This window comes from Phyllobates terribilis, unplaced genomic scaffold (assembly GCF_046119375.1).
Source record: "Phyllobates terribilis strain yellow unplaced genomic scaffold, ASM4611937v1 Scaffold_5__5_contigs__length_657084704, whole genome shotgun sequence".
NCBI lineage: Eukaryota > Metazoa > Chordata > Amphibia > Anura > Dendrobatidae > Phyllobates > Phyllobates terribilis.
In genome coordinates this window covers 23,061,817-23,133,905 of record NW_027362765.1, presented here as the reverse complement: position 1 = coordinate 23,133,905, position 72,089 = coordinate 23,061,817, and positions in this window count along the sequence as shown.

The window sequence follows — 72,089 nt, the reverse complement described above, 5'->3', positions numbered from 1 at the left end:
GCATGGTTGGAGGAAGGAGGATCAGGGTGAGGAATATGCGGTCCAGACTCACGGCTACTGAGACTTGACCATGTGGAAGACAGGGTGATGGTGGTGGAGGTTGAGTGACTGGAAGCATCTGCTATCCAACCAATAACCTTTTGACACTGCTCTGTGTTCAATAGTGGTGTTCTGCAGTCCCCTATTAATTGGGACAGGAAGATCGAGCAACAAGATGTGGGTGTTTGTTGTGGCACAATTTCAGCTTGCTCATGGCTACGTCCTCGGCCTCTGCATGCACCATCACCATCGCGTCCACTTCCCCGTCCCTTGCCACGTACCTTGCCCATTTTTAATGGAGGACAGTATTTCCCAAGTTCACGAGAAATGACTGATTTTGGAACGCAGTTATATGTGATACGTCAGACAGAGACCCACAATTTTAAATAGCAGGCCTGTAATTTACTAATACTATTCTTCACAGAGACCTAGTGTGAATAACTTGACCGACACACTACAACGGAATCAAAATGGAAGAAATGTCTGATTTTGGAACACTCTTATAGGTGTTATGTCTGACAGAGAACCACTGTTTTAAATAGCAGGCCTGTTATTTGCTAATACTATCCTTCACAGACACCTAATGTGAATAGCTTGACCGACACACTGCAATGGAATGAGCATGGAATAATTGTCAGTTTTTGGAACCCTCTTATAGGTGTTATGTCTGACAGAGAACCAGGGTTTTAAATAGCAGGTCTGTAATTTGCTAATACTATTCTTCACAGACACCTAGTGTGAATAGCTTGACCGACATACTGCAACAGAATGGAAAAGGAGGCCAATATTTTCCAGGTTCAGTTTAAATTTCTGGATTTTTATCGCTGAAATGTGGAACAGATCTGGCTTTATTCTGCAGTGAGAACAAGCAAATGGAGCAGAAAAATTGTGTACTCTGGATTGCTTTTTAAGCAAATAACTAGGATTAAGATAAAAAAAATTGCCCTGGCCCCTGATATCTGGGGCTATGTCTAGACATATCTGTAAGAACAGCAGCAGCAGGAACGTTCAATGGACCCTCTTGCACTAAATGAACTGCAGTCTGCCACATGCACTGCCTGCCTGCCTGCCTAATTCCTGCCCTTATTCACACACTGAGGTCAACTTTGACACATGGTAAGGTTTTTAATATTAGACAGTGTAGGACCGTGCCGAGTGGGTTCACCTTGTTGATGGTGGGATGGCTTATATACTATTTTTGATCAAAACAGTGTTACTAAGAACCCTATTTTATTTAAATGCACTTGCTTTTTATTTATTTACAGCAGGGTTTATGTTTATTTTGCTTCTTGTAGGTTTTTCTGATTCATGGCCATTGTGAAACATGCATTTATGTGCTGAATATATACCAATTTAAACAAGCTCAAATTTTGTTTTTTCTTTGTATTTTTTTGCATTCTGTGCAAACCTGGGTGTGGCCTCCCTTCCTAGAGCTGGATAGTACATTTAAAGCTGCCGTAGGCTGGTGTTCACAGTTTGGGACTCAGTCCTCTGTCTGCCCTTATTCACACACTAAGGTCAACTTTTTATTTATTTACAGCAGGGTTTGTGTTTATTTTGCTTCTTGTAGGTTTTCTGATTCATCACCATTGTGAAACATGCATTTATGTGCTGCATGTATACCAACTTAACCAAGCTCAAATTTTGTGTTTTTTTCACTGAATATATGCAGCTGGATTAGTCCTCAGAAGGACTGTTAGTTCAGATGGATATATATATATATATATAAATATATATATATTGTGGAATACCTATACTAACTGAAGAAGCAAATCTCTCCCTGATGCAGCAGCAGCTCTCCCTACTCTGCCTGGTTCTGGAGTAGACTGTGTCGAGCATGGCGGTGCCCAGTCTTATATACACCTGATGATGCTGTGCGGCCAGCCAATCACTGTAATGCCCACAACCAACATGGCTACAGCATTACAGTGCATGGCAAGCAATCCCTGCATGTTCATTGGCTCTCTAAAGAGCACCAAACATGCAAGGAGGGGACCCAAGTTCCCGCCCGAGCAACCCGGAAATACTCTCCGAGCTCGTTGAGCACCGTGATGATCAAGCGAGTACCGAGCAGTGGCGAGCACGTTCGCTCCCCACTAGTCATGGCTCACTTTTTTTTACCTTGGAACGCATACCTGTCATGCTAGAACGCATAGCGCCGTAACTATCGTTTACTTCCTTGAGTTGGAACGCATGTCTCTTTCACTGTGCAACGCATACCGCTTCCTGTAGCCATCCCAGACAATCAGCAGCAGAGCACCGTCTGACGTCACTTCCTGTGACGTCACCGCTCCTTCCTTTCTCCTCCGGCCGTGCGCTACCACAATACACTGTGTGCAGAATTATTAGGCAAGTTGTATTTTAGAGGATTATTTTTATTATTGATCAGCAACTATGTTCTCAATCAACCCAAAAGACTCATAAATATCCAAGCTTAATATTTTTGGAAGTTGGAGTGGGAATTTTTTAGATTTGGCTATTTTAGAAGGATATCTGTTTGTGCTGGTAACTATTACTGTGCAGAATTATTAGGCTACTTAATAAAAACCAAATATAATCCCATCTCACTTGTTTATTTTCACCAGGTAAACCAATATCAGTGCACAAAATATAGAAATAAATATTTCTGACATGCAAAAACAAAAAAAATTAGTGATCAGTATAGCCACCTTTCTTTATGATGACACTCAACCGTCTTCCATCCATAGACTCTGTCAGTTGCTTGATCTGTTTTCGATCAACATTGCATGCAGCAGCCACCACAGCCTCCTAGACACTGTTCCGAGAGGTGTACTGTTTTCCCTCCCTGTAGATCTCACATTTTATGATGGACCACAGGTTCTCTATGGGGTTCAGATCAGGTGAATAAGGGGGCCATGTCATTATTTTTTCTTCATTTAGACCTTTACTGGCCAGCCACGCTGTGGAGTAGTTGGATGCATGTGATGGAGCATTGTCCTGCATGAAAATCATCTTTTTCTTGAACGATACCGACTTCTTCCTGTACCACTGCTTGAAGAAGTTGTCTTCCAGAAACTGGCAGTAGGTCTGGGAGTTGAGCTTCACTCCATCCTCAACCCGAAAAGGTCCCACAAGTTCATCTTTGATGATACCAGCCCATACCAGTACCCCACCTCAACCTTGCAGGCGTCTGAGTCGGAGTGGAGCTCTCTGCCCTTTATTGATCCAGCCTCTGGCCCATCCATCTGGCACATCAAGAGTCACTCTCATTTCATCAGTCCATAAAACCTTTGAAAATTCAGTCTTAAGATATTTTTTGGCCCATTCTTGATGTTTTATCTTATGTTTCTTGTTCAAAGGTGGTCGTTTTTCAGCCTTCCTTACCTTGGCCATGTCCCTGAGTATCGCACACTTTGTCCTTTTTGATACTCCAGTAACGTTGCAGCTCTGAAATATGGCAAAACTAGTGACAAATGGCATCTTGGCAGCTTCACGCTTGATTTTCCTTAATTCATGGGCAGTTATTTTGTGCCTTTTTTGGCCAACACGCTTCTTGCGACCCTGTTGGCTATTTGCCATGAAATACTTGATTGTTCGGTGATCACGCTTCAAAAGTTTGGAAATTTCAAGACTGCTGCATCCCTCTGCAAGACATCTCACAATTTTGGGCTTTTCAGAGCCTGTCAAATCTCTCATCTGACCCATTTTGCCAAAGGAAAGGAAGTTGCCTAATAATTAAGCACACCTTATATAGGGTGTTAATGTCATTAGACAACACCCCTCTTCATTACAGAGATGCACATCACCAGATTTACTTAATTGGTAGTTGGCTCTCAAGCCTATGTAGCTTGGAGTAGGACAACATATATAAAAAGTATTGAAGTGATCAAAATACGCATTTGCCTAATAATTCTGCACACTGTGTATTACCACTCTCTCTCCTCTCTCCTGATTGGCTCTAAGCACATTTAGATCCCGCCCTTTGTCTATTTACACCATGCCCACCTTTCCTGTCTTGGCAACTTTTGGACATGCAGCGGATACTACTTTCCTAGCCTCTCCCTATTCACTTTCTCTACTGGGTATATATATTCTCCACCATCAGGCTGGGTGTTCTTTGTATTCTCTGGCTGGGACTCTTACAACTAACTGTTTCCACAGATCCACTCCTCTTTGACCCAGACACTGTGTCCTTTTTACTTCCATACACCTTCTGCTTTCTTAACAGTCTGGTAGGTCGTATCTACTACATTTGTGTATATAGATGTATTACAGATCCCACAGTTGTGCTTTGATTTTGCATGTTAGATCAGCCAGTAATGAATGTTCACCATATTATATGGCAAGGATTGTGTTATGTCTTTTGTACCTATTATTTTGTGTAATATATGTAGTTTTGTTATTTTTTCTATACCACAGCACATGCTGATGAAGGTCTTGCCGACCGAAACGTGTTTGTTTTACCTGTGCTAAGCTGCAATTAAATTTCCTTATCTATTTGTTCAACTGGAGTGCCAAGTCTTGTTTACTAGAAATACCAAAGGAACACCCAGAAGTCCTAAAAATTGATTTTCAATATGAAGTACCAAAAGTTGTTATTGTTCACTGGGATGGTAAATTTATGTAACAATTTACCAGCTTTGGATGTCTGAAATTTCAAAGATCGTCTTCCTATGGTAATTTTAATTTGGAAATAAAGAGCAGCTTAATGGTGTGCCAAAACTGGATGATTTTATCGTCAAAGAGCAGGCACAAGCTGTTTGGAATGTGATCACCAACTGGAACCTCGAAGATAAAGTGCAAGTTATGACAGTCCTAGATATTCAACTTTTTAAAAAGTTCAAAGAAAGTTGTAAAAACATTGATGCTAATAAGATACAAAGCTGTAAAGAAATCGCGGAAGCACAGTAAAACTATTCCAAAATCGACACATTGCTAGAGTTCTATTGAGCCAAACTAAAAGAAAATATAGCAAGAGACGACTATCGACAGTTAATAGAACTGTCCACCATATTTTTAGGTGGAGATGTTGAGCAACATGAGCTGAAAATCAGACCTCTAGGTGCCATGCACCAAGTTTGTTGGATAGCGAGAGCACTTTACTCTCTGAAGATATCGCTACTCAGCTCTCAGTTCAGACTAACCCAGAAAAACAAGGCAGCACTGCTAGACGTGACCTTTTTTATTGTCACATGCTCTGTTAAGCCATGGCTTCAATGCTTTTCTGCATCTTACCAAGATTTATGCTTCCTAAAGTTAATGAAGGTTTATGAAAATGTGGATGAAAATATCTCAAAAGCAGCTTTACAGACATTTTGCCAGCGTTTATGGTATTTAACTGACAAAGTTACTGTTCTTGTCTTGTCACTGTTCTTGTCACTGTTCTTGTCACTGTTTGACAATGAAGTTGACCAAGAAACAAAAGCAAGAATGGTGACAAAGTTAAACAACGAAAAGATGTCGGCCCCTGGGAAATGATACATGCCATCAAAGGAAGAACTTTGACAGTTCATTGCATGGTAAGTTTATTAATACATTTCTTTATCCCCTTTCCACTTTCATGCTAACCATTTTTTCTTTTATTTTAGAGAAAAATATTGATGATTTTATATCAATCAAGATCAAGGATTTGTTCTCTTGTCTCAAGATTGATGATAGTTTGTTTCCAGAGGATCCTTCTACATGGGAGACTAATGCCTCATTTTTGGTAGCGAAAAATAGTGTATTGTCCCTTAAAGCAGTGAAAGATACAGCTGAAAGGGCTGTAAAGTTGATGCAAGACTTCCATGGTTTAATTCCTGCAGAAAAGGAACAAATCAATTTTTGTTGCGTTGTGTACAAGGGCACAGAAAGTTGTACCCTAACTGCAAGAAAGAAGCTTTAAAAATGAAATATCCCAATTAATTATTACATGTGTAATAAGATATTATCTTTTTAAAGTATTTATTACTTTATTTAATGTAAAATAATACATATTGGATGATTTCAAGAAATGTTAGATTTTTTTTCCTTAACTACAGGAAATGTGAAATCATAGCTTAATGACTTAATACTAGTTTCCATATATTAACTTTAACATCAAGTCGGCACGGGTTAACGTTTTCCTAGGGGGATATTATTTTATAAATGATTGTTTAGGACTAACTGGAAAAAATGTAGAGGGTATGCGTATCAGATTCCTTAAAAATAAATTTTTGCTTATATAAGGGAAACCCTAATTCTGTATATTATATATATATATATATATATATATATATATATATATGCTTCTCCACCCCAATCCATCAGACACTTCTGCTAAGTGCAAGCAATTATAAAGTACAAAATAATTGTTCTTTATGTCATTTATTTAGTTGTTATTGAAACATCCGGATATATTAGATAATGAGTATTTTATACATTTAATTTTATTGCTTTTTCTTGACTCATTACATTTGTCTGCACTTTGACTCTATTATGAGAAAAGGACAAGTGAGAAAATCACAACCAAGGTTTTCTTGTTCTTTTTAACCCCTTAACGACTGCCGATATGCATTAAAATGGCAGCCTCTAAGTGCGTTATAACCTCATCACCATTTCAAAATGGGAATAACACCCAGCAGTATCGAGCCCGACCAGTTTTGTAAGCGATCGACTCCGATTAACTGCTTAAATACAGCTATCAATCGTGACAGTGGCATCTAAGTGGGTAAAGTTGTTTGACATAATCAGCCCCCACGATCGTTACCATGGTAATCTGAAGTCATCTTATGGCCCCAAGGTACGGTGGCCTGTAAGATCCTACTGTAAGCTGCAGTGCATGAGACCAGCGATCAATGTAAAAAAAACTAATATTTTACAGTTGCACTCAGTGAAAAAGCAAAAAAAGTTAAATAGAATATGTAAAAAAAAAAAGAGTTTAAAAATCACAAAAAGTCGTTTTGACACACAAAACCCAGCCTTTGTGTAAAAAGAAAAAAAAATAGACGTAATTGTTATTTCCGTGTCTGGAACAACGTGATCTATAAAAATGTCAAGTTATTTATTCTGTACAGCGAACACTGTAAAAAATAAAATAAAAAACATGCCAAAAATGTTGCTTTTTCATCATATTGACTGTTATAGAAAATATTAAAAATCTCTGAAGTCACTCGTCCTCCTCCCTCCTTCCCTGTGTCATTGGCAATCTGAGCTGACACTTAGATGTAGGATTGTATAATAGAATTTAAGTAGCAAATTGAATAGTGAACCAGCTTAATTAACATGCAAGAGCCAACAGTCTAGTAAATTACACAGTTTAACATATGGGCCAGGGGACTGAACAAGGATATGTATTGTGTATAGACAAAGAGTACAGATTGAATAGATAGGAAAAGGCTTGCTAAGGATCAAAGAAAATATCTCACAATCTTTAGAAATAGCATTGTCCTTCACAGGTGCACATTCCTTTCATCCAAGCATATTTCCTGGACTCTGAGGCACCGATAGAAAAGTATGAATATTGGAGTTTCTATAAACCATATAGTGATGGGATATACATTTTCATTGCCGGCAACGTGGGAAAGAATATGCATATTTTTTCATATCTGTGGCACCTGCCGATGAGCCATAAATCAACCAGATAACTGACAACAGCTATGCTATGTTTGGTCTCTAAGTAAAGATAAAATCAAGATAAAAGATATGGCATCAATCTCCAACTTCTGTGATCATCCAGAGAGGCGTTATCGCATAAGTTGGGGATTTCATAAAATCATGAAGGGCTGAGACCAGCCCACAACCTGTCCTGAATTATGATCTTTGTTAGTGCAGAGAGATACATATCGTGTATGTAGGAACTCTGTTCATGAAACAGCCAATTAAAGTGCTCTCCTTTGGCTAAACTGAATCGCCTCCGTGATCAGTATAGTAAGTTCTTCTGTTAATCCCTTTTATTTTCTGTGACTGGATATGCTGTATTGTTCTGTCGTAAAATATTTTATATATTTTTCATAAACACAGCCTCCCTTTGGATTAAATATAACATTTTAATTGTTCTGTTTCTTTTTTTCTGTAATTGCTCCTCACCTCAAAGCCATACACTACCTGTCAGCCGTCCGTGGTGGTAGCGAGTAGTGTGGAGTTATTGTGGAGTTAGCAGTGATCGTACAGCTGTATATACACATATTCCCAGTGTTGGAATCTGGAGGTGTATATACCATATGCTCACTGTTAGTTTTCCGATAACTAATTAGTGAGAACAGCCTGCAGCCTCCTCCGTTGATCGTCGGCCAATCGTGTAATTGTCCGGACGATAGGGGGCAGCAGAGAGCTGTTCGCTCCAAAGATCACGCGGGTGGTTGTGTGTGACTCCTGACCTGTCATCTCTGTGATAATTGGATCTAATCTCTGACACTGACAAACAAAGGAGTGAAAAAAAGGCGATAAAAAAGTCATGTGTAAAAAAAAAAAAAAAGATGGTAGAAATGAAAATGCTAAACCATCCTCTAAAAAACAAGCTGTAATATGACTCATTTGGCAAAAAAATAAAAAGTTACAGCTCTTAGAATGTGAGAGCTGCAAGGCATAAAAAAACAATATAGATCTGGTATTGCTGTAATCATATTGACCCAAAGAACAAATTGGTCTTATCACTTTTACCGCACGGTGAACGGCATAAAAAATATATATATACATATAAACAATAAACTAGCTGCTGGATTTTATTCATTCTTTGTATGAAAAATCTGAATAAAAAGCGATCAAAAGATGTTATGTGCACCAAAATGGTACCAAAAAAAATCTCAAACTCGTCATACAGCTCTGTTTGCCCAAAAAATAGAAAAGTGATAGCTCTCAGAATATGACGAAAAAAAACAAATTTTTTTTAATAAAAAAGCATTTTTACTGTGTGTTACTAGCAAAAATAAAAAACCCATATAAATCTGGTATCGCTGTAATCGCACTGACCCGAAGAATAAATCCCCCTTATCACTTATACTGCGCAGTGAACCATGCAAAAATAAAAATAAGAATTATTCTTGTATTGCTGTTTATTTGTTCATTCTGCCTCCCAAAAATCAGAAGAAAACTTGACTCACATTTATCCTGCACTCTACGCTGAGCGCTTACATTTCATTAGGGTTTTTTTGTAAAACCCCAAAACCACGATTCAGACGAAACCCCCGACGGAAAAAACACTTACGAGGCAGATGAAGTCACTTTGGATGGGAATATTAAGTATATGGAAGATTTTAATTGAAAGCTTTAACATTTAGTTCAACAGGATATAAGACTAGGTCTTGGTAATACAGTAATTGTGAATACATAATTTCTTTGCTGAAGGGTAATACAGTCTGTTTCATCCCATTGTTGGGGAACTGTGATTAGGATTTTTAAGTATGTTGAGATGAGGAATTCTGCATATAAATAATCTATGAACGGGAATAATAAGTATAAGGATGATTTTAATTGAAAGCTTGCCATGTGGGCTTCCAGCCATGTTATAGGACCTTTTTGACAGTAACAAATAAGCATCCAGATAATGAGTTTCATCCTCTGAATAAGATATGAGTAAGAGGTTGTATATAGTATAATGTCCTGAATGGAGAAATGGGTTGTAAATAGCTGTAATTAAAATGGGAGTACATATTAAATATGATTATGAATATTGAGGAAATATGACAACACCATTTAAGCCCATTGTATGTGTGTTGAATGAGACATGTGTCATATAAATGATTATTGTATATGCAGTCATGACACATTATGTTAAACGATCCTTATTAGGACTTCTAGATGTTATTCTGAATTAATATTGAATAAGATGAAAAATAGACACTTCAGAGTTGAAATAATATGATGTAATATGATCCTTTATTGAGAAGCATCTACGCAGATGCGAGAAGACGACCTGGAAGGTACATTGGATTCTCCTGCCCTGCAGTAGTCTGATTGGTGGGTGCAGGAGTGAGAGTGCACAAGCGCTTGGTATCACATTCTCCTGACCCTGAAGGTACGTCGGATTCTCTTGCCCTGTGGGAATCTGTTTGGTGGACATTGTAGTGATACTGCGCAGGTGCGCACATGTCACATAACCCGGAAGGCCTGCCGATGTGTAAGGTTTTTTTCAGTCCCACAGAATGCCTCACGATTGATGAGTGTATCCCATATGAATGACAGCTGATGCGCCATAGGCTATTGATAGTGAGGCTAAGGCCATGGCCCCACTATCAATATTTGGTAAGTTTTCGGTCAGTATTTTTTCTCAGGAGTGAGAGCCAAAACGAGGTGAGGAACAATCAGACAAAAGGTATAACAGAAACAAGTGCACCAATTCTGCATTTATCACCCACTCCTGGTTTTGGCTCCCACTCCTGAGAAAAAATACTGACCGAATACTAACCAAATACTGATAGTGGGGCCATGGTCTAAGAGAGAGAAATACCTACACTACTGATAGGGGCTGAATAAATGAGTGGCAACATTGATTGACAAAAGAAATGGGAGATAGTCTCAAAACAGATGAAGCTATTGGTTGGCAACAACTTATGACTAGTGATGAGCGAGCACTAAAATGCTCGGGTACTTGCTCGGGTTGAGCAAATTGGAATACTCGGGTGCTCGACCCAAGCAATGAGCCCAATGTAAGTCTATGGGAACTCGAGCATTTTTCAGGCGGCTCCCCCTGGCGGTCTGCAGAGGGCCTAAAAATTGCCCAAATCGATGGGAACAGTGCTCAAATGACATGGGAGCAGCATGGGGAAGATCCCTGGAGGCATCTCTGACTCCCAGATCACTGCTGTTAACAATGTTGTCAGAGTATTACGCCCCTTTTACGGACTTACAATAAAACACACAAAAACAGAACCAAAATGGATTTCCTGGTAAATATGTTAAGGAACATCCTTTCCATGACATGTACAATGTATATAAAGCAAAATAAATAACCAAAAGCAAAAATACTCCTCCACACCTTGGGCTATGTTCACACGTAGCGTTTTTGATGCGTTTTTGCACTTTTGCATTGCTTTCAACCAACACAAATGCATTCACCAGGAAATTTCATTTTAACATTTTACAACCTTATCTGGCCATGTGGTGTGTGATACATCATCAGACACATGCATACCGTGCTGAAAAGACATGGGAACAGCATGGGGAAGACCTCTGGAAGCATCTCTGACTCCCAGATCACTGCCTAAAAGTGTGCCCATCATAAGAGATCCTTGGTGCATGCGAAGATGCCTCCCTCAATGCACCTGTCGTTGCAGACTTGCAACAATCACCGTCCATGTCCTTGTCCCAGTTCAGCGTTCAGTTGTCCCTACCCCATTCCTTGGAATGCAAGTATAAGTATGCAGCCACTCACAGGCTGCAATACTATACTGCCAAAATTTTGACAGCTGCTTGCACTTGAAATGTGGCCTTCTAGGCTCGTGGAGGCGGAAGCTTTTCATAACCTCATGCCAGCGGCGACCTGGTGTCCATACTCGGTCCCCAGCCGCCACTGTTTCTGCCAGTGTCGTCTCCGCCTTCCACAAGCATGGGTCCCACAACATTACCCGTGCCCTCCCCAGTGCACTTACTGGGAAGGACCGCCTAACCACAACCACGTAGACAGGTGAATGTGGCCAGGGACGGTACAGAGCCAGTCCACAGCTTTTTTTGCTGAGTTGTATTTCACCACAGCCATATTCTTTAGCTTGGTGAAAGGACTTGGGAAACCATATCTACCCAGCTGTCATTTCTCCCAGGAAGTCCTCTAAAGCTGCTTTCACTTGAAATGTGGCCTTTTAGGCTTGTGGAGGTGGAAGCTTTTCATAACCTCATGCCAGCGGCGGCCGGGTGTCCATACTCAGTCGACAGCCGACACTGATTCTCACGTTGTCGTCTCCGCCTTCGACAAGCACGGGTCCTACAACATTACCCGTGCCCTCCCCAGTGCACTTACTGGTAAGGACCGCCTAACCACAAATATGTGGACAGGTGAATGTGGCCAGGGACGGTACGGAGCCAGTCCACAGCTTATTTTGCTGAGTTGTATTTCACCACAGCCATATTCTTTAGCTTGGTGAAAGGACTTGGGAAACCATATCTACCCAGCTGTCATTTCTCCCAGGAAGTCCTCTAAAGCTGCTTTCACTTGAAATGTGGCCTTTTAGGCTCGTGGAGGCGGAAGCTTTTCATAACCTCATGGCGGCGGCGACCGGGTGTCCATACTCAGTCCCCAGCCGCCACTGTTTCTCCCGGTGTCGTCTCCGCCTTCCACAAGCACGGGTCCCACAACATTACCCGTGCCTTCCCCAGTGCGCTTACTGGTAAGGACCGCCTAACCACAAATATGTGGACAGGTGAATGTGGCCAGGGACAGTACGGAGCCAGTCCACAGCTTTTTTTGCTGAGTTTTATTTCACCACAGCCATATTCTTTAGCTTGGTGAAAGGACTTGGAAAACCATATCTGCCCAGCTGTCATTTCTCCCAGGAAGTCCTCTAAAGCTACTTTCACTTGAAATGTGGCCTTTTAGGCTCGTGGAGGCGGAAGCTTTTCAAAACCTCATGCCTCGTGTCCATACTCAGTCCCCAGCCGCCACTATTTCTCCCGGTGTTGTCTCCGTCTTCTACAAGTGCGGGTCCCTGAACATTACTGCTGGTACTTTTCTGTGGGAATCTGCTTGCCTCCTACCAGCCTGGAATATTTCCAGTAAACTATGGTATGATGCCATGGTATTAGCACTGCCCCCAGTACCAGTAGCAAAGCCTTCCCCAATTTCCTTCTCAGGAATTTTATTTGGTAGACTGAGTGACTGCCCAAATACATTAGTTTCTCACAAAGGAGCTGAAGATAGAGTGGCAGTAGGTGCAAGTTTCTCCAGCCTGTTAGATATCAGAGGGTGAACGGCAGCACATTGGATCAGTGGTTAGCACTGAAGCCTTACAGCGCTGGGATCCTGGGTTCAAATCCCAGCAAGGACAACATCTGCAAGGATTTTGTATGTTCTACCCGTGTTTGCGTGGGTTTCCACCTCAGTAAAAAAGCAGCCATAGAGTGTCCGGGAACCTTCCCACACACTTTTCTTAGCCAGGACTGCTTCTCGGCAGGGTTGGACGGTCCCTGGCTTCTACATCAGGAGAGTTCATGATAGCGCTAACTTTTCAGCTGCTATGGGGCTCTTGAGCAGGGGAGAAGGGTGAGCCCTCAGAATCAAATCCTCTGGTGGGCACAATGTTTTTCAATCTGAAACAACTTATCAGTGGGATTTGTATTTCACCACAGCCATATTCTTTAGCTTGGTGAAAGGACTGGCATAGAGGGAAACCGTATCTACTCCAGCTGTCATTTCTCCGTCACCAGGTTCCACCCATTGTTACACACGACCATGCATCGCTGTGTGTTCAGCGGTAAGAGCCACAGATCAAGCTGCTGTGTTACAGCTTTCAACAACTCTGCAGCGCTGGTCGGTTTGTCACCTGAGCATTAAGCATGTTATCTTCAGCACAGCCTGTTGCCCCTGGGCCAAGGCAGTGCTGCAGTGCTGCTTTCAGGTTGTGACTGATGTAGTCATTTCGGAGATGGAGGAGGTGCAGGAGCTGAACAATGTGATTACATTGAGGTTACATTGGCGCAGGGTCGGTCTGGGCTGGCGGGATACCGGGAATTTTCCCGGTGGGCCCCGCCCCCTGCTGCAAAGTAGAGGGGGAGAAGAGAAGAAAAAAAAAATCCTGCGGTTTTAAGGGGCACGGGCCCTTTAAAAGCGCAGGCACAGTGTATGCAGGGACGCGCGCACGCAGCGTTCATTACCTGAACCACCGCGGCGCACGTCCCAGTGAAGCAGCTGAAGCTGCTCGTCTCCCTTCGCCGGCCGGCGTATGACGTCATCGTCATGCGCCTGCTGTGAAGGAGGCGCGCAACTCAGGAGAAGGAGGACACCGCACGGGAGCGCAGGAAGGTAAGAGGTGTGTATGTGTGTGTGTGTGTGTGTAATGGTCTGGACCCACTGGCTGGACACACAAGGCGGGGGCCAGATGGACACACAAGGGGGGGCCCCAGCTGGACACACAAGGGGGGGCCCAGCTGGACACACAAGAGCGGGCCCAGCTGGACACACAAGGGGGGGCCCAGCTGGACACACAAGGGGGGCCCTGCTGGACAGACACACACGGGGGTAGCCTGGCTGGACACAAAAGGGGGGATCCTGGCTGGACACACAGGGGGGGAACCCTGGCTGGACACACAAGAGGCAACCCTGGCTGGACACACAAGGGGGTAGGCTGGCTGGACACACAAGGGGGGAGCCAACTGGACACAAAAGGGGGGGTCCTGGAAGGACACACAAGGGGGGAACCCTGGCTGAACACACAAGGGGGGGCCCAGCTGGACACACAAGGGGGGAGCCGACAGGACACACAAGGGGGGGCCCTGGCTGTACACACAAGGGGGAACCCTGGATGGACACACAAGGGGGAACCCTGGGTGGACACACAAGGGGGGCCCAGCTGGACACACAAGGGGGGCCTAGCTGGACACACAAGGGGGGGCCTAGCTGGACACACAAGGGGGGGCCCAGCTGGACACACAAGGGGGGGCCCTGCTGGACACACAAGGGCGGGCCCAGCTGGACAGACACACAAGGGGGTAGCCAGGCTGGACACACAAGGGGGTAGCCTGGCTGGACACACAAGGGGGTAGCTGACTGGACACACAAGGGGGGAACCCTGGCTGGACACACAAGGGGGGAACCCTGGCGGGACACACAAGGGGGGAACCCTGGCGGGACACACAAGGGGGGAACCCTGGCGGGACACACAAGGGGGGAACCCTGGATGGACACATGAGGGGGGGCCCTGGCTGGACACACGAGGGGGAACCCTGGCTGGACATATGAGGGGGGGCCAAGCTGGACACACGAGGGGGGGCCAAGCTGGACACACGAGGGGGGCCAAGCTGGACACACGAGGGGGGAGCCCTGGTTGGACACACAAGGGGGGAACCCTGGATGGACACACGAGGGGGAACCCTGGCTGGACACACGAGGGGGGCCAAGCTGGACACACAAGGGGGGGCCAAGCTGGACACACGAGGGGGGAGCCCTGGCTGGATATGCAAGGGGGTCCCTGGCTGGACACGCAAGGGGGAACCCTGGCTGGACACGCAAGGGGGGGCCCGGATGGACATGCAAGGGGGGGCCCGGATGGACACACAAGGGGGGGCCCTGGCTGGACACACAAGGGGGGGAGCCCTGGCTGGACACACAAGGGGGGGAGCCCTGGCTGGACACACAAGGGGGGAGCCCTGGCTGGACACACAAGGGGGAGCCCTGGCTGGACACACAAGGGGGAGCCCTGGCTGGACACACAAGGGGGAACCCTGGCTGGACCCCAGGCAAAGAGGGGTGGGCAGGATGGGTATATGGGGGGGGGCAGGCTGGACACATGGAGGCCAGGAAGGATATATGGGGGCAGGATGGATATATGGGGGGCAGGCTGGACACTTGGAGGCCAGGATGGATATATGGGGGGGCAGGCTGGACTCATGGAGGCCAGGATGGATATATGGGGGGGGGGCAGGCTGAACACATAGAGGCCAGGATGGATATATGGGGGGGCAGGCTGGACACATGGGGGGCTAGGATGAATATGTGGGGGGGGCGGGCTCGATACACATGGGCTAGCATAAATATATGGAGGGGCACGCTGGATATATGGGGGTGTCAGGATGGATATATGCAGGGGGTAAGGGCAGTATGGATATATGAGGGGGGAGGCTGGACACATGGAGGCCAGGATGGATATGTAGAGGGCAGGCTGGACACATGGAGGATATATGGGGGGATATATGGGGGCGCAGGCTGGAAACATGGAGGCAAGGATGCATATGTGGGGGGGGCAGACTGGCCACATGGGGGGGCTAGGATGGGTATATGGGAGGGGGCAGGCTCGATACACATGTGCTAGGATAAATATATGGAGGGGTCACACTAGACAAATGGGGGCCAGATGGGACATATGGTGGTGCCTGGCTAGACAAGGGACTTAATTACTGTTTGGGAGCCAGATTGAGGAACATACTTTATTAGTTTATGGTGACCAGTGGGGAACATTATTACTTTAGATTCCAATTATTATTATTACATTATTACTTCTGTAATATAATTTACTTTTTAGGAAATTGTTTTCCATGGGATGGGACAAAAGACGGGTCCTGTTACTGTGCAGGACGGCACTATGTTGCTTTTTTTCTTCAACTGGTGTAGTGTAGAAGTCGAGGGGAAAAGTGGGAATATTCTCTAGAAGAGATCAGTTATTGATAACTGTGCGTTATTTTCTGCAGAGATGATTCCTGGCTGGAAGAAGTGATGGCGGACTGTGCCAGATGAAGAAGAAAAGCGAAGATGAAGGACTTCACCTAGAGACATCACTGGTGAGTCAGTGTATTACATGTACACTTACACTACACACGTGGTCAAAATTGTTGGTACCCCTCGTTTAATGAAAGAAAAACCCACAATGGTCACAGAAATAACTTGAATCTGATAAATTACAAATTTTTGAAAATGAACAAATGAAAGTCAGACATTGCTTTTCTGCTTCCACAGAATTTAATAAAAAATTAAACTCATGAAATAGGCCTGGACAGAAATGATGGTTCTCTTAATATTTTGTTGAAGAACCTTTTGAGACAATCACTGCAATCAAACCATTCCTGTAACTGTCAATGAGACTTCTGCACCTCTCCAAAGGTATTTTGGCCCACTCCTCATGAGCAAACTGCTCCAGTTGTCTCGTGTTTGAAGGTTGCCTTCTCCAGACGGCATGTTTCAGTTCTTTCCAAAGATGCTCCATAGGATTTAGGTCAGGGCTCATAGAAGGCCACTTCAGAATAGTCTAATGTTTTCCTCTTAGCCATTCTTGGGTGTTTTTAGCTGTGTGTTTTGGGTCATTATCCTGTTGCAAGACCCATGACCTGCGACTGAGACCAAGCTTTCTGACACTGGGCAGCACATTTCTCTCTAGAATCCCTTGATAGTCTTGAGATTTCATTGTACCCTGCACAGATTCAAGACACCCTGTACCAGATGCAGCAAAGCAGCCCCAGAACATAACAGCCTCCCCCATGTTTCACAGTAGGGACAGTGTTCTTTTCTTGATATGCTTCATTTTTCCGTCTGTGAACATAGAGCTGATGTGCCTTGCCAAAAACTTCCATTTTTGTCTCATCTGTCCATAGTACATTCTCCCAGAAGCCTTGTGGCTTGTCAACATGTAGTTTGGCAAATTCCAGTCTGGCTTTTTTATTATTTTTTTTTTCAACAATGGTGTTCTCCTTGGTCGTCTTTAGTGTTGAGCCACCCCCGTAGTGTTCGAGTTCGGTTCGGTTCGTCGAACACCCGTGTGTTCGCCGAACTGTTCGTCGAACTGTTCGTCGAACACCTTCGAACACCGTTAAAACCAATGGCAGGCAAACAAAAACACATAGAAACACATAGAAAACACCTTCAAAGGTGTCCAAAAGCTGACAAACTGCTCAGAAGACATAACTAACACATGGAAAAGTGACAAGTACATATAGTCATGCGAAAATAAAAGAGGTGGAGGAGTAAAAGGAGGGGGAGACACAGATATAGGCATGTCATGCCCTTCTAAAATTGAAAAAGTGAGAAGCCGACACGGCCAGTCCGCTCCTGCCCGTGCCACCTCCGTGTCGCCGGGTTTGTGCCAGAGCCGCGGTGAACCCTGATGGCCAGCCCCCCTCTCCCAATACTGGTGCCTGTCCGCTGGTGGGTCGAGCGAGCCCCCCTGTGGTGGAGGCAGCTCTAAGCTTTTTAATTTAAATTGTCTCTCTAATTTGAATGAATACACTTTAAATCCATTTACAAGGATCTATTGGAGGGCAAGTCTCATGCCAGCAGCCGCGTAATTCCAGCTCCAGTAGCGTCCACTAAAGCTGCTGCAGTTAAAAAGCTTTTATAAGGATCGAGCTCGGCTGTCCACCGCAAGGCATCCTACTGCCAGTCCCAGCCCCTATGCCTTGGGGTGCCTCCTGATGCTCTTCACTGAGTATCCCATGGTCCCGAAGCATTTCCTTTGAAAAAATTAAGTGTCTAAACTACAGGTGGTGTAGCTTGCTTAACAGCCGGGATAATCCGCTGACTAGCAGACACTGCTACTAGGCACAAAGTATTTCCTGGGCTAGATGCAGTTAAAAATTTGTAATTAGATACTCTCGTTGGATGCTGAGAAAGCATTCCATAGAGTCTCCTGGCACGCCATATATGATTCTCTTAAAAAGCTTGGGGTAGGGGTCTAGGGGACCCTTTTATAGCCAAAATCATGGCCCTGTATCACAATACGTCACCTAAGCTGAAGATAAATGGAACTGTAGCACCCTGAGGGCTCGGTTGCTACAGAGGTATTGCACCTCACCCAGAGGTGTGATATCTCACTCTCAGGTAAGGATGGAGTGTGGATCAGGACCCGACACCTGCATGCATTACACCACATTGCCGTGGGGCAGGGCGACCAATATGCCTCTGAGATGGGCACGACAGTCCCTGTCCCTGGCTGGAGTGGGGGGAGGGAACACTGAGGAAGGGGAACCCTGTAGTGCAGGAGCAGGGAGGAAGCAGTTCCTGGGTGCATTGAGAAGGGAGTATAAAAGGTGGGCACCATCTTAGTTCAGTGCAGAGAAGTCTGAGCAGAAGTGGCAGGGAGCAGGGGCTCTGCATGAGCTCTGCTCCGGAGGCGGGCCTAGTAACAGAGGCCCAGGCCTGGAAGAGGGAGAAGGAAGGAAGAGGAGCGGAGAAGGCTCCAGGAACGAGGAATGAAGGGATCCCAGGGGTGCGGACGGGCGAGTCGCCACCGCACGCCCGAATCCACCTGCGTGGAGGGGTCAGGCCAAAGGGGGAGACCGGTCCCCGAAACTAGTGGAGGCAGGAAACGACCCTCAGCTAGAAACCAGAGGCTGTGACATTTTATGTGGCGCAGCCCCTCGCTACACCCGCTAGGAAGGCACCACATAGGGTCAGGGAAACTGGCGCCAAGTTTACCAAGAGGAGGCCCGAGGCAGCCGGACAGAAGTGTTGGTAAGAAAGGCCAGACAAAGGACACACAAAGGGGGTCCTGTGAAGCGCTCCAAAGTTATCTGGGAGTTGTCTGAGCCCCTCACCTGGTGAGCACAGTACGACGTGGGCAGCCGTTACCTGCAGACGTGGTCTGGATAATAAGAACTGTGAGTAAAGGCCCTGGACTGCATCACTGACTCCGTGTCGTTACTGCTGCTGCCCTGCACCATCACCCCCATCCTCCGCATACACTGCCCTGAGGCTATACTCCTCCCGTGGGGAGTTATGCTACGCTCTGCTGCACCCACAACACCAGCCTCAGCGGTCTGCCCTGCAGCGGCGGTTCACTCTGACCGCAATCCATGGGTGGCGTAGTCGGACATTTAAACATCAAAACCACATAAATAGTTCCGCCACTGGTTTGACCACCATGAGCCACGGAACCGGGTCGCCGCCACGAAGACTACAACCACCAGCATCCACCAAAAAGGGTCCGGCTCCGGGTGTCCCAAGGCCCAGGGGGTGCATCAGAACATTGTCATCACCTTTCACAATCACCAATGGGACAAGGCAGGGATGTCCTCTGTCCCCTCTCTTATACATCCTAGTGACGGAGCACCTGCTCTCATCAATTCGCCATAACCCCAATATTAGGTGGATTGAGGTGGGAGGCACCGAGTACAAGTGCTCTCTATTTGCTGATGATGTCCTAGTATATATCACTCAATCACATATATCCATCCATGCTGTTATGGCTGAAATAGATCACTTTGTTACATGGTCAAATTTTAAAATCAATGCAGCGAAGTCTGAGGCCCTTGATGTCTCCCTCCCCAAATCCATATAGGATTCCATCCAGTCCAACTTTCCCTTTGCCTGGCCCTCACAGGGTATCAAATACTTAGGAATTCCTATTCATAGAGACCTCTCCCATCTATGTTATCTTAATTTTGGGCCCTTTATTGAACAACTCCATACAGACCACGGTTGGCAAGTTAGAACTGTAAGATTCACTGCGTGAACCACTGGTGTTTTGTGGAAAAGCACATGTACACTGCGTTCCAAATTATTATGCAAAAAGTGTTTAGGAGTGATAAGGGAAGAATTTGTTTGTTTGTCAGTTAAACTCATTGATGGTGATGTGTGTCAGGGCTCTTTATATCACTGTAAGCAATTGCAGACACCTGTGCTAATTAGTTTGGCAGGTGTGTCCAATGAAAGGCAAGACTACTTAAGAAGGTTGTCTCACATTATTAAGCAGCCTACATTTTCTGCCAAAATTCGAAAGAAAAAGGATGTGTCGGCTGCTGAGAAGCAACAAATTGTGGAGTGTTTAGGTCAAGGCATGACTACAATCAACATTGTGCGATGATCAGGATGAAGTGTCTTGGCAATCAAGAAGTATGTAGCTGATTCACAGTACACACGTGTGCGTGCTGTTAAGGGCAAATTGAGGACTCTTTCCTACAGGCAATTACGTCAGGTTGAAAGAGCAGCGGCAAAAAAGCCTTGTCATAGCAGCAGACAAGTTTTTGAAGCTGCTGGTGCCTCCAACGTCCCCCGAACAACAAGATGCAGGGTCCTTCAGAGGTTTGCAGCTGTGCATACGCCATCCTGTCGACCTCCTCTATCCACTTCACACAAGCAGAAACGGCTCCAGTGGGCCAAACATTACATGAAGACTGATTTCAAAACTGTTTTGTTCACGGATGAGTGCCGTGCAGCGCTCGATGGTCCAGATGGATGGAGTGGAGGATGGCTGGTTGATGGACACCCCGCGCAAACACGGCTACAGCGCCAACAAGGAGGAGGTGGAGTAATGTTTTGGGCTGGAATCATGGGGAGAGAGATTGTCGGCCCCTTTAGGATCCCTGAAGGCGCTAAAGATGAACTCCATAATGTATGTGGATTTTCTCAAACAGCACTTCCTGCCATGGTTCAAGAAGAAGAACCGTGTATTTCACAGCAAGATCATTTTTCTGCATGATAATGCACCATCTCATGCTGCACATAAAACATCTGCATCTCTGGCTGATATGGGCATAAAAGGGGACAAACTTATGGTGTGACCCCCATGCTCCCCTGACCTGTACCCCATTCAGAACCTTTGGAGCATCATTAAAAGGAGTGTCTATGATGGCGGGAGGCAGTTCACATCTAAGCAACAGCTCTGGGAGGGTATTCTGTCCTCATGCAAAACAATTGAAGCAGAAACCATCCAAAACCTGACAAATTCAATGGACGAGAGAGTTCAGAAGCTCCTTTCGAACAAGGGGTCCTATGTGAAAATGTAACATCACCTAGAATAAAGTTTTGAGTTGAAAACTGTTTGATTTCAGTTTCTAACAACCTGCTAATGCTTATAATTTCAAAAATGACCATTTTTTTGGTCTTTATTAAAATGAAAAGGTTGATCGAAAAGTTTGGGGGATCTAAGAGTGTGGCAACCCAGTAGTCATGATTACTTCGAATTCTGACAATATGAGGGTCATGCTGCAGGTAGTGCAGCAAGAAGGCACTTATGTGTCTTGCGCATCTCGGAGCCCCAAAATTATTTTCCGGGCTAGATGCAGCTAAAAATTATTATTAATTTTAAATCTGGTGAAGCTTTAGTATAGATGGCCTAATAGGATCAGTGCTGCACACTGCTACAAAGCCCAAATTATTTTCCAGTCAAGATACAGATAAACATGATTAGTAATTTTAAATCTGGTGGAGCTTATTATAGATGGTCTAATAGAATCAGTGCTGCACACTGCTACAAAGCCCAAATTATTTTCCAGCCAAGATACAGATAAACATGATTAGTAATTTGAAAGCTTAAAACGGTTGGTAGGGTGATTTTAACCAATCATCAAGCTTTTACTCTCCCCAGGATGACACAGGGATAGAAAATTCGTTTCGGATCCATGATTTGTTCATCTTTATGAACGTGAGTCTGTCTACATTATCAGTGGAGAGCCGTGTGCGCTTATCTGTCAGCACACCACCAGCAGCGCTGAACACACGTTCAGACAGAACGCTGGCTGCGGGGCATGACAAGATCTCCAAGGCGTAAGTGGCTAGCTCCGGCCATTTATCCAGATTGGAAGCCCAAAAAGAGCAAGGGTCCATTGACACAGTCGTGGCTTCAATGTTTACTTGGAGATACTCCTGTACCATCGTCTCTAGGCGTTGACTATGTGTCAGACTTCTTGTCTCCTGTGGCCTTGCAAAGGATGGGCTAAAAAAGTGGTGAAATGATTCCGCAAAATTGATGTTACCAGCAGATACTGTGGTTCTGTTACGGTTTGAGTGCTGAACACTTGATGGTCCCACGGTTGGCAAGTTGGAACTGTGAGATTCACTACGTGCACCACTGGTATTTTGTGGAAAAGCACATGTAAGATTCTGCAACAGTCTCTGCTGATACTCCTGCATGCGTGCATCCCTTTCTATGGCAGGAATAATTTCTGCAAATTTACTTTTGTACCGGGGATCTAACAGTGTGGCAACCCAGTAGTCAGGATTATTTCTAATTCTCACAATTCGAGGGTCATGTTGCAGGTAGTGCAGCAAGAAGGCACTCATGTGTGTTGCGCATCCAGGAGCACCAAGTCCCTGTTGTGTTGGTGGCGAGGTAACAATCATGCTTCCTTCCTCTGTCCTCTCCCCCCAACCTCGCACAACAGAAATGTGATCAAGGTCTCCCTCATCTGATGAGTCTTCCATCAGTTCGTCCTCCACTTCTTCCTGGGCTCCTGCACCTTCCTCACTAGTTTGGCTGCTACCATGCGCCCTGGTAAAACCATCTCCCCCACCCTCACATGCCTGCCGCCTTGGTGCTGCCGACCGTCTGGACCTTGCAGATGTTAGCCCTTCCGCATACAACTCCTCCTCCTCTACTTCCTCCACCTCCTCTTGTGCCACCACCTGACTCCGAATTCTGTTTAACATGTGCTCCAGCATGTAAATCACCGGAATAGTCATGCTGATAATGGCATCGTCAGCACTAAACATCTTCGTCGCCATTTCAAAACTGTGCAGAAGGGTGCATAGGTCCCTGATCTGAGACCACTCCTCCAGCGTGATTTGCCCCACCTCTGAATCTCGTTGGCCCAGGCTATACGTCAGAACGTATTGCACCAGGGCTTGTCGGTGCTGCCACAGTCGCTGCAACATGTGCAGAGTTGAATTCCACCGGGTAGGCACATCGCATTTTAGCCGGTGAAGTGGCAGGCCCAACGACTTCTGTAGAGATGTAAGTCGCTGAGCTGCGGGATGCGAACGGCGGAAGTGAGCACACAGCGACCGTGACCTCTGCAGAAGGCCATCTAGTCTGGGATAGTGGGCTAAAAATTGCTGGACAACCAGGTTCAACACGTGAGCCATACAAGGCACGTGTGTGACATTGCCCCGGCGAAGGGCCGCACCCAGGTTTGCAGCATTGTCACACACGGCCTTCCCTGGTTTCAGGTCCAGTGGAGACAACCATTCATGAAATTGGTTCTCCAGAGCTGACCACAACTCCTCAGCTGTGTGACTCACATTTCCCAGACATTTCAATGTAAAAACCGCCTGATGACGTTGAGCCCTACTGCCAGCATAGTAAGGAGATGTGCAGGATCCCTTCTGCGCAGTTAGAAAGCTTGTGGCATGACCAGACAGGCTTTGGGTGCAGGTGGAAGACCGAGAGGAGGTTGAGGAGTCAGAAGCAGTGGAGGAACTTTGACATAAAGAGGATTGACGCACAACTCGTGGGGACGGCAAGACTTGGACAGCAGCCCCTTGTCCTGCTGTCACCATAGTTACCCAGTGCCCAGTCAGCGACATGTAACGCCCCTGTCCATGCCTACTCGTCCAAGTGTCTGTGGTGAAATGCACCCTGTCACACACAGAGTTTCTCAAAGAAGCGGTGATGTTGTGTGCGACATGCTGGTGGAGCGCAGGCACACCTTTCTTTGAGAAGTAGTGCCGACTGGGCATCTGGTACTGGGGCACTGCGACGGACATAAGGTCTCGAAAATCCTCTGTGTCCACCAGGCGGAAAGGCAGCATTTCTGTAGCCAAGAGCTTGCAGATGGTGAAATTCAACCTCTTAGCTTTCTCATGGCTAGGAGGAAATGGTCTTTTACTTGTCCACATCTGAGGGACCGAGGGCTGGCTATTGTGCTTAGACGGGGTTGATAAGGGTGTCCCCGGCAAACTGCCGGTCTGTGAGGAAGATGCAGGCGGACATGTTAGGTTGCCTTGATCCAAAGGTGGTGCTATCGATGTCGGACAGCGCTCAACACCAGCTGGTGTTACCACCTCCAAAGAAAATGATGACCTGCCAATCACGCTGGCTGTTGCGGGTAAAGAGGTGGCAGGTCTGTGCCCCAAAACAGGTGTGACTGCTGTCCCCCCAGTCACAGAGGATGAAGAGGCCGCGGATGCACAAGATATGGCAGACGGTGGTTGGCCCGGCCGGCTAGGCCGCATTGTAGCACACTGAGCTTCCCACTGCAACTTATGCTTCATGTCCATGTGCCGGTTCATGCATGAAGTACTCAAACTATGTATTTTTTGGCCTCTACTTAGCTTTTGCTGACAAATGTTACAGATAACACGAGTTGGGTCATCTTTATCGATCTAAAAAAATGCCCAGGCTATGCAAGGCTTAGCACCCATGCGACCTGAAGAGCCACCACGACTTGTGGTGAGAGGCAGAGTTGTGTTTGAGGATACAGTTGTTGACATGCTTCCAGTACTACGTCTCTGTCCAGGAAGGCGCAACCTGACCTCGTCGTCACTAGCATCTTCCTCCACCTCCTCTGCTGACCTCATCTCTTGGCTGACTGTGGGTTGACAGTAAGTGGGATCTCCAACCTCATCATCATCACCCTGTGCGTTATCACACCCGTCGTCCTCAGAGCCAACCTGTTCCTGCCCTGACAAAAAACTAAAGTTGTCGCTCCAATCAGGTATTTGAGTCTTATCATCGTCTTCCTCATTGTCTCCACCAACAGGAGTTACAGTTTGGGAATGAGGGTCTACATTATGGTCAGAACCTTCTGCGTCTGGTCCTGGATCCGACTCATAAAGATTCTGGGCATCAGTGCAGATCATTTCCTCGTCTGGATTCACAGAAGCGTTGGAGTCGACCTCTGATTCCCAGGCTATAGTATGCGTAAACAGCTCTGCAGACTCAACCATCTGTTCTACCTCATACTCAGACGGGCAGCTGGAGATTTGGGAGCTGTGAGGAAGCAAGTGCGATTGGGGTGACACCTTTGAGGACTGGAGTATTTGTGATGTTGAAGTTGATGTGGAGGAGAGCCCACTTAAAGGAGCACTTGATATCCGTTGAAGCACCTGCTGTTTTTGTGCCTCATCTGGAATTTGTAGCGATTGGCGTGGCCGTAAGAAAGGGATCTTATCACATTGTCCGCTAAAAGAAGTAGACATTTTAGTTTGGCTGGAAGATGGTCTTTCTTCTGCAGATGTTACTGTTGCTTTAACACCTACCCCACGGACACAACCTTTTTTCCCCTTCCCAACACGCCTATTCCCCTTTCCACCAGCAGCAGGCCTTTTTCCACTCATTTTGATGGTTAACTAATTCACAACTCTGGAGTTGTTTGCACAAAAAAACAATGGATGGGAACCGAGCAGAGCTGAGTGGCCAAACTGTGGTATTAGGCCAAAACTATTGGCTGGGTTAGATGCAGAAAAAAATTATATTCAATTTGCAACCTGATGGAGGTCTGTATAGATGGATTAATAGAACAAGTCCCACACACAGCTAGAAGCCCAATATTTTTTCAGAGGTAGATGCAGAAAAAAATATATTCAGTTTGCAACCTGATGGAGGTCTGTATAGATGGATTAATAGAACAAGTCCCACACACAGCTAGAAGCCCAATATTTTTTCAGAGGTAGATGCAGAAAAAAATATATTCAGTTTGCAACCTGATGGAGGTCTGTATAGATGGATTAATAGAACAAGTCCCACACACAGCTAGAAGCCCAATATTTTTTCAGAGCTAGATGCAGAAAAAAATATATTCAGTTTGCAACCTGATGGAGGTCTGTATAGATGGATTAATAGAACAAGTCCCACACACAGCTAGAAGCCCAATATTTTTTCAGAGGTAGATGCAAAAAAAAATATATTCAGTTTGCAACCTGATGGAGGTCAGTATAGATGGACTAATACAACAAGTCCCACACACAGCTAGAAGCCCAATATTTTTTCAGAGGTAGATGCAGAAAAAAAATATATTCAGTTTGCAACCTGATGGAGGTCTGTATAGATGGATTAATAGAACAAGTCCCACACACAGCTAGAAGCCCAATATTTTTTCAGAGCTAGATGCAGAAAAAAATATATTCAGTTTGCAACCTGATGGAGGTCTGTATAGATGGATTAATAGAACAAGTCCCACACACAGCTAGAAGCCCAATATTTTTTCAGAGGTAGATGCAGAAAAAAATATATTCAGTTTGCAACCTGATGGAGGTCTGTATAGATGGATTAATAGAACAAGTCCCACACACAGCTAGAAGCCCAATATTTTTTCAGAGCTAGATGCAGAAAAAAATATATTCAGTTTGCAACCTGATGGAGGTCTGTATAGATGGATTAATAGAACAAGTCCCACACACAGCTAGAAGCCCAATATTTTTTCAGAGGTAGATGCAGAAAAAAATATATTCAGTTTGCAACCTGATGGAGGTCAGTATAGATGGACTAATACAACAAGTCCCACACACAGCTAGAAGCCCAATATTTTTTCAGAGGTAGATGCAGAAAAAAATATATTCAGTTTGCAACCTGATGGAGGTCAGTATAGATGGACTAATACAACAAGTCCCACACACAGCTAGAAGCCCAATATTTTTTCAGAGGTAGATGCAGAAAAAAATATATTCAGTTTGCAACCTGATGGAGGTCTGTATAGATGGATTAATAGAACAAGTCCCACACACAGCTAGAAGCCCAATATTTTTTCAGAGGTAGATGCAGAAAAAAATATATTCAGTTTGCAACCTGATGGAGGTCTGTATAGATGGATTAATAGAACAAGTCCCACACACAGCTAGAAGCCCAATATTTTTTCAGAGCTAGATGCAGAAAAAAATTATATTCAATTTGCAACCTGATGGAGGTCAGTATAGATGGACTAATAGAATGATGCTATGCCCAAAAGATTTTACTTCACTAGGTGCAGTAAAAAAATTGGTATTCTATACACAGGTGGTATATCTTGCAACACAGATAGGCTACTCCACTGACTAACACACTCTGCAATAGGCCAAAAAGGATTAGCTTTGCTAGATTCAGCCAAATGCTGTGAAAAAAACTTGCACAGCACTGGCACAGACCTGCCTGGCAAAAACTGATAGGAACTGATGTAACCTAGTCCTGAAAAGGACTCCAATTACAATTAGTCTTTACTCCCACAATCTATCTATTTAAGAGCACAGACCTGCCTGATAAAAGTCGTAGGAAATGCTGTAACCTAGTCCTTAAAAGGACTGCAATCACAACTATTCCCTACTCCCAAGCTATCTGTAGATTTGTGCGAAAATTGGCTTGAAATTAACAAGGTATAGCGCACACAGCAACAGCGGTGCCGTCTAACACGCAGCTGCAGCAGTGAGAAAATGGTGGCGACGGGGAAAATGGCTTGGTCTTATAGGGCAAGGACATGTGACATACACTGCCAATGACACATGCCCTTGCTTGTGTGAAAAAAAGCACTTCGCTCCGTGTGTGCGCTGCTGATAGGCTGACAGATTGCACCTCCCCACTGCAAATGCGGGAAAGAGAAAAAAAAATGGAGATCTTCATTGTTCCTGCAGAGATCCATCCCCTGCCCCTCCCCCACCCCGCTGTACACTCAAACTGCGTATTAACATTAATTTTCATCATTACTGAGAAAAAATCCAGTTATGATTTTGGTGCACGAACAGTTATCGAACATAACCTCGAACAGCCGAATTTTTCTCAAATTGTTCTTGTTCGCCGAACGGCTCGAACACCGCCCAAAACAGCTCGAATTTGAGATTGGCGAACAGTTCGAGTAGAACAGCGCTCATCTCTAGTCGTCTTACATGAAGTTCACTTTGGATCAAACAACGGTGGATAGTACTATCTGACACTGATGTTCCTTGAGCTTGAAGTTCACCTTTAATCTCTTTAGAAGTTTTCCTGGACTCTTTTGATACCATTCATATTATCCGTCTCTTTGATTTGTCATCAATTTTCCTCCTGCGGCCACGTCCAGGGAGGTTGGCTACAGTCCCATGGATCTTAAATTTCTGAATAATATGTGCACCTGTAGTCACAGGAACATCAAGCTGCTTGGAGATGGTCTTATAACCTTTACCTTTTAACATGCTTTTCTATAATTTTCTTTCTAATCTCCTGAAATAACTCTTTCCTTTGCTTCCTCTGGTCCATGTTGAGTGTGGTACACACCATGTCACCAAACAACACAGTGAGTATCTGTAGCCCTATATACAGGCCCACTGACTGATTACAAGATTGTAGACACCTGTGATGATAATTAGTGGACACAACTTGATTTAACATGTCCCTTTTGTCACATTATTTTCAGGGGTACCATCATTTCTGTCCAGGCCTATTTCATGAGTTCAATTTTTTTAAAAATTCAGTGGAAGCAGAAAAGCAATGTCTAACTTTCATTTGTTCATTTTCATAGATTTTTAATTTATTATTACTTTTGTCAGATTCAAGTTATTTCTGTGACCATTGTGGGTTTTTCTTTCATTAAACGAGGGGTACCAACAATTCTGACCACGTGTGTATATAGTATATAAGAACTCCTGTGTATGTCACTGGTGATCACTGTATTATGTATACACTATATATAGAGCTTCTGTGTATAATGTCACTGGTGACCACTGTATTACCTGTACATTATATACAGAGCTCCAGTGTATAATGTCACTGGTGATCACTGTATTACCTGTACACTGACACTATATACAGAGCTCCTGTGTATAATGTCACTGGTGATCCCTGTATTACCTGTACACTATACACTATATACAGAGCTCTTGTGTATAATGTCACTGGTGACCACTGTATTACCTGTACACTATATACAGAGCTCCTGTGTATAATGTCACTGGTGACCACTGTATTACCTGTACACTATATACAGAGCTCCTGTGTATAATGTCACTGGTGACCACTGTATTACCTGTGCACTATATACAGAGCTCCTGTGTATAATGTCACTGGTGATCACTGTATTACCTGTACACTATACACTATGTACAGAGCTCCTGTGTATAATGTCACTGGTGACCACTGTATTACCTGTACACTATATACAGAGCTCCTGTGTATAATGTCACTGGTGACCACTGTATTACCTGTACACTATATACAGAGCTCCTGTATATAATGTCACTGGTGACCACTGTATTACTTGTACACTATATACAGAGCTCCTGTGTATAATGTCGCTGGTGATCACTGTATTACCTGTACACTATACACTATGTACAGAGCTCCTGTGTATAATGTCACTGGTGACCACTGTAATACCTGTACACTATATACAGAGCTCCAGTGTATAATGTCACTGGTGACCACTGTAATACCTGTACACTATATACAGAGCTCCAGTGTATAATGTCACTGGTGATCACTGTATTACCTGTACACTGACACTATATACTGAGCTCCAGTGTATAATGTCACTGGTGGTCACTGTATTACCTGTACACTGTACACTATATACAGAGCTCCTGTGTATAATGTCACTGGTGATCCCTGTATTACCTGTACACTTACACTATATACAGAGCTCCTGTGTATAATGTCGCTGGTGGTAATAACAGTGTTGTTAGTATTGTGGTTTGTATTCATGATCAGTATTGTAGTATTTGGTCACTTTGGGGTGGTAATATGTGGTCTGGTCATGGTGTGGCCGTATTTGTTCCTTGTATATGGTATTATTCGGTCACTATGTGGTGGTAATATGTGATCTAGTCATGGTGTGGCGATATTTGTCCCTTTTGTATGTGGTATTATTGGTGTTGATATAGTGGACTGTATTGTGTATGGCAGTCATTTTGTTCTTGCTGATATTAACTAGGAAAAGATTTTTTCCATTAGGCCACAGCCCCACCATTAGCATTTGGTTAGTATTTTTTCTCAGGAGTCGCTGCCAAAACCAGGAGTGGGTGATAAATGCAGAATTGGTGACTTGTTTGTATTATACCTTTTCTCTGATTGTTCCTCACCTGGTTTTGGCTCCCACTCCTGAGAAAAAATACTGACCAAATACTGATAGTGGGGCCGTGGCCTTAGAGATTAAATACTTGGACCAGAGCGGCAGAGATGCACTTACAGGGGTTCTCTGGTGAAAACAAGAAATCACCTCTCCACAGGATCAATGATAATATTGATTGGTGGGGGTCTGACTGCTGGCACACAATCGGCAGAATGTGAAGCTTTTCTCACCATTAGACTGGAGCGGCATGTGAGACTCAACCACTGATCCATTCATTCCCTCAGTGACTGTGAGCGCTGCTCTTTTTTGGAAGCTGCATTTTAAAATGGGGATAAGTGTCCTGTCAGGGATAAAACTTCCCCATTCTTCCGATAGGTGCGTTTTCCAATGTTCGGACCCAAACGATCAATAAGTGATCACCGATCCTGTGGATCCCATGGATCGGTGATACCTTGTTTTAACCAAAGAACCCCTTTAATGCAAACTACCGTAATTGTACATCTCAGTTAGTGTCGCACAGTAGATGTGCAGGAGCCGCCTGTCAATGCTCCACTATAACAGGGATAGCGGATAACAGATATTTGCATATGGCTGTAGGTGGGCCCCTAGAGTCAGTTCTCCCTGTGGGCCCCAGACACCCCAGTCCGACCCTGCATTGGCGACTCTGTTTTTATACTAAAAAAAGATCCTACTGTTTGTTTTTTTTTCCGTTATTTTTTAGGACAAATGCATTCACCGGGAAATGTCATTTTAACATTTTGCAACCTTATCTGGCCATGTGGTGTGTGACACATCATCAGACACATCCTGTTTTATTTATGATGGAGGGACTCTAAAAGTCATAAAGCCTATTTTTATAGGGACATCAGACGGCCCTTACTATTCTTACGTCTTCAAGGCATTGCCCACGTGGTTTCCAAATGGAGACCAGAGGCTTTAATAGAGCGATGGATTCTGGAATGGGGGTTTAACTTCTTCAACAATGAATCCAGTTTTTATCTTGGACGTTTGCTCAGTCTTTGGTCTTGTTTCTTATCATCCACATCTGGGAAGTCAATGACGGCAATTACAAAGTGAGCTGCCAGCAGAGGATCTCGATGAGTTGCTCAAGTGCGGCCTGCTTATGATTGATCAGCATCATACAGAGAAAAGAAGTACAAGCTATCTGATAACACCCACTTGGACTTAACAAAAGTTTACTCATTAGGTGCCAAATACTTTGATTGCTAATATCTCCAGAACTGAGACCCCCCCAAAAAATGTTTTATTCCGCTCTGCAGCAATTATTACATTGTGTGTCCAACTCAAGATGAAAAATTTGGTAGAAAGTCCTGTTTAAATACAACAATAAAAACATTAGTATTACACTTTTCTCATAATGAAATAAAAAAAAAAGTATTAAAAATGATATTTATAAAATATGTATAAACTATTGTATCGGATGTTTCAATAACAACTAAATAAATTATATAAAGAACAATTATTATGTACTTTATAATTGTTTGCACTTAGCTGTAGCATCTGATGGATTGGGGTGGAGAAGAGTATATATCTATATAAGCAAAAGATGCGCTGCACTCACTGACCAAAGAGAAGGGATCCTGGTGGAGAAGAAAGGAAGGTAATGACATCTATCTGTCCATCTATCTGTCCATCCATCTATCCATCCATCTGTCTATTATCTATCTTTTTATTATGTTTTTCTTACAGAGCAGCAGTATATTATAACAGGAGTTTTCTCCTTATGGAATCTTTTTCTTATAAGGAATCTGTCGGCACAATTGTCCCAACCCCCAAACTGTGTATATGGTCATGTTGTGTCTTCTCATTAATGTCAGAGAGGAACACGACCATATAAACCGTTGGGAGAGGATTGTGCTGACAGATTCCCTTTATGGCATCGCCAAGAAGATATTGAGCTGATTGTTTGGTTGTTATGTCTCGTGTGATGAGTGATAATGATATACTGTATCTGTAAGAAGTCATTCCACAACAGACAATGATGTCTTTATCAGCGGTGGGATGTAACTTTCCTTGGAGACATGTTTGCTGCACATGATATAGGTAGATTTGTGGCACATTGTCTCTGCCCTCCATATAACATAGGAGAATATTAATATTCTAACCATTTTCTAATCTTTTCCCAGCATCAATATTTTTGGATCCTGTTCCCAAGAACAATAACTATCCAGCGTGCAGCTCATCTTACTCCAGCCGGCTTTATATAAATCCCCCATAGTGTATGCTGGAGAATGATGAGATTACAGGAGCCCCCCGATGTGTTTATTGTCCTCTGTTAGCAATCAGTAATGTGTGTAGAGAGTGTATTACAATACTTACCAGTCGCCGTCATCTGCCGTTTCCAGCGCTGCTCCAGTATACTGTAGCTCCACTCCACTTCTCTGTGGACCGGAGGTCACTTTTTCAGTGTTAGTCTATGAGACTCAGAACAAGGCAGGAAAGCTGGAAATGGCAAAAGATGGTGACTGGTAAGTATTGTAATACACTCGCTACACACATTACTGATTGCTAACAGGGACAATGAGAAAAAACAATCTCTGGAGAGGTCCTTTAATAAAATTACACAACTTCAATTGCATAGACATGATAATCATATAATATTTTTATGTTTTTTTAGCCAAAGATCCTATAATTACAGCAATAAACACCCAAACACGACAATTTCCTCCTGACACAGGTATTAGCATTACACTTTATAGCATCGATGTTATGCTGTGATATACCTATTTATGTCCTTGGTCCTGTAATCAGGAGCTCTGCAGAGGTTCTTGGGCATTATTGTGGGTAAAGCCCTATTCTTATACGAAACTATTCTAAAAGTTTTATTTTACCAATAGAATTTCTTGCTATTTACTGAACAAAAGTTCCTATAGAAAGCAGCAGACCTGCCCAGATCTGCTAGATCCACAGCCAAACACATCTGCCACATCTGAATATGTCCTTACTAAGGAGTTTAGGCTGTGTGCCCACTATGCGTTTTCCAAGCATTTATGCTGCTCAATTTCCGCAGCGTAGACGCTTGGGAAACGCTTGGTAATCCGTCCCCCATGGTCCCCTATGACAAGCTGCAATGTCAATGCCCATGCTGCTGATTTTTCCGCAGCGTTTATGCTGCGCTCAAAAATCCGCAGCATGTCCATTAATTTTGCGGACACGCAGCGTGATCGCCGCCATTGACTTGCATTGGAACGCATGGATTACGCATCACTACATCTGTACATGCGGAATCCAAACGTTTCAATGTGCGGATTGCACCCGGGTGTGGAGGAGAGGAGACTCTCCTCTGGACCAGGGTACCATAGAACCTGGTAAAAAAAAGAATAAAATAAAAAATAAATATTATATTGACTTTCTGATGGCCCCCGCTGCGCTTGTCCTCCTATGCCGGCATCTCGCGGTGAACTGTAGGACCTGCGCTGATGTCATAGTCACGTGACGGCAGGTCCTTCAGTACAGTGCAGTGCGAGTTGCCGGCAGCTGGACGGAGCGAAGCAAGACTGCAGGGGCCATTGGAAGGTAAGTATAGATTTTTTTTTTTTTTTTTGACATTCTTTGGGGGTCACACTATATAAATCCATGCCGGTTGCATAATACATAATACACCTCAGCTGCTGCGGAACCTCATAATACACCACAGCTGCTGCAGAACCTCATAATACACCACAGCTGCTGCAGAACCTCATAATACTCCTCAGCTGCTGAAGAACATCATAATACACCACAGCTGCTGCAGAACCTCATAATACACCACAGCTGCTGCAGAACCTCATAATACTCCTCAGCTGCTGCAGAAACTCATAATACACCTCAGCTTCTGCAGAACCTCATAATACATTTCAGCTGTTGCAGAACTTCATAATACACCTCAGCTACTGCAGAACCTCATAATACACCACAGCTGCTGCAAAACCTCATAATATACCTCAGCTGCTGTAGAACCTCATTATACACCTCAGCTGCTGCAGAACCTCATGATAAACCTCAGCTGCTGCAGAACCTCAAAATGCATCTCAGCTGCTGCAGAACCTCATAGTACACCTCAGCTGCTGCAGAACCTCATAATATACCTCAGATGCTGCAGAACCTCATAATATACCTCAGCTGCTGCAGAACCTCATAATACACCTCAGCTGTTGCAGAAGCTCATAATATACCTCAGCTGCTGCAGAACCTCATTATACATCTCAGCTGCTACAGAACCTATGAAACTATAAATTCTTTATTTCCCTAATGTCTTGTCTTCCAGTTCATCTGACGAATATAAGACAGAAAACGAGAAGATCCAGGAAACCCTGGCACTACTGGTGTGTAATGTATATTCCTGGTATCTCCTGTATGTGACACCTCTTAACCCATTGGAGACTGGGCCATGTTTCATTTGTTCACTTCGTTTCCTTTTTTCTCTCATTCCAAGAACCATAAAATGTTATTTTCCCACCAACACAACCTAATGAGGGAATGATTGTTGCCGGATGAAATTTCGTTATGAAAGTCTCCCTTTATTTTACCCCATAATGTGCTGAAAAATGGGGGAAAAAATAATCCCAAGTTAAGTGAAATGGTGGAAAACAAATTATAATTCCACCGTATTAATTATAGTGACCCAGTAGTTTCTGCTGTTCACATCAATTCTGTATATACAAACCCTGGCAAAAATTATGGAATCACCGGGCTCGGAGGATGTTCATTCAGTTGTTTAATGTTATTGAAAAAAAGCAGATCACAGACATGGCACAAAACTAAAGTCATTTCAAATGGCAACTTTAGGGCTTTAAGAAACACTAAAAGAAATCAATATTAAAAATGTGGTACTCAGTAAGGGTAATTTTTTTGAGACCAAGCAGAGGGAAAAAATTATGGTATCACCCTGTAAATTTTCATTTCCGAAACTAACACCTGCATCAAATTAGATCTGCTCGTTAGTCTGCATCTAAAAAGGAGTGATCACACCTTGGAGAGCTGTTGCACCAAGTGGACTGACATGAATCATGGATCCAACACAAGAGATGTCAATTGAAACAAAGGAGAGGATTATCAAACTCTTAAAAGAAGGTAAATCATCACGCAATGTTGCAAAAGATGTTGGTTGTTCACAGTCAGCTGTGTCTAAAATCTGGACCAAAAACAAACAACATGGGAAGGTTGTTAAAGGCAAACATACTGGTAGACCAAGGAAGACATCAAAGCGTCAAGACCGGAAACTTAAAGCAATATGTCTCCAAAACAGGAAATGCACAACAAAACAAATGAGGAACAAATGGGAGGAAACTGGAGTCAATGTCTGTGACCAAACTGTAAGAAACCACCTGAAGGAAATGGGATTTACATACAGAAAAGCTAAACATAAGCCATCATTAACCCCTAAACAGAAGAAAACAAGGTTACAATTGGCTAAGGAAAAGCAATCGTGGATTGTGGATGACTGGATGAAAGTCAAATTCAGTGATGAATCGCGAATCTGCATTGGGCAAGGTGATGATGCTGGAACTTTTGTTTGGTGCCGTTCCAATGAGATGTATAAAGATGACTGCATGAAGAGAACATGCCAATTTCCAGAGTCATTGATGATATGGGGATGCATGTCAGGTAAAGGTACTGGGGAGATGGCTGTCATTACATCTTTAATAAATGCCCAAGTTTACATTGATATTTTGGACAGTTTTCTTATCCCATCAATTGAAAGGATGTTTGGGGATGGTGACATCATTTTTCAAGATGATAATTCATCCTGCCATAGAGCAAAAACTGTGAAAACATTCCTTGAGAGAAGACACATAAGGTCAATGTCATGGCCTGCAAATAGTCCGGATCTCAATCCAATTGAAAATCTGTGGTGGAAGTTGAAGAAAATTGTCCATGACAAGGCTCCAACCTGCAAAGCTGATCTGGCAACAGCAATCAGAGAACATTGGAGCCAGATTTATGAAGAGTACTGTTTGTCACTCATTAAGTCCATGCCTCAGAGACTGCAAGCTGTTATTAAAACCAGAGGTAGTGCAACAAAATACTAGTGATGTATTGGAGTGTTCTTTTGTGTGTTTGTTTTTCATGATTCCATAATTTTTTCCTCAGAATTGAGTGATTCCATAATTTTTTCCCTCTGCTTGGTCTCAAAAAAATTACCCTTACTGAGTACCACATTTTTAATCTTGATTTCTTTTAGTGTTTCTTAAAGCCCTAAAGTTGCCATTTGAAATGACTTTAGTTTTGTGCCATGTCTGTGATCTGCTTTTTTTCAACAAAATTAAACAACTGAATGAACATCCTCCCAGCCTGGTGATTCCATAATTTTTGCCAGGGGTTGTATATTAGAGATGAGCGGATCGATCCGCGGTGGATCAAGTCTGAGTCCTATTTCCTGAAATTCACAGTTTCACGAGTTCAAACATTTTGAGATTCGATTATCAGTTCACAAAAACTGATCGTTTTCTGTGAAGACACAGGCGGCGTTGTCGTATAAAGAACAAGCGATCAGATGATCACAGGTTCAAGCCCCAAAGGGACTAAAAAATAGATGATTGATTTAAAAATAGAAGAAAAAAATAAATACATTTTGAATCACCTGCACTTTTCCACCAGTAAACTCAGTTATAAAAATGTAAAAAAAAAATAACATAATTGCTATCACTGTGTCTGTAAATAATTAAATATACAATTAATTGACCCATAATGTAAAAGCCGTAAGAATAAATCAGATTGAGACTCCAGAATTGTCTTTTTTCAGTCCCCAAAACTCCAATATAATGTAATAGAGAAACAAACAACCAAACACCCAGCGCCCCCTGGTGTCGTCCTGCAGGAATACACAAGAAGTAGAGGTTCAGTTTACGGCTCACATCAAACAGTTGTGCTGCTGGCAAAACACCAAAAAGTCCTGATTCCATATTCAGCAGTTTCCGGAAAATAAACTCCCTCCAGGGGGCAGCAATGGGAAGACAGGAGGAGCAGATCCAGGAGGAACTGTAGAGGTTCACAAAGATTAACCCCATATCTGCACGGTAATAGCCTTCTTCTACATGACAGGTTCCCTTTACACCTACATACCCGCAGTGATCTGCAGTCTGATAAGTGTAATCTTTATAGGGATCTAACATCCTCAATAAAGTTGTGTTTCTTACCGAGGTAATAAAATCTCAGACATTTATAAATCAATCGCAGGATGGGCGACCCCCGGCTCCAACACTGAGATGTGTGTAATTGGTAGAATGTGTCCTGTGCCCGGGGAATATTACTTTACATGTATTTGTTGTATCTTTATAGCACTGATATTACAACTAATTACTAATAATCTTATATTCTGTAACCTGAGAAGTATTTGTGATAGAAAAGTCTCATATGTGACGGATTTCACTCTGCTCCAATAATAAAATGTTATAACACAAGAATCAAAATAATAAATAAATCTGCTATCACATTGTGTTATCGTCGGCTTTGTAACCAGAGAGGGGTAAAGTTTTGCCTTTTCTATTTGGTATCTTTAAAACATAATTATCCCTCATTATCCATTACAATTCCTAACAGAAGTAGCCTAAAATGGGAGATCCTTCTCGGAGAGCAGGCCACTTCTCTCTGCTCAGTGCATAAATTAACTTATATATTCACTTCTTCATCCTCGAGTGATCAGCTCTCCCAGGATTTAAACTCACATCTCAGTGTTTACAGGCTGGTTCTCTACCAATGAGCCACAGCCCACAATAATGTCGATAGGAGAATTTAGTAATCTTGACCTCTATTGCAGGCAATGAACCCAGAAGCAGCTAATACATATCCGTAGAGATACATTGTGTATAACAATGTATTTTTATGGTCCCTGTGAAGAAATTTTTTTTTTCCTACAGTAGTAAAAATAATAAGCAGTTACAAGAATGTAATTTATTTTTTCTGGGAGTCTCCTGGACTCAAACCAACAACCATAACATTACAGGCAGGAAAGAGCTTAACCTGCTGAGCCACAGGCTCTAGTAATGTCATGGGGTGAATTCAGTGTACTTGTTCTGTATTGCAGGCTCTGACTACAGGCAGATTATACTGATGGAAATACACTGCTGTGTACAATGGATGTATTTTCATTCTAGAGGGAGAATAAAAGATTTTTTCATTCTATAAAATTGCTAAAAAATAATAATGAAAAACACTTCATAATGAAAAAAGTCCTTTTAAATGCATTTTTTCAAAAAATAATGATAATAATAGGAATAATTACTTCTGCACTCCAAATTGCAAGTTAAAAAAAGATTTATATGGAATCTTGTATCACAGACATTTAGAACAAGCCAAGGTTTCGGCCCATATATGGCCCTTAAATCTGTATGGTACAAAAATAAAAAAGAAAAGACAAAAGGAAAATAATAAACAAAACAAAAACAATAATCTAGTACGCAAACAATTCACAGAAGTAACATTGAAACTGATCGGTATCATATCCTGGTCCAATCTGTGAATACAGAGCACAAAATTATTGATGGGAACATAGTAACCATGAGGTAACATAGGGGGATAAGTGCTGGAGGATGTGAAGTGGGCTCCAAACAGAAGGTATGCATAATAGGATGTGCTACTATGTATGTAAAAAAGAGAAGAAATATTGCATTATTATATGACTAACCATAAAGAAAATATAACAAGAAACCATCAAAAAGAAAAGAAGATAATCTGGAACCAGGTCCATAGACGGCATTGAAAGAAAAGGAAAAAGAACAAAATAGGTTTCTAAAATGTGAACCAAAATAGAAACAAATGTTAAAAACATAAGGAACCCGAATCTGTGTGATGTGACACCTATCATCATCGTAACGAACTGCACATCACAGCGCTCAGATTATTTACGGGGATCGTAATTGATATTTTTCTCTATTAAGCCAATAAAAAATGTAATAATACTGTAATGCTGAGGCCGTGTTCACAAGTAGCTTAAATGCGGCAATCTTTCTGCTGCTTTTTATCTGCAGGTGTCCGCACTACACAACACAGTAACAATCTTCTCTGAATATTACGTGTTTGCTGTGCTTAATTTATTTGTTTTCACCCTTATTTGATGCAATTTTGGGGGAGATATGAAGCGGAGTTTTTGGTAAAGTAGTTTTTATTAAAGGATTAAGCAGTGTTTTTGGCACTTTTTTAATAATACAGAAAAGCTTTGATTCTGCGCTTAAAAATGCAGCAGCTTTTTTGTTTCATGCATTTTTTTCAGATGAAGCCTATAGAGAAAAAATGCACCAAAACCGCAGAGTTCAGCAGAGTCTTCAGACCACAGAGAGCGAAGATTTCATGGAATCACGTCCACTTTGCTTCAAAATTTAGACCATGTTCACATGTAGCGTATTTTTTCTGCTGCTTTTTTTGCACAAAAATTTCTGCTGTGTTTAACTGTCCAAGCAAAGTGGATGTGATTTCATGAGAACTGCGCCCCCTGTGGTCTAAAGACGCAGCTGAACTCTGTGGTTTTGGTGCTTTTTTTCCTACATTCTACGCTTAAAACCCTTAGGCCACAGCTCCACTATCAGTATTCGGTCAGTATTTTTTCTTAGGAGTGGGAGCCAAAACCAGGTGAGGAACAATCAGAGAAAAGGTATAATAGAAACAAGTCACCAATTCTGATAGTGGGGCCGTGGCCTTAGTCATAGAATATGTTACCACACACCACAGGAATGCTATATGCCATATATGAGTTTTACCTAGACAGACCTCACAACATGATTAGCTTCTGATTAACACATGAGAAGCAAAGGGTGAAAAACGCCCTGCAGACCAAAAGCCTCGCACCGAACTTCCACATATAGACGTTATACATGATGCCATGAATTGTCATTAAAAGCTGCCTGACATCACCTGAATAATTACAGTGCATAGGCGGTATCCCACAAAGTGGCCATTTCTATGGGATACCGGATGTATAGTGTCTTCCATATAAATGCTGGGATTTCTGTGTATACACATTGTGAGACATGCTGACAGGCAGCACAAAAAGGGTTAATCTCCCCCTCATAGGCTTGATCATGTGACACAGCTCTGCTTACTATGCAGAAGCTTCTGGAACAAACGCCTCTGGGCAGTCAGCCAATGACTGCAGCTGTAAGAGTCACATGACAGTGGGAAGAGCTAAATCCTGTGAGGTAGTTAAGAATTGAGGCGGCAGTTGGAGGTCAGATATTTTGTGAGAGGAGTGAGAAGAGGAAGCCATTTTGTAAGAGGAGGAGTTTCCTCCCCGACTGCTGGGTCTAGAAGGGACTAATAAAACAAGGCGAGCTGCCAGCCTTCATATTAGGAAGATTCCTATTGCACCTCTAGAAGGAAAAGCTGCCTCAGGGCAGAAGAATAGCTCATCTCTAAGGAAGAAACAAGTGTCCCACAGATCGGCCTGTCTGCAGGTACAAAGCAGCCACCAACTGTGAGTGTAACCCTGACCACCAATCCCTACTGTGTGTATAGAGTCACTTGCCCCATTCATCATTAGTAAAGAGACTTCTGTATAAGATCACACGGCTTCTTCATGATTGGGGCTCAGCTGCACAAACTACTATCACCACCATCATCCTTTCATGGTGACAGAAAGCTTGGCCACCGTGCCGGGAGCACAACCCTCAGCCGTACACCACATGAGGTTACCACACATATAGTGGGGAACTGGAAGAAGTTATTCTTAGGGGTATTACATATCTCTTCATGCATCATTGTTTTATGTTTGATCTACAGTTTTTTCCCCAAATGAATGGAGCCCCGATGGGTTCCCATTTCTCACCCTCTCTTGCTATATTGTATGTTTCTTGGTAGGAGGAATTTTTTTTTTCCAAATCCAACCCTTTTTTTAGGACATAATGTGGTACGGTCGCTATGTGGATAACGTTCTCCTAACTTGGAGGGGTGACATAGTGGCCGGACCCACATTTGTGCAATATTTAAATCAGAATGGTGTTAATCTCAGGTTTACCTCCGTATGTTCTACTGCTAAAATAAATGTTTTGGATCTCACACGACAAGGGGATCCCATCAGCAGATGCATTGTCAGCACTATGTTTCAGGAAGTGGTCAGTGGGAATACCATCTTGAGAGCAGACAGCGGCCCCTATGCACACTGTAAAATCCATCCCATACGGGCGAATTCATCAGCGCAAAATGCATTTACTCCAACAGCAATACTTTCCATAATGAAAGAGACACTATAAAAAGCAGATTATTCACTAGGGGCTACAAAGAAAAAATCATTAATGATTCCCTTAGAAGAACAATGAATAGTACCAGGCAACAGACCTTACTGCCTAAAACCAAAGAACCAAAGGTGGAAGCTGTAGATGACTTTCTAAAATGGGCACACAGGCGGTGTACTTTGACAAGAAGATCCGCCAGCTCGTTGTAGGTTTTGAGAAACCACGAGGTTAAGCACATGGGGCAGGCATGGTATGTGTGTGAGATCGCCTCGCCTCAGAGCCGCCACCAGATTCAGGCCATTGTCACAGATGACCATGCCTGGCTGTAGGTTCAGCGGTGTCAGCCACAGATCTGACTGCTCTTTCAGAGCTGTCCACAACTCTTCAGCGTTGTGTGGTGTGTCACCTAAGCATATTAACTTCAGCACAGCCTGTTGCCGCTTGGCCAAGGCAATGCTGCAGTGCTTCCAGCTTGCGACTGATGTGGTCATTTCAGAGATGGATGCTGAAAAGGAGGAAGCGGAGGTGCAAGAGCTGTAGAATGTGGGGGCAACCCTGATTGATCCAGGGCTTGCAATCCTCAGCGTCAGGAGGACATGTTCCGTCCCAAGGTCTGACTGGGTCCCAGCTTCCACTATGTTAACCCAGTGTGACGTCAGCGAGATGTACCGTCCCTGCCCACAAGCATTTGTCCACGTGTCCATGGTTAGGTGGACTTTCCCAGAAACTGCATTGTTGAGGGCACAGCTAATATTGTGGGACACGTGTTCGTGTAATGCGGGGACGGCACAGCGGGAGAAATAGTGGCGGCTGGGAATCAAGTACCGAGGGACGGCCGCTGCCATAGGTTGCGGAAAGCTTCCGTCTCCATGAGCCTAAAAGGCAACATTTCTAGCGCAAGCAGTCGCGAAATATGTGAATTTAGTTGTGAGGCCTGTGGGGCGTTGGCTGCGTATTTGCGCTTGCGTTTCAAGGACTGGGGTAGATACAACTGAACTCTGCGCTGGGACAAGGACGTGAACGTGCTTGTTGATGGTGCTAGTTGAGTGTGTGCAATGACAGGTACAGGGCAGGAGGCATCTTCGCATGCGCAATGACAGAGGATTGGCGTGCACGCACAACAGCAGAAGAAGCAGTGGTGCCACCCGCAGACACTGTTGCTGGATCCTGGGGTCCGGCCCACTTAGTCGGGTGCTTTGCTGCCATGTGCCTGATCATGCTGGTGGTGGTCAGGCTGGTAGTTTTGCTACCCCTGCTTATGCTGGCTTGGCAGGTGGTGCAAATGGCTTTTTTGGAGTTATCGGCATAGTCTTTAAAAAACAACCAGACTCGGGAAGACCTAATAGTTGTACTGGCAACTTCCGTCGTGTTGATCTTACGGGGAATGGTAGCCCGCCTTCTGTCTGCGGCCACCACACTGTTTCTTCCTGCCTGTTGTGGTGCTATGCCTCCCTCCCTCTGTGTGCTGCTGTCCTCGCTCTGTATGTCCTCCTGCCAGGTTGGGTCAATTACTATATCATCCACCACCCCATCTTCCACTTCCGCACCCTGGTCCTCCTCCTGACTTTCTGGCAATTGTGTCTCATCATTGTCCACCTCTTGTGTCAATTTTCCACCGGCTCCTTCATGTGACCGTGGCTGCTTAACCCCTTAAGCCCCGAGGGTGGTTTGCACGTTAATGACCAGGCCAATTTTTACAATTCTGACCACTGTCACTTTATGAGGTAATTACTCTGGAACACTTCAACGGATCCCCCTGATTCTGAGATTGTTTTTTCGTGACATATTGTACTTCATGATTGTGGAAAAATTTCTTCGATATCACTTGCGTTTATTTGTGAAAAAAATGGAAATTTGGCGAAAATTTTGAAAATTTTGCAATTTTCAAAATTTTAATTTTTAAGCCCTGAAATCAGAAATATATGTCACACAAAAGAGTTAATAAATAACATTTCCCACATGTCTACTTTACATCAGCACAATTTTGGAACCAAAATTTTTTTTTGTTAGGGAGCTATAAGGGTTAAAAGTTGACCAGCGATTTCTCATTTTTCCAACAAAATTTACAAAACCATTTTTTAGGGACCACATCACATTTGAAGTCACTTTGAGAGGTCTTTATGACAGAAAATACCCAAAAGTGACACCATTCTAAAAACTGCACCCCTCAAGGTGCTCAAAACCACATTCAAGAACTTTATTAACCCTTCAGGTGCTTCACAGGAATTTTTTGAATGTGGAAGAAAAAAATGAACATTTAACTTTTTTCACAAAAATGTTACTTTAGACCCAGGGGTTTTATTTTCACAGGGGTAACAAGAAAAAATGGACCCCAAAATTTGTTGTGCAATTTCCCCTGGGCACACAGATACCCAATATTTGGGGATAAAACACTGTTTGGGCGCACGGCAGGGCTCGGAAGGGAAGGAGCGCCATTTGACTTTTTGATTGTAAAATTTGCTTGAATAATTAGCGGACGCCATGTTGTGTTTGGAGAGCCCCTGTGTGCCCAAACTTTGGAGCTCCCCCACAAGTGACCCCATTTTGGAAACTAGACCCCCCAAGGCACCTTTCTAGATGCATAGTGAGCACTTGGAACCCCCAGGTGCTTCACAAATTGATTTGTAAAAATGAAAAAGTGAAAAAAAAACACACTTTTTCATTTTTACGAATCAATTTGTGAAGCACCTGGGGGTTCCAAGTGCTCACTATGCATCTAGATAGGTGCCTTGGGGGGTCTAGTTTCCAAAATGAGGTCACTTGTGGGGGAGCTCCAATGTTTGGGCACACAGGGACTCTCCAAATGCAACATGGTATCCGCTAACAAATTGAATGGAAAATCAGCTCAAATTGTTAGTGGACACCACGTTGCGTTTGGAGAGCCCCTCTGTGCCCAAACTTTGGAGCTCCCCCACAAGTGACCCCATTTTGGAAACTAGACCCCCCAAGGCACCTTTCTAGATGCATAGTGAGCACTTGGAACCCCCAGGTGCTTCACAAATTGATTCGTAAAAATGAAAAAGTGAAAAAAAACCACTTTTCATTTTTATGAATCAATTTGTGAAGCACCTGGGGGTTCCAAGTGCTCACTATGCATCTAGATAGGTGCCTTGGGGGGTCTAGTTTCCAAAATGGGGTCACTTGTGGGGGAGCTCCAATGTTTGGGCACACAGGGACTCTCCAAATGCAACATGGTATCCGCTAACAAATTGAATGGAAAATCGGCTCAAATTGTTAGCGGACACCACGTTGCGTTTGGAGAGCCCCTCTGTGCCCAATCTTTGGAGCTCCCCCACAAGTGACCCCATTTTGGAAACTAGACCCCCCAAGGCACCTTTCTAGATGCATAGTGAGCACTTGGAACCCCCAGGTGCTTCACAAATTGATTCGTAAAAATGAAAAAGTGAAAAAAAAAACACTTTTTCATTTTTATGAATCAATTTGTGAAGCACCTGGGGTTCCAAGTGCTCACTATGCATCTAGATAGGTGCCTTGGGGGGTCTAGTTTCCAAAATGGGGTCACTTGTGGGGGAGCTCCAATGTTTGGGCACACAGGGGCTCTCCAAACGCAACATGGCGTCCGCTAACAATTTGAGCCGATTTTCCATTCAATTCGTTAGCGGACACCATGTCGCGTTTGGAGAGCCCGTGATATGCCTAAACAGTGGAGCTCCCCCACAAGTGTCCCCATTTTGGAAACTATACCCCTCAAGGATTTTATTAAGGTGTATAGTGAACATTTTGAACCCAGAGGTACGGCACAGAATTTGTTTACATTAGGTCATCATATTGAATAAGTTGTCATTATTCTTGAGCGCAAGTGCTCGCTACTTGAGTTTGCATCGGGTACTCAGGTATGCACCATGTACAGCGTGTGCTCGAGTGACATGCTCGAGTCCCTGCTCCGCATGTTTCACGGTTATTAGACACCCCAAAAAAAACATGCGGGGATCGCTCGTGCATGGCAGGCAATCCCCGTAAAGTTTTTTTGGCCGCGAAGCATATGGGGCAGAGACTCGAGCATGTCACTCAAATACCCACGATACTCAATGCATACCAGAGCACCCGATGCAAACTCAAGTAGCGAGCACTTGCTCTCAACACTAGTCGCCATATCGTCATCTTTTTTTCTTACTTTTGAAAAAAATCCCAACCCCAGCCCTAACCCTAGCACAACCCTAGCCCTAGCACAACCCTAGCCCTAGCACAACCCTAGCCCTAGCACAACCCTAGCCCTAGCACAACCCTAGCCCCAGCACAACCCTAGCCCCAGCACAACCCTAGCCCCAGCACAACCCTAGCCCCAGCACAACCCTAGCCCCAGCACAGCCCTAGCCCCAAACCCAGCCCTAACCCTAGCCCAATCCTAACCCAAGAGTTTATTTTTGACGCTGTTCCTTGTGCGGTATAAGTGATTAGATGACTTTATTCTTCGGGTCGGTGTGATTACAGCAATGCCAGAATCATATGGGGTTTTTATGACTGACAGCTGTCACACACTAAAAGACGCATTTTTTGTAAAATCTAGTTTTTGCATCGCCATATTTTGAGAGCTATAATTTTTCCAGATTTTGGCAGACAGTCATGTGACGGCTCGTTTTTTGCGGGATGACTTGACGTTGTTATTGGTGCCATTTTCAGGCACGTGACATTTTTTGATCGCTTTCTATTCCGATTTTTGGGAGGCAGAATAAACAAAAACCAACAATTCAGGAATTGTTTTTTTTTTTTTTTTTATTCTGTTCCGCGTGTGGTAAAATTGATGAGGTAGCTTTATTCTTCGGGTCAGTATGTTTACAGCGGTACCACATTTGTATCATTTTTCTATGTTTTGGTGCTTATACACAATAAAAGCTATTTTATAGAAAAAAATATTTTTTAGCATCACTTTATTCTGAGAGCTATAACTTTTTTATTTTTCGGCTGATGGAGCTGTATGGCAGCTTGTTTTTTGCGGGACGAGATGACGTTTTCAGCGGTACCATTTTTATTTATATGCGTCTTTTTGATCGCGTGTTATTCCACTTTTTGTTTGGCGGTATGGTGATAAAGCATTGTTTTTTGCTTCGGGACAGTTTTATAGGTCAGGTTGTTCCGGACGCGGCGATACCAAATATGTGTACTTTTATTGTTTTTTTTTTTGTTTTTTTATAATAATATTTATTGATGGGTACATTATATTTTTATTTTTGGTGGATTATTTTTTTTATATATTTTTGCAATTTTTTTTTTTTCCCACTTTCAGACAGTTTATACACTTTATTACTCTGTCCCACTCTGGGACTTTCACTTTTTTTCTCTGATCGCCTGCATGGCATAGGAATGGAGCACCATCCCTATGCCATGCAGGCTGTCAGCGGTGCACAGTGTGAAGATTGTTTGGAGATGCACTGCGCATGTCCAAACAATCTTCCTGCTGTCTGGTGACCCGGATGTTGTCATGACGACATCAGGTCGTCATGGCAACACCCGGGAAGCCTTTGCAGACTGCGCTGGAAGCCGGAAGAGGAGGTGAGTATCGGCGATCACCTCCCCTTGCCCCCGCAATGCCGCGATCGACTTCGATCGACTTCGATCGCAGCATCGCAGGGGTTAATGTGCTGGGAGCGGTGCAGGACCGCTCCCTGCACATAATACCGGGTGTCAGCTGTGACAATCAGCTGACACCCGGCGGCGATCGCGCCCGCACAGCCTGTGTGCGCGCGCGATCGCGATGACGTACGAATACGGGTCTGGCTCTTAAGTCCCAGGGCACAGACGCGTATTAGTACGTCAGATGTTGTTAAGGGGTTAAATATTTGGGCATCGCTACATGCGATCTGCTCTTGCTCCGCTTCAAGTAGACCGTGCGAGAGGCCCGAATCTATAAATGGAAAAGTGAATAGTTCTTCGGTGTGTCCAAGTGTGGAATCAGTTGTCTCTGGGCACTCGGCATGGTGGCAGAAAGGAGGATCAGGGTGAGGAATATGCGGTCCAGACTCACGGCTACTGATACTTAACCATGTGAAAGACAGGGTGGTAGTGATGGTGGCTAAGTGACTGGAAGCATTATCTGCTCTCCAATCAACAACCTTTTCACACTGCTCTGTGTTCAATAGTGGTGTACTGCTTTCCCCTATTAATTGGGATAGGAAGGTTGAGCGAGAAGATGTGGGTGTTTGTTGTGGCATAATTTCCGCTGGCCCAAGGCCTCAGCCTCGTCCTCTGCATGCACCATCATCACAATCACGTCCCCTTCCCTGTCCCTTGCCACACGCCTTGCCCATTTTAAATGGAGGACAATATTTTCCACGTTCAGTACAAATGGCTGGATTTGAACCGCAGTGATATGTGACACGTGTGACGGAAAACCACAGTTCTAAATAGCTGGCCTGTAGGTGACTATTTTTAACAGCGACCTCGTGTCAATAACTTTGCTGACACACTACAACAAAATTTCAATGAAGGCCAGAAATGGCGGAATTTTCAGCGCAATTATATGTGATCCGTGTGACGGACAAACCACAGTTTTAAATAGATGGATTTGTAGCGCTGTAATATGGAAAGGATCTGGCTGTATTCTGAAGTGCCAACAAGCAAATTTGGATTAGTCCTCAAAAGGACTGTTAGTTGAGATGGATATATGTAGAATATGTTGTGGAATACCTCTCTCCCTAGCAAATCTCTCCCTAGCTCAGCAGAATCTCTCCCTACACTGCCTGATTCCAGAGTAGACTGTGACGAGTATGGCGGCTCCAGGTCTGATATAGACCTGATGACGGTGTGCGGCCAGCCAATCACTGTAATGCCACAAACAACATGGCTACGGCATTATAGTGCATGGCAAGCAATCCCTGCATGTTCATTGGTGCTCTAAAGAGCGCCAAATATGCAGGGAGGGGACCCGAGCTCCCGCCGAGCAACCCCGGAAATACTCGGCAAGCGCCGAGCATCTCGAGCAGTGAGATGCTTGGGTGAGCACCGAGTAGTTGCGAGCATGCTCGCTCATCACTACAGAAAACCTTTAAAAGACTTCCAAGCTCTTTGGTACTTGTATCTTTAAGAGACCCTACGTCCTCTACCCTTAATCTCTTAAATTCTTGTAAAGTCCACTTTTCCTTCTCTTACACAGATATGATCCAGGGCATTTATATCTCTCAGAATTTCCTTACGTTTTATTATCTTTTTAATTCATTCAATTTATTTCATATTAATAACTTTATCCTATTTTTCCATTCTGTAATTGAAGATGACTCCTGTGCCAAACATTTACTTTCTATTATTAAATGAGACGAAATTGGTGGATATTTAGCTCTAGAGAGGCTGTAGAGGACCTACAGTAGAAGGTGATGTTGACTGGTAGATGCTTGTTACACATGTGGTTGTGGAAACGCTTTGTCATGGTCCATGCAGAGCCTGGAGGGGTGTAACTAGGTGAACGCCTGACTCTTCGCTAGAGCCCCTGATGGTGGGGTTAGACTTGGCTCCAGATGGACATCAGGTGCTACTCCAGGATGGACCCCGGAGCTCCAAATGGGCAAGGAAGCAGGACCGGCCAACAACTGGTTAAACAGGAGTGACATGGCTGGTAGGCAGAATGAGAAATCAGGCACAGGCAGTACAGGTACAGGAGCACAGGATGGCCACAGGTATGGGATCGCTGGTGCAAGTACACAGGTGTAGGTTCAGGCAGATTAGGAATAGGACTAGGCACAAGCAGAATAGATATGGGTATGGGTTCAGAAGGATGGTCTGGAACAGGTGCAGACAGGGTGGACAGGATCAGGTAAGCGGGGCAGACGGGATCGGAGAGCACGGGTACAGGGACTTTACAACTACCTATCAGGTTATACACTGCTTGACTAAAGTTGCTAAGGCAACTCCCAATAGGGGAGGATGTCTTATATATCAAACGCCTCCCAGCTATTGGCTGGAGATGTTAATAGCAGCACGCAAGCTGGCCTTCTAAGAGGCAGAGGGAGCGCACGGCCTAAGCACACTCTCAGGAGACCTGCATACTCTGTGCAGGTCCTGGGAGGAAGCAGATGGCAGGGGAGTGCTGACAGGTAAGTTAACATGCCTGTGTCCCTGCAGGGGAGGAGGAAGGAGACCCATGCAGGGGTGCCGGCACTGCTGTAACAATGCCCATGTGTTGCCAGGAGTATTGAGCTGTTTCTGGACAATGGATTATATATGATTTTTCTCAGATGAGAAAAACTGAGCTGAAAGAAGAATTATCCTCACTAACAAATTTGTTTCTGATGTGTATATTTACTACTACTTTGAAATCAATGAAATTATTCAACTATATTGACCTTTAATGGTTGTTAATGGTCCTTGCACCCGAGACACAAGTTCTCTCTTACGATACAATAATTTTTTTGGAACTAGAAGGTTCTATCTGCTAAGCAGGAAACAAAACAGATTTGCCTGCCATAGAAAGAAACCTTATCTCCATCCCTACTAGAAAAAATGAGATGTATACCTATGATAGAGGCCATGTTATATCAGATACATCATTTCCTGTAATATCTGGTACCATCTGTGTGTGACTGCACAGAGAGATAATGGTAAATGTTTCTCTGATTTATCAGTTCTACAATCTAAGCATCTGGTCACTTGGTTTTCTGTATGAAGTCACATTATTCATTTCTTCATTGGTTATTTCTCTGGATAACATGATACATTGCTTCTGCTACACAAGGGAATAGTCTTAAAAAACTACAAGGTAAGTGACTGGAAATATCATAAACAATTTATTTACATAGAAATTGTGGGTAGAAATATGATAACTAGTGATAGGCGAGCACTAAAATGCTCGGCTGATCGTTGCTCAGGTTAAGCACATTGGAATACTCGGGTGCTCGACCCGAGCAACGAGCCCAATGTAAGTCTATGGGAAACTCAAGCATTTTTCAGGCGGCTCCCCCTGGTGGCCTGCAGAGGGCCTAAAAATTGCCCAAATCAATGGGAACAGTGCTCAAATGACATAGGAACAGCATGGGGAAGACCTCTGGAAGCATTTCTGACTCCCAGGTCACTGCTGTCAACAATGTTGTCAGAGGTATTACGCCACTTTTACGGACTCACAATAAAACATACAAAAATGAAACCAAAATGGATTTTCCTGGGGAAAATGTTAAGGAACATCCTTTCCAGGGTAACGACTTGTATATAAGGCAAAATAAATTAACATACACAAAAATACTCCTCCACATCTTGGGCTATGTTCACACATAGCGTTTTTGATGCGTTTTTTGCACTTTTACATTGCTTTCAACCAAGACAAATGCATTCACTGGGAAATGTCATTTTAACATTTTACAACCCAATCTGGCCATGTGGTGTGTGACACATCATCAGACACATGCATACAGTGCTAAAAAGACATGAGAACAGCATGGGGAAGACCCCTGGAAGCATCTCTGACTCCCAGGTCACTGCCTAAAAGTGTGCCCATCATAAGTGAATCCTTGGGTGGGCCCTGGCTTCTCTATCAGGAGAGTTTGCAAACTTTTCAGCTGCTATGGGGCTCTTGAGCGGTGGAGAAAGGTGGGCCCTCAGAATCAAATCCTCTGGTGGGCCCAATGTTTTTCAGTCTGACACTGTTTCTCAGTGACAGTTGTATTTCACCACAGCCATATTCTTTAGCTCGCTGAAAGGACTAGCATAGAGGAAAACTGTATCTACTCTGGGTGTCATTTCTCCCAGGAAGTCTAATGCAGCTTGTTGCATAACCAATGGCAGCCCGTCCAACATTAGCTCGCACTTGTCCGTGGTGCTTCGACACACAAACAGCTTTCTTTGCGCCTTTAATTTCATGACTACAGAGTTCAACAATGGCCTGATCTGCAATGCGGTTTGAGAAATAACATGCATATGTGGCGCCCCTGAGGATTTGGTTGCCACAGAGGTACTGCATCTCACCCAGAGGTGTGGTATCTCACTCTCAGGTAAGGAAGGAGTACGGCTCAGGACCCTAACACCTGCATCCAACACTACACTACTCTAGGTCAGCAGGAGGGGGGGCAAGATGCCTCTGGTCTTGCTGAGCCCTCCCCTTGGCTGGAGTGGGGGGAACCCAGAGAGGGGGAACCATGTAGTGGATGGGGTGGAGGACGCAGATCAAGGGAGCACTTCAACAGGAGTATTTAGAAGGGAAGCCATCTTAGAACCGTTAGTTGGAGGAGGAGAAGTGAAAGAGCAGAGGCTCTGCAGGAGCTCTGCTCCAGAGGTGGGCCTAGCTTGTGGGCCCCAATACCTGGTGGCTTAATACCTCTGACCACGTTGTTGACAGCAGTGACCTGGGGTCCAGAAATGCTTCCTGGGGCGATCCCCATGTTGTCCCCATGTCATTTGAGCACTGTCACTATCGGTTTGGGCACTTGTTAGGCTTTTAAAAGACTGCCGGGGGTGCCGCCGCAAAAATGCATCGGGTCTCCCATAGACTAACATTGGGCTCGTTGCTCGGGTCGAGCACCCGAGTATCACGGCGAGCTCGGCCCGAGCTTCGAGCACCCGAGCAGTTTAGTGCTCGCTCAACGCTAGTGATTTATTTATATTAACATCATGTAATTTGATTTATTCTATATATAGAGACCTATTCATGGTTTCTAAAGCACATTGCACTTTTTTTTACTATCATGACTGAATAAATTTATGTATTATAAGATTAGTATTATTTAATAAATTTTCATTATTGTATTATCTTTTTGTATTTTTCACCTGTACATGCATTCCTTGCAATACTATGTGCTGTTTTTTGCATGTTGGCCTATATTATTGACAATCATGGATACACCCAGATCTCCTCTATTTTTATATTTCGTGGTTTTAGCATTATGGTTTTATTTTGTGTCGTCCAGTCTTCTACTAATAAATAGATTTTTCATTCATAATAATTTGGTCTCAGAATACTTTGTTGGTTTTCTTTGGTTTTTGTATTCTTTAGTAATTATATATTTGTTATTTTGGTATTTCCTTTTTGTATAGGTTTTCTTCTTTTCCAACTTCAAGGAAACCTTCATTGTACAGACAGATGCCTCGGAGGTAGGCCTAGGGGCGGTATTGTCACAAAAAGTGAATGGTGAAGAGCACCCGGTCACCTACTTGAGTAGAAAACTTGTCCCGGCAGAGAAAAACTATAGCGTGGTAGAGAAGGAGTGTTTGGCTATTAAGTAGGTCTTGGAATCACTACGTTATTATTTACTCGGGTGTCAGTTCCGCTTGGTGACGGACCACTCACCTTTGGTATGGATGAGGAATGCGCGAGTCACCAGGTGGTTCCTGTCACTGCAAAATTTCAGTTTCTCTGTAGAACATCGCCCTGGGAAGTAGCAGACAAACACGGATGCCCTGTCTTGGGCACCCTGTATGGTGACAAATGTTCAACCCCACAAGTTTGAACAGAGGGGGGGGGATATGTGAGGCAGTGACGGGGATCGTATACGAGGGACGTTATATATGTCCCCAGAATGTGTACAGAGACCTATTAAATCCATTGGAGTGCATTGCAGTCACAAGGTCACCTGCGGCTGCAATGCAGGAATGAAGGTGAGCATTGACCTGGTCAGGCTATCTGGCTAAGGCAGATTAGTAAAACCTGGCAGGGCCTTCATTTCTTGGGGGAGGCTACAGGAAGGCAGCGGGGCGGCCTCCTCCCTCCAACCCAGGTTTTCCTGTGGCTCTTGCCACAGGTCCTTTATAAACCCTGCACTAAGGATTAGGTGTGTTCAGTATTGGGACCTGCTAGGAACATAGCAGGAAAGCTTGGCAGGACTGTGTATAGCTGAACCCACTCCTGGGAAGGCTCTGCACCTCTCAGGCTCTGAGCGGCCCGGCGCGGCCATTGCCCATGGCAACCGCTGTATATGGACTTCTGTTAACCCGGCTGTGAACCGGAGGACTTTCTGTTTACCCGTGAGTTGCTGAAATAAAAGCTGTTTATGTTGGACTTGCTTGGGTCACTGCCTCAGTTACTGCACGGTGTGAACACCGCCGCCTTACAGTCTTTAAATTGTCATTGGGGTTTTTCCTAAATTTTAGCAGCCGTTGTACTGACTGCATACCCTATAACTGGATATCAGACCCCCTCCTTTCTAATGGGAACATGTCGTACTCGTTACTGTGGCCCACCTCTATGTGTCTTTAAATTGTTATTGGGGTATTTTGGCAGCCGTTGTATTATTATTATTATTATTATTATTATTATTATTATTATTATTATTTATTTATTTATATACAAAACATAAGAAGGGGTTACATACCAAGTACAGATATCACTTATAGTTAACAAACTAACAGTGATAGACTGGTACAGAGGGAGGAGGACCCTGCCATTGCAGGCTTACATTCTACAGGAACGGGGAAGGAGACAGTAGGTTGGGGGGTTGCAGTAGCTCCGGTGTTGTTGAAGTGGCAGCAAGCAAGGTCATGGCAGGCTGTAAGCTTGTTTGAAGAGATGGGCTTTCAGGTTCCATCTGAAGGATTCAAGTGTGGCGGATAATCGGACGTGGTGAGGCACAGAATTCCATAGGATGGGGGATATTCAGGAGAAATCTTGGGCGAGGAACGAATAAGTGTGGAGGAGAGAAGGAGGTCTTGGGAGGAACAGAGATTATGTAAGGGAATGTATCGCGAGATTAGTCCAGATATGTACGGAGTAGAGAGGTTAGGGGTGGCTTTGTAGGTCAGTGTTAGTAGTTTGAACTGAATACGTGGGGCAATTGGGAGCCAGTGAAGGAATTTGCAAAGGGGGTTAGCAGAGGAGTAGCGAGAGATGGGCCAGTCGCTCAGCAGTCTTAAGGATGGACTGGAGGGGTGCGAGAGTGTGAGCAGGTAGGCCAAAGAGGAGGATGTTGCAGTAGTCGAGGCGGGAGATGATGAGGGCGTGCACAAGCAGTTTAGTAGACTGAGGGTTGAGGAAAGGACGGATTCTGGAAATATTTTTGAGCTGGAAGCGACAGGAGGTGGTAGCAGTCCCGCTTCTTTTTAATGAAAACTTGTCGTACTCGTTACTGTGACCCACCTCTATGTGTCTTGAAATTGTTATTGGGGTTTTTTCCGAATTTTTTGCAACCCTTGCAGTCACTGCATGGGCATTACCACTATAGGAGACCCACTCCTTTATAATGGGAACATTTTTTTTACCGAGACCCTCCTCTATGTCTCTTCAAAGGGATATTGGGGTGCGTCCAAATTTTTGTCAGCCCTTGCAGTCACTGCATACGCAATAACAGTATAGGAGACCCATTCTTTAATAATGGGAACAACAAAGCATAGCCGACTGCTAGCCCTTTAAGAATAGTAAGGGCCACCTGATGGCCCTATAAAATAGTATTTGTGACTTTTAGAGTCCCTCCTTCATAAATGAAACAGGATGTGTCTGATCATGTCTCACACACCACATGGCAAGATAAGGTAGTAAAATGTTAAAATGACATTTACCATATTTTCCGGCGTATAAGACGACTTTTTAACCCCTGAAAATCTTCTCAAAAGTCAGGAGTCGTCTTATACGCCGGGTGTCATCTTATAGGGCGTATACCCTTATACTCCGAATGTTGGGGAAGAGGGGGTATATATATATGATGTGTGGGGTGTGGGGGGAGCAGAGGAGCGGGGCACAGGAGGCAGCAGCCGCCTGCTGCGGCCTATACTGTCCCCGCTGCACTGAATATTCATGCTCCTTAATAGCAGCACACAGTGTAGACGCAGTGCATCTCCTGCCGGAATCGCCTGTGCCCCCTGTTAAAGGGCATGAATATTCAACCTCTCTCCATGCCTCCCGAAACCCTACAAGACTTCGATAAATATGACGCGCCCCTGGGCCTTCGTCGCACGGCATCGCGCGCACGGGAGCTTACCCGGAGCCGGATCTGTTGAGGGTTGTAGTCTCGTGGCGGTGACCCGGTCCGTGCCCAGGGAGTCAAACTGAGCGGCGATGTATTAGCGGTAGATGTTGGACGACTACGCCACCCGTTGAATGCAGCGAAGGAGCTGCCGCTGCAGGGCAGACCGCTGAGGCCGGTGGTAGGATTGTGCAGCGTGATAGTATCACCCCCAACGGGAGGGGTATGGCCTCAGGGCAGCCGACGTGGCTGATGGGGGAAGCAGGAATCACTCAGAGACGATGCGGTGTAGTTCAGGGTCTTTACTGGTGATAAAGATAGACCCTCCCGGAGTACTGGCTAGCGATCGGGGCCTGGTCAGTCTTTGAGCAGATGGGATTTCCCCTGGCCAGGCGGAGTTGTAGGCCTCCCCAACTAATTGTACTCTTCTGGCTACCTTGCTAGAGGCGGGTAAAAGTAGCCCACGTCCCTGAGTGTACCGTGTGGTGCTCACCCGTATGGCCGGTGACTCGGGGCCTTCTTGTGGCGTCCGCTCCACGACGGCGGTGCTGGTCCCACGCGTGTGACCGTGCCTTCGGGTTTCTTGGCCAGAGGACCTGAAATCCCCTGCCGGGCGGTTTCTGCTGCTGGGTAAAGATTAGTCCCCACAGCCTCGGACTCCGGGTCCGGTGATAGCTTCTCAGTCAGGGCGAGCTCTGCAGCTGCCAGCCCCTGACTCCTTATAGCACTGCTCCCACAGAGCTCCTGATGTTCTTTTCCTATATCTGCTTCTCTTCTCTGTCTCTACTTCTTCTCTACTCACTAACCCTGCCTCAGCCCTAGGTTTATATAGGGGAAGTTCTTCCCCTCCCAGGACTGGGCAGGAGGTGTGGCATGCATAGGATCCCTGACCAAGAGACCTCCCGCCTGCTCTCAGACATAACATTGCTGTTACCGTGGAAACCAGACCCCTGGGGTGCCACATTCCCCCCTAGTGAAATTTAGTACTCCGGGACTAAACATATATTTTTTTTTTTTTTAGAAAAACATAACAAGGTATAACCAATTATAATACAATAAGAAAAACACATAAAGATGGTTACGGCGTGTCCGCAACCGGGTGCAATTTTGAAGAAAAGCAAGGTGTCCATTTCACCAAAACAGGGAGACGTAACCAGGTAGGGGTCTGTCCTGCCCCGAGTCCTTAACAGTCTTTAGTCCATTCCTAGGTTACGCTCCAACCAATTGTACAAGGATTCCCGGTAAATCCACCAAGGACTCCTAAAAATAACTAGAAACACATAATTATTTACAAGTAACAGACAGGTGACCACAAATAAAACAATTTAAACACTTCAAATCCTCCAACGTGCGGGTAACTGGCCTCTAGTGGCCCTAGTGGACCTACGGAGCTGACTGTCTGGCCCTGAACTACAGGGTGTAGGAGCTGTCAAGGGTAAACTGGGCAGCTGTCTTCGGGCTCTTTGGCTCACTAGGGGTACGGCAGGCTCACTATGAGCAGAGGGTTGATCCTCCTGTTCTGCTGGTGTGGAGTCTGCTGCCTCCTGGACCGGCTGCTCTTCCAGCTCTACCTGTTGCTCCGTAGGCACTTGGGATGCTGGTTGGAGGAACGTGAGGACGGGTACCACAACTGCACCATTGACTTGAGTCCAGGACCGAGGGAAGTCTCCGAGCACAGTACTAACCATATCTTCCCTTTCCTCTACGGGTCGAGGGTCTTCTTGCTCTCCTTCTGGGTTCCGTAGCTGTTCGGGACACTTCTTCAGGTGATCCCGGGATACAATGGCTGTGGTTTCCCCTCCGTCTTTACTGATGGTACAAACCTTCGGGTTGTCGTGGCTTGAGGGCAGTACGGTGTACGGGTCCTTCTCCCACTGGTCGTCCAACTTGTGGAGCCGTCTCTTTCTCTTCAAGACCTGCTCTCCGGGTACCAGGGGAACAGCGGGAGCATACTGGTTGTAAGTTTTCTCTTGTCTTTCCCTAGCGAGACAGAGACTTCGCTCCACGCTCTCCTGTACTTTCCGGTACTGCTGCTGCCTCTCTGTGTCCCAGTCTGCTTCCGGTGAAGTGTCCTCGGGTGTCAGGACTCCCATCTCCAGGTCAACAGGTAGCTTACCAGGCCTTGCTCTCATTAGGTAAGCCGGGGTACAGTTGGTGGAACCTACAGGGATGTAGTTGTATAGGTCCACCAGGTCGGGCAGCTTCTCAGGCCACAGACTGCGTTCTTCCAGGGGCAACGTTTTCAGAAGATCCATTACCACCTGGTTCATTTTCTCACAAAGTCCATTAGTTTGCGGATGATAGGGTGTCGTCCTTATCTTCCGGCAGCCATACAGATTGCAGAATTCCTGGAAGACCTCCGCTTCAAAGGCAGGTCCCTGATCCGTCAGCACTTGGTCCTGGTACCCGTGTGGACGGCAGAAGTGCTGCTGGAAGGCTCTAGCTGCCGTTTGAGCTGTTAAGTCCTTAACGGGGACGACAACCAAGAACCGGGAGTAATGATCCACAATGGTTAACGCGTAGACGTAGCCACTTCTGCTTGGGGTCAGTTTTACATGATCCAAGGCTACCAGTTCCAACGGCTGCTTGGTGACGATGGACTGAAGGGGGGTCTTCTGGCTGGCACGGTCCTTCCTTCTTAGGTTGCACGGGCCACAGTCTCTGCACCACCTCTCGATGGTTCCCCTCATGCCTACCCAGTGGAACCGCCCGCGCAGCAGGAACTCCAGCTTCTTCCATCCGAAGTGTCCAGCCCCGTCGTGGTATGCCTCCATCACCATGGCTGCGTCTCTTCGTGGCACCACTACTTGCCAGATTAGTTCATGCGTCCGGGAGTTAACCATTCTGCGGCACAACTTCCCCTTGTAAAGGAACAGTCGACTCTTCTCAGCCCACAGTTGTTTGGCTTCCTCCGGAGCGTCTGGGTCAAGGCGAGCCTCTGGCCGAGTCAGCATCTCCTTCACCAGTCGGACGGCAGGGTCACTGTCTTGCGTTTCCTCCCAGTTGTAGTGAGGCAAGGGGTTAAACGTAGCGGCTTGCTTACTCCTTACCCGATGGGAATACTGGATAGTCCCATGACGGTGGAACGCGGGGAGTTCGACTTCTTCCAGTCCCTCTGGATCTTCCCCTACGTCCGGTAGGTTTGGCATCCTGGACAGGGCGTCCGCGTTGGTATTGGAGCGTCCTGCCCGGTATTTGATTGTGAACTCGTAGTTGGACAGACGGGCCATCCATCTCTGCTCTAAGGCACCGAGTCTTGCCGTGTCCAGGTGTGTCAACGGGTTGTTATCCGTGTACACGGTGAACCGGGAAGAAGCGAGGTAGTGCTTAAAGCGTTCGGTGACTGCCCACACCACTGCCAGGAACTCTAGCTTAAATGAGCTGTAATTTTCAGGGTTTCTTTCGGTGGGTCGCAGTTTTCGACTGGCGTAAGCGATTACTCGTTCTTTCCCCTGCTGGATCTGGGACAGTACGGCTCCTAGCCCGATGTTACTTGCGTCGGTGTAGAGGATAAAGGGCTGGCTGTAATCAGGGTACGACAGGATTTCATCCCCCGTGAGGGCCATCTTCAGCTGGCGGAAGGACTCTTCTTCTAACTTCTCCCATTTGAAGGGCGGCTTCTGGTTCTTGGCCTTCCGGGACTGGCCTATCAGGAGGTCCTGCATAGGAGCTGCCTTTTTGGTGAAACCGGGGATGAATCTGCGGTAATAGCCTACCAACCCGAGGAACTGCCGCACTTCCTTTACACTGGAGGGACTTGGCCATTACTTAATTGCGGTGATCTTATCAGGGTCGGGAGCCACTCCGTCAGCGCTCACCACGTGTTCCAGGTACTGCACCTTTGGTTTTAGGAGGTGACACTTGGAGGGTTTTACCTTTAGGCCGTAGTTTGCCAGAGCTTCGAACACTTCCGCCAGGTGTTTCAGGTGGTCCTCATAAGTCTTGGAATATACGATGACATCGTCCAGGTACAACAGGACCGTCTCGAAGTTTTTGTGGCCCAGACAGCACTCCATTAATCGTTGAAAGGTTCCTGGTGCGTTACAGAGTCCGAACGGCATGCAGGTAAACTCGCTAAGTCCCATCGGGGTGGTGAATGCGGTCTTCTCCCGGTCCGCTTCTGCTACAGGAACCTGCCAGTACCCGCTAGTGAGATCCAAGGTAGAGAAGAAGTTAGCAGATCTTAAAGCAGCCAAAGACTCCTCTATCCTTGGTAAGGGGTACGCATCCTTGTGTGTGATACGGTTGATTTTCCGGTAATCTACACACATCCTCATGGTGTTGTCTTTCTTTTTGACTAAGACTAGTGGAGCTGCCCAGGGGCTACAGCTATCCCTGATCACCCCAGCCTCCTTCATGTCCCTAAGCATCCCCTTGGCGTGTTGGTAGTGTGCAGGGGGTACGGGTCGATACCTCTCTTTTATGAGAAGATGGTCTCCCGTGGGGATGCGGTGTTCTACCCCCTTGACTCGCCCGAAGTCTAACGGGTGTTTACTAAACACTCTCTCGTACTCTTGAACGACCCGATAGACTCCCTGTCTCTGGTGTGAGGGAGTGGAGTCAGTACCCAAATGTAGTTGCTGACACCAGTCCTCCATTGTTTCCTTAGAGCCGTTACTTTCCTCCGGGGAAGATGGAGGCAAGGGTTCTACGGACTGTATGGAGTTTTGATTGATGGTATACAATTTGGCTAGCGTAGCATACCGGGGCAGGTACACTTCCCTCTTCCCGATATTTATTATGCGAACGGGCACCCTCCCATGGCGTACATTGACCACCCCCCGTGCTGTCAAAATGGTGGGCCTACTGTCTGAGTAAACTGGTTCTACCATTGCCTGGTAATCTCTACCTCTCAGACCAATAGCTGCCCGGCACCAAATCATCATTTCACTTTTTGGGGGCATGGCAATAGGGAAAGGGTCACACATTCTTACGCTACCAATCTCACCACCGGAGAGTTCTATCTGTTGCCATCGCATCAGTGCCCGGATCTCTTTCTGGAGCACTCGCTGCTGGCCGGAACTGGCGTTCTTGGCAACCTGCTGTAAAAGGAAAATCACTTCTGCAAGACAATTTTCAATTACATTAGTTCCTAGAGTTATCTTTGGGTGACTCTCGTGCTTGTCAATGTCTACAATGATCAGTCCCTGTGCCGCCAGTTCAACTCTACCGATTTTAATGGTCACCTCTTTAAATCCAATCTGTGGCACGGGCTGACCATTGCTGGCGATGATACTCAAATCGTCGTCAGGGTAGCGGGTGATATCCGAGTCATTCCAGTACTGCTTGAAGAGCACGTACGGGATAGTGGTAACCTGTGACCCGGTGTCCAGTAGGGCACTCATAGGGATACCATCCAGTACCACAGGCATGACTGGACGTCCTCCCACATATTTGTCGCGCCAGTTCGATGGGCCTGATGATCTTCTTCCTGGGGGTTGGCCCTCTACCCCAGGTTGTGCCAGTTTAAAGGACAGTACCTTGCCATATGTCCGGGTTGACTGCAGCGGCGGCAGATGGGTTGTCCGTCCTCGTTGTATCGGTCGCTGGGTCTTCCTCTGGCCGGCGGGGTCCTCCTTGGTCGACGCCACGGGATGTCCTCCGGTCCAGATGCCAGCTGGATCTTCCCTGGAGTGGAAACCTGTAAAGACTGCACAGTTCGGGTTAGCGCGGCAACGCTTTTAGCTAGCTCTTGGACCTGATGGTGCAGGTCTGGAGCCGGGTCATTGTTCAAAGCCTGCGCATCAGCTCCCACAGGCCCTGCCGACAAGGGTGCCGCCTCCTGGTGGTAAATGGTAGTGGGGCGTCTGTGGGTCACAACGCCACCTGGTGCCGGTTCTCGGAGCACCCGGATGGCTCTGTCCTTGAACTGTGCAAATCCCAGATGAGGGTCCTGTAAGGCCATTGCCCGCAACTGGGTTCGGTGGGCATTGCAATATAAACCCTCTATAAATTGTTCAGTCAACAGCCTGTCCTCGTCTCCCACGCCGTCAGAGTCGGTCTGCTTAATGGCTCTCAGGGCCTCTTGTAGGTTCAGGGCATAGTCCCTTATACTCTCGTGTGCTCGCTGCTTGCACCCGTAGAATCTAAGCTTGATCTCGGCTGAGGTGCGGGTATCAAAGGTGTCCCTCAGCCGGGTTAGTATCCCTGCGACAGTCCTCCCCCCAGGTGGCCAGGACTTTACCTCCCTTTGGGCTGCCCCGGTTAATTGGGCCACCAGGATGCTCACTTTTTGCTCTTCTGTGAGGGGATACACCTGGAAGAGGCTATCCAGCTTTTCTCTAAAGTCATGCAGGGTATGTGACTCCCCTGAGTACTGGGGTAGCCAGGCCGCTCCCGGGATATAGGGCATGGTGAAAGGCATGACTGCAGCAGCGGTGGCGCTGGCGGGGGTTGAGACAGTGAAGCTCTCCTCCGTATCCGACATCTTCCTCCCCCCTAGTGGACCGTGGCCTACCTTGCGATGATCCTCTTCCGTAGGCCGCGGCTCCGCAGTGGATCGTCAGGGTTGAGGACCTTCCGTCGCGCTCCTGTGACGTCGGCGTCTGCTGGACTCCTTCCAGGACCTTACGCAACGTCCGGACGTGAGGCGGGGCTTCGGTTCTCGCGCGCTTTCGGAGTCCACGCCCCTCTTCTTCCCGCGCGGCGTCTTCAAGATGGCGTCCAACGGCGGGAAAACTCCACGGATGGCGGGAAGAAGGCAGAAGATGGCGCCAGATGGCGGGAAAACTTCGCGGATGGCGGGAAGAAGGTAGAAGATGGCGCCGGATGGCGGGAAACCTCCACGGATGGCGGGAATCTTCACCACTGGTAAGTTTGAACAGTCTTTTTCAGGCACGCAGTACCCGGTGGTTGCGGGCACGAAATCCTGCCGACTACGCCAAAAGTTGACGCGCCCCTGGGCCTTCCTCGCACGGCATCGCGCGCACGGGAGCTTACCCGGAGCCGGATCTGTTGAGGGTTGTAGTCTCGTGGCGGTGACCCGGTCCGTGCCCAGGGAGTCAAACTGAGCGGCGATGTATTAGCGGTAGATGTTGGACGACTACGCCACCCGTTGAATGCAGCGAAGGAGCTGCCGCTGCAGGGCAGACCACTGAGGCCGGTGGTAGGATTGTGCAGCGTGATAGTATCACCCCCAACGGGAGGGGTATGGCCTCAGGGCAGCCGACGTGGCTGATGGGGGAAGCAGGAATCACTCAGAAACGATGCGGTGTAGTTCAGGGTCTTTACTGGTGATAAAGATAGACCCTCCCGGAGTACTGGCTAGCGATCGGGGCCTGGTCAGTCTTTGAGCAGATGGGATTTCCCCTGGCCAGGCGGAGTTGTAGGCCTCCCCAACTAATTGTACTCTTCTGGCTACCTTGCTAGAGGCGGGTAAAAGTAGCCCACGTCCCTGAGTGTACCGTGTGGTGCTCACCCGTATGGCCGGTGACTCGGGGCCTTCTTGTGGCGTCCGCTCCACGACGGCGGTGCTGGTCCCACGCGTGTGACCGTGCCTTCGGGTTTCTTGGCCAGAGGACCTGAAATCCCCTGCCGGGCGGTTTCTGCTGCTGGGTAAAGATTAGTCCCCACAGCCTCGGACTCCGGGTCCGGTGATAGCTTCTCAGTCAGGGCGAGCTCTGCAGCTGCCAGCCCCTGACTCCTTATAGCACTGCTCCCACAGAGCTCCTGATGTTCTTTTCCTATATCTGCTTCTCTTCTCTGTCTCTACTTCTTCTCTACTCACTAACCCTGCCTCAGCCCTAGGTCTATATAGGGGAAGTTCTTCCCCTCCCAGGACTGGGCAGGAGGTGTGGCATGCATAGGATCCCTGACCAAGAGACCTCCCACCTGCTCTTAGACATAACATTGCTGTTACCGTGGAAACCAGACCCCTGGGGTGCCACAAATACATTAATGGAGTCTGGCCAGAACTTCAGTTCACATTACAATGCAGTGGGGACAAAATTAGCTTCCTAGATACCCTGGTCTGCAAAGATGAGGGGGGCACATTATACTGTGATCTCTTCACCAAGGAGACGGATCGCAACAGTCTCCTACATTTTTCTAGTTCCCACCCCAGTGCCACAAAAAGATCCATTCCTAGATCTCAATTCCAAAGAGTAGAAAGGATTGTCACCGAGGAACAGACTAAACAGATTAGGTTGAAGGAGATGAAAGAAAAATTTCTGTCAAGGGATTACCCTTCGAGGTTGCTCTCATCAGTTAATTCCAGATTACCTGCACCCAAACCAGGGAGGAAAGACAAAAGAATTGCATTTGTACACACTTATCACCCGTACAACTACCGGATCCATAGGATCATTCGAAAACATTGGTCGGTTCTCCAAAATAGCTACCCACACATCTCGGAATTTCAAAAACCATTTCTCCCATGCTTCCGGCGTCCCTCCAACTTAAAAGACAAGGTAGTTAGAGCAGATGCAGGCTCCAAATCACTGGTCCCCAGACAGACTTTCCTCCAGACCCAAAAACGAGGGACTTTTCCATGCCTGAACTGCCTTCAGTGTAATAATATACAGAAGTGCCACCTTATCTTCCATCCCCAAACGGGGCAAGGGATCCCCATAAGAGGTTTATTTACCTGCGAGTCTGCCTATGTGGTCTATGCAATCAAGTGCCCTTGTGGCCTGGTCTATGTTGGCGAAACCTCCCAGGCGGTGAAGGATAGAATTTGCCAGCACAAGTTCAACATTAGATGCAATAAGGTACAACTTCCCCTTCCGTTCCACTTCCAGAAGATGGGACATAACCTTGCTCAACTGAGGTTCCAAGTGCTGGAACAGGTGGAGCCTTCAAGAAGAGGACAAAACAGGGTCAAAATCCTGAAAAACCGTGAAGCCTATTGGATTTTTACATTACAGACATTGGAACCTGAAAGGCCTCAACAGAGACTATGACATAGCTAGCTTTTTTTAGGCTGGCAATAATAAAAAATAAGGACTAGAGTTTTTTTTTTTTCTTATCTATTATATTGTGATAAGACTAAGATTTAATGACCATGTGTACCACATTTTCAAGTATGTTTTACACTACTAACATGATGTTTTTTCTTTTTCCAAAATCATTAATATTTCGGTCCTCCTCCTCTCCCACCTCTGTCTTCACCACCTTCTGGTATAGTATGAGCACAATACTCTCAGTATCTACCTATGATCCATAACCCGGTCCCTGCCTAACCCGCTGACATAATGGTCCTTGGATACCATATTTGCTAACTTCTAGTTTCGGTACCTGCCTCTTATATATCCTTAATAATGCATAATCCCCACTCAAATATGTCCTCCTCTTCCTGAAGTGTAGCATATATTGTCCATAAGGAGCACATCTATCTCTCACAAACTCCCAGCTACAAGCTTCTATTCAGATTTTATGCGGGGGCATTTATGCATATAGCATTTATGCATACTTTATCGAAGTGCCATAATTTAGCAAAGTGCCCTGGCAGTTAGAAAATGGCATTGCTAATATTCATCTTTCTTCTCTTCTTACAGGTATATATTTTTCACTGCTTGTGTGATCTGTCCTGAAAACTGCATTATATCTCCATGCAATGGTCTGCAGCCTATCAATTTCTGGTATATATTTTTCACTGCTTGTGTGATCTGTCCTGAAAACTGCATTATATCTCCATGCAATGCTCTGCAGCCTATCAATTTCTGGTATATATTTTTCACTGCTTGTGTGATCTGTCCTGAAAACTGCATTATATCTCCATGCAATGCTCTGCAGCCTATCAATTTCTGGTATATATTTTTCACTGCTTGTGTGATCTGTCCTGAAAACTGCATTATATCTCCATGCAATGCTCTGCAGCCTATCAATTTCTGGTATATATTTTTCACTGCTTGTGTGATCTGTCCTGAAAACTGCATTATATCTCCATGCAATGCTCTGCAGCCTATCAATTTCTGGTATATATTTTTCACTGCTTGTGTGATCTGTCCTGAAAACTGCATTATATCTCCATGCAATGCTCTGCAGCCTATCAATTTCTGGTATATATTTTTCACTGCTTGTGTGATCTGTCCTGAAAACTGCATTATATCTCCATGCAATGCTCTGCAGCCTATCAATTTCTGGTATATATTTTTCACTGCTTGTGTGATCTGTCCTGAAAACTGCATTATATCTCCATGCAATGCTCTGCAGCCTATCAATTTCTGGTATATATTTTTCACTGCTTGTGTGATCTGTCCTGAAAACTGCATTATATCTCCATGCAATGCTCTGCAGCCTATCAATTTCTGGTATATATTTTTCACTGCTTGTGTGATCTGTCCTGAAAACTGCATTATATCTCCATGCAATGCTCTGCAGCCTATCAATTTCTGGTATATATTTTTCACTGCTTGTGTGATCTGTCCTGAAAACTGCATTATATCTCCATGCAATGCTCTGCAGCCTATCAATTTCTGGTATATATTTTTTCACTCCTCTAGCTTTTTTATTCCATGATACTTAAAGGTCATCACACTTACTTTAAGAGTTTATGATCCATGCCGAGTTTACTAGTCTGTTTTTTTTTTTTTTTTTCCCTGCACTTTATGGTCTCCTGTTGTCTTTTAAGCTAGTGATTGATTGTTAATGAGTTAAATCTGTGCAGATCTAAGCAGATACGTCCCTATATATTGAGACTTAGTTAAGGGGAGGCATTTATGCGGGGGCATTTATGCATATAGCATTTATGCATACTTTATAGAAGTGCCATAATTTAGCAAAGTGCCCTGGCAGTTAGAAAATGGCAGTTGGACAGGGCAGGAGACAGGTAAGACATGTAAGACAATTAAACAAACTTGCTTCCAGGTCATCTTTTTGGCAAACAGTATTCACCATTTGTATCTGTGCCATTTATACTCTGGTTGCTACAATCATCCACATTCACCGTTCTCCCACAAATGCGGCACACTTCATCCATATTAATCCCTCACTCCTCTCTTCTCCTATGTACAGTTGTCATGCTCTCTTCACAATGTTATACCACGCAGATCCATTCATTCCCACCATACAACGCAGGAAACGCTCTCACAAATCACTCAATCATCTACTCACTCTCTGTATCTTCCTTCTATTAGTCGCAGGTGATATTTCTCCCAACCCAGGACCCTCCAGTAATAATAACACTAACTCTTTCCCTGTTACATTCAGAAACCCTGCTAATCTCATTAATATTCCCTGCATATCTTCTGTCTCATTCAACTGTGCCCTTTGGAATGCACGCTCAGCTTGTAATAAACTCTCTTACATCCATGACTTTTTCCTCTCTAATTCCCTCAACCTTCTGGCTCTCACTGAAACCTGGATCCAGCAGTCGGACACCACCGCCGCTGCAGCTCTCTCCTATGGTGGCCTACATTTCTCTCATACCCCGCGACCTGACAACAGATCAGGTGGAGGTGTTGGTCTGCTTCTTTCAACAAAATGTACTTTTCAGGTTATCCCCCCTGTACCCTCCCTTATCTTCCCGTCCTTTGAGGCCCACACAGTCAGACTCTACCGGCCCTTCTCCCTGCGAGTGGCGGTTGTCTATCGCCCCCCAGGTCCCCTCCGTCAATTCCTGGATCACTTTGCTGCCTGGCTTACAAATTTTCTATCCTGCGACATCCCCACGATAATCATGGGAGACTTTAACATCCCAATTGGCGATCCTCTTTCCCCATCTGCCACGCATCTTTTATCATTAACCTCCTCCTTCGGCCTTTCACAGCTTGCTAATTCTCCTACACATGAGGACGGGAACACATTGGACCTGATCTTCTCCCGGCTTTGCTCAGTACATGACTTTACTAACTCTCCCCTTCCACTCTCTGACCATAATCTTCTTTCATTCTCTGTCAAGAACTGTGACTCTACTCAAGACACTCCCACCGTCCACACTTATAGAAATTTACGCGCCATTAACACCCAGAAATTTATAAAAAGGTTGCAATCATCATTGGCCCCAATCTCCTCCCTCTCATGTCCCGAATCTGCATTGAAGCATTATAACAAAATAATGCTATGCGCCCTGGATGAAGCCGCACCTCCTACACAAAGAACAATTCGGCATAGACGGCGACAACCCTGGCACACGCCTCAAACACGTCTTTTCCAGAGGTACTCCAGGTGCGCTGAACGGCTGTGGAGAAAATCAAATCTGCCCGAAGATTTCCTCCACTATAAATTTATGCTGAAAACATATAACTCTGCCCTTCACCTCTCCAAACAAACCTACTTTAACAACCTCATCATCTCACTTTCCAATAATCCTAAACGACTCTTTGACACGTTTCATTCTCTCCTCAATCAAACAGCACAGGCCCCGACCACCGACCTCAGCGCAGACGATCTGGCTAACTATTTCAAAGAAAAAATTGACCATATCCGACAGGAAATTTTCTCCCAATCCCCAAATGTTACGCATGCTCCCCCCCGCCACATTGTATCTTGCTCATTTTCTAACTTCGAACCAGTCACGGAAGATGAAGTGATCAGGCTCCTTGCATCTTCTCGCCCTACCACCTGCACCAGCGACCCTATTCCCTCACATCTCCTTCAGTCCCTTGCTCCAGCTGTCACCTCTCACCTAACTAAAATTTTCAACCTTTCCCTCTCATCTGGTATCTTTCCCTCTTCTTTTAAACACGCCAGCATACAACCATTACTTAAAAAACCATCTCTCGACCAGAACTGCACGGCCAACTACAGACCTGTTTCCAATCTTCCCTTTATCTCTAAACTCCTGGAACGCCTGGTCCACTCCCGTCTAATCCGCTATCTCTCAGACAACTCTCTTCTTGACCCTTTACAATCTGGTTTCCGCTCTTTACATTCTACATTCTACTGAAACTGCCCTCACTAAAGTCTCTAATGATCTACTAACAGCTAAATCTAATGGTCACTACTCCCTGCTGATTCTCCTGGATCTCTCTGCAGCATTCGACACTGTGGATCACCAGCTCCTCCTCACTATGCTCCGCACTATTGGCCTCAAGGACACGGTTCTCTCCTGGTTCTCCTCTTATCTCTCTGACCGCTCCTTCTCTGTGTCTTTTGCCGGCTCCTCCTCCTCCCTACTTCCTCTTACTGTCGGGGTTCCTCAAGGATCAGTCCTAGGCCCCCTTCTTTTCTCCTTATACACCGCTCCTATTGGACAAACAATCAGTAGATTCGGTTTTCAGTACCATCTCTATGCTGATGACACCCAATTATACACCTCTGCTCCGGACATCACCCCTGCATTACTACAAAAGACCAGTGATTGTCTTTCTGCTGTGTCTAACATTATGTCCTCCCTCTACCTAAAACTGAATCTGTCAAAAACTGAACTACTCGTCTTTCCTCCCTCCATTAATCTACCTGTGCCCGATATTGCCATCTCCGTTTGTGGCTCAACCATTACTCCCCAGCTACAAGCCCGCTGTCTTGGGGTCATTTTTGATTCAGATCTTTCTTTCACTCCTCACATCAAATCACTCGCTCGTTCATGTCATCTACACCTCAAAAACATCTCAAGAATCAGGACTTTTCTCACCTTTGACTCGGCAAAAACTCTTACTGTCGCTCTTACTCATTCTCGTCTTGCAACGCTCTACTAATCGGTCTCCCTCTTACTAAACTCTCCCCTCTCCAATCCGTCCTGAACGCAGCAGCCAGGATCATATTCCTCGCCAACCGCTACTCAGATGCCTCTTCCCTGTGCCAGTCATTGCATTGGTTGCCCATCCAATATAGAGTTCGTTTTAAACTTATCACGCTTACCCACAAAGCGCTCCATGCTTCAGTACCCCCCTACATCTCCTCCCTTGTCTCAGTCTACCACCCTACACGTGCCCTCCGTTCTGCAAATGACTTGAAACTAAAATCCTCCATAATCCGAACTTCCCACTCCCGTCTCCAAGATTTCTCGCGTGCTGCGCCAATTCTCTGGAATGCACTACCCAGGACAGTTCGATTAATTCCCAATACCCACAGTTTCAAGCGAACCCTAAAAACACATTTCTTTAGACTGGCGTATCACCTAAACACACTCTGTCCATCCCAGCTTTCCCCCATATTAAAATCTTCTTCAACTTCGGGTTCAAACCAACCATGCACATAAAAGCCTCTGTCAGGACTGCACACATACTGGCTGGCGACCAGTCCATGTATTATTATTTATCCTATTCAGTATATCAAGGCTGCATTATACAATATATGTACTTTTTACCTTTTGTGTCTCCCCCACTTCCTCATAGACTGTAAGCTCGCGAGCAGGGCCCTCACTCCGTTCGATATGACATATGCTTATTCTGTATTGTCTGTATAAGTCCCCCCTAAAATTTGTAAAGTGCTGCGGAATATGTTGGCGCTATAAAAATAAACTATTATTATTATTATTATTATAGGTTATATGGAGTATAGAGAGCCTGAATGTGTGGCCCGCCCCTTTTCTACTCCTATATGGCATGTAGCACTCCCTAGCATTGCTCCTAAGACAGTGTGTTGCGCCCCTGAGGGTTCAGTCGCCACAGGGGTACTGCACCTCAGAATGAGGTGTGGTATCTCCTCTCCCAGGTAAGGATGGAGTACCACACAGGACCCCAACCACACACTCAACACTACACCACTCCAGTTCTGAAGGGGGCCTAAAAGCACCATAGTGCTGCCCCGGGCCTGAATGGAGGAGTTGGGGGGAACCAAAGTTAGGGGGAACCACGTAGTGAGTGAGGGTGGAGGAAGCACTTTACCTAAGCACTTAATAGAATCATATATAGCTGGAGGCCATTTTAAGAATCGGGTCTTTGGTCGTGGGTCTTTGGGACGGCAAGTCAGCACAAAGCTGCGGCCGGCTTAGGGGTTCACGGTTCCCGGTCTCAGGCCTCGAGACGGGGGATTGGGGCAGAGTATAACCGGCTCTGTCCCCGGTCTTAGTCCAACTAAGAAGGCCCAGGAGGGGAGCAGAGGAGATAGGCTCCACAGGTGAAAGGATCTCAGGGGGTGCGGGCAGAGCGGAGTCGCCACCTGCATATCTTATTCTGGCCAAGCCAGAGAGGCCCTACCGCAAGAGGGGGTACCGGTCCCCGATTATCTGACTTTGCACTTCATTTCTCTGTCGGAAAAGTCCGGAGGCTTATGTGGATCCCAGGGAGATACGGACGGAGCGGAGTCGCCACCTCTATGCCCTAATCTGAGTTTATCCAGAGGGACCCGGCCTTACGCCACGTTCTCACCACCAGTCACCACAAAGGGCACCCAGTCGGTCCGGGAACTACACGTTACCCACAAGGGACATCGCAGTACCTGTACGGGACTCAGTGGGGGACACAAGGCGGGAGAAGTTCAACTAGAGAAGAACACACTAGAGCGGGGGTCCTGTCAAGTGCTCCTGAACTACCTGGAGTGTGCTGAACCCCACCCTGGCGGCTGCAGCTCGCCGTGTGACAGCAGAGAGAAGCTCTGAGCTGAGAAAACACTACCGTGAGTAAAAGACTTGGATGACTTCAATTACTGCCTCTGCCTGTTCTTTCCTCTGCGGCTCTGCACCCGCCAACGCTCTACTATGCATCCCTTTCTACACTGCCCTGAGGCCCCGCTCCACCTGTGGGGAGCAGCATCAACTAAGCTGCCTGAACACCGGCCTCAGAGGACTGTCGCAGCGCTGGTGATCCTCACCAGACACCACGGGTGGCGTCACGAACATTCCCCTATCCCAAATAACCTTCCCCCCTTTTTAAGAGTGACCCCAGGGTACTGGCCCGGGAGCTGGCCACCGCGACATCCCCAAAACCAACAACAAGGCCCGGGCGCCGAGTCGTTTCCCCCATCACCCTGGGCGCGTCAACAGGACATGCCCCTCTATGATGCTCCTGCAGGAATCTTTAAATCCAGGGATCACATATCAGTCACATGACACAGACACTTCCTGTTTGGAAGTTCCTTAAAAAACTCCCAGCTACAAGCTTCTATTCGGGTTATATGGAGCCTGAATGCGTGGCCCGCCCCTTTTGTACTCCTCTATGGCATGAAGCATTCCCTAGCATTGCTCCTAAGACAGGAAACACCCCTCTATGATGCTTCTGGAGGATACCTTACACCCAGGGATCACATGGTGGTCACATGACACAGTCACTTCTTGTTTGGAAGGTCCTTAAACAGTATGGCACACTCTGCATTCAGCGCTCTCTTCAAGCGATGTTGGTCCCACACATAAGTGCGTGTTTTCTGGGAGTTCCATACCTAAAGCATTCAGGTAATGCCAGCATTTATAAATATATGATATACCTGTGTCTTAATACTTTTTCTTTTTATCACTGTCTTACTCTATGCAGATATAACTTGATGATTATGCTCCCATCTACACTATTGCTTCTCTTGTGGTGCTACCCCACTAATTACCTCAATCCCTTTCTCAGGTACTCTCCCTTACCTCCCCCTCCCACCACTCTGAAAATCCCCCGGAAATCTCCATGACTGAAACTTGGGACGTCTCACTCCATCTAATAATAAATCAGTGACCTATGCCTGGATCCCTCGCCACTTCTCTTATGGAAGTTCCTGTATCCTTTTCTCCCACCTTGATTACATCAGCTTGTATGTCTCTACCTTTTGATTTTAATTGTCTATGTACCTTGTTACATACTATATATATGTTATCACTGCTGTATTTCCTAGTTAACTTACTGGAGGACTTTTTTTATTAAATTAACAATGACATCTGTACTTAGGAATGCATCTTTTTAATGATTCTTCTATGTGTATGATATGTATGAATCTATGCAGCAATTTGACTGCCTTTTTGTTTATACCCATTTATCCCTTTCCCCTCTCAGTTCTGATGAAGGTCTGTATCAGGACCGAAAACGTTTAACGCTATATGAAT